The sequence below is a fragment of the Ailuropoda melanoleuca genome, chromosome 14 (assembly GCF_002007445.2).
Source record: "Ailuropoda melanoleuca isolate Jingjing chromosome 14, ASM200744v2, whole genome shotgun sequence".
Classification (NCBI taxonomy): Eukaryota; Metazoa; Chordata; class Mammalia; order Carnivora; family Ursidae; genus Ailuropoda; species Ailuropoda melanoleuca.
Window position 1 is genome coordinate 29,893,850 of NC_048231.1, and position 60,471 is coordinate 29,954,320.

At 39.6% G+C, this 60,471-nt stretch overlaps 1 protein-coding gene across 2 annotated transcripts; it reads right to left on the bottom strand.

Annotated features, from left to right (window-relative positions):
* Positions 1-11,969: 11,969 nt before the first annotated feature.
* Positions 11,970-49,899, bottom strand: PPP4R3A (protein phosphatase 4 regulatory subunit 3A). Of its 2 annotated transcripts, none has more exons than XM_011226934.3 (15): positions 48,907-49,899; positions 38,121-38,176; positions 34,537-34,635; positions 29,942-30,559; positions 26,491-26,568; positions 26,292-26,408; positions 25,607-25,723; positions 23,591-23,722; positions 23,387-23,489; positions 21,975-22,133; positions 16,775-16,944; positions 15,796-15,938; positions 14,895-15,085; positions 14,280-14,506; positions 11,970-13,210 (listed from the first exon to the last, which is right to left on the bottom strand). In XM_011226934.3, the coding sequence occupies exons 1-15, from the start codon at positions 49,046-49,048 to the stop codon at positions 13,100-13,102; spliced, it is 2,463 nt and encodes an 820-aa protein (XP_011225236.1). In that variant the 5' UTR covers positions 49,049-49,899; the 3' UTR covers positions 11,970-13,099. The 2 variants fall into 2 exon arrangements, with proteins under 2 accessions (XP_011225236.1, XP_011225235.1); XM_011226933.3 differs by having other exon boundaries at positions 25,568-25,723.
* Positions 49,900-60,471: the final 10,572 nt, after the last annotated feature.

Sequence of the window (60,471 nt, forward strand, 5' to 3'; positions counted from 1 at the left end):
TTATATATATATATATTTTATATATATATATATAAAACAGAGTGATGACCATGATAAATCTTGCTACCATCTGTCACCATACAAAGCTGTTACATATTCTTCACTCTGTTTCCTATGCTGTACATTGTATCTCAGTGCCTTCGTTATTTTATAATTGGAAGTTTGTACCTTTTAATCTCTTTCCTGTATTTTGACCATCACCCACCCTATTCCTGTTTGGCAACCACCAGATTGTTCCCTGCATCAGTGAGTCTGTTTCTGCTTTGTTTTTGTTAATTTGCTTTGGTTTTTTTGGTTCCACATATAAGTAAAATCATATTCATAACTCTTTTTTTTTTGCATAATTTGTCTTCTCTGACTGACTTATTTCACTGAGCATCATACCCTCTGGGTCAATCCATGTTACTGAAAATGGGAGATTTCATTCTTTTTAAGGCCAAGTAATATTTCACTCTGTGTGTGTGTGTGTGTGTGTGTGTGTGTGTGTGTGTGTATTCATTATACTCTATCTTTTTCATTCATCTATTGATGGAAGGACTCAGGTTGCTTCCAAATTTTGGCTATTATAAATAATGTTGCTATGAGCACAGGGGTGCCTGTATCTTTTCGAATTAGTGTTTTTGTTTTCTTCAAATAATACCTGGTGGTGGAACTGTTAGTTCATATGCTAGTTCTGTTTAATGTTTTGAGGAATCCACATACTGTTTTCCATCATGAATGTACCGTTTTGCGTTCCCACCAACAATATATAAGGGTTCCCTTTTCTCCACGTCTTTGCCAACACTTGTTATTTGTCTTTTTGATACTAGCCATTCTGACAGGTGTGAGTTGGTATCTCATTGAGGTTTTGATTTGCATTTCTACAATGATTATTTTGATGGAGATTGCATTGAATCTTTAGAGATTGCTTTGGGTAGTGTAGACATTTTAAACAATATTAATTGTCCCAATCCATGAGCATGGTATGTCTTTCCATTTATTTGTGTCCTCTTCAGTTTCTTTCATTAATATCTTATAGTTTTCAGACTACAGGTCTTTGACCATGGTTAAATTTATTCCTAGGTTTGTTTGCTTTTGTTTTTTGTTTGATGCAGTTGTGAATAGTATTGTTTTCTTAATTTCTCATTTGGGCAGTTTATTAATGTATAGGAATGAAACAGATTTCTGTATATTAATTTTGTATCCTTCAACTTCACTGAATTCATTTATTCTAGTTCTGTTTTATGGAGTCCTTAGGTTTTCTATCTAAAGTATCATGTCATCTGCAAATAATGACAGTTTTACTTCTTTTCCAATTTGGATGGCTTTTTATTTCTTGTCTGGTTGCTGTGGCTTAGACTTCCAATACTTTGTTGAATAAAAGTAGCAAGAGTAGGCATCCTTGTCTTATTTCTGATGTTGGAAGAAGAGCTTTCAGCTTTTCTATGATTATGACGTTACCATTGAATATGGTTTATCATATATGGCCTTTATTATGTTGAGGTATGTTCCCTCTATACTCACTTTTCTGAGCATTTTTTTTTTAAATCTTGACTGGATATTGAATTTTGTCAAATGCTTTCTCTGCATCTATTGAGATGATCATATGATTTTTGTCTTTTGGTTAATGTATCGCATGGGAGATTTAGGAATATTGAGCCATCCTTGAATCCCTGGATTAAATCCCACTTGACTGTAGTGAATGATCCTTTTAATGTATTGTTCATTTGGTTTGCTCATCTCTTTTTGTGGTGTCTTTGGTTTTGGTATCAGTGTAATTCTGGCCTCATAGAAGTTTGGAAGTGTTCATTCCTCTTCAGTTTTTTGGAATAGTCTGAGGATAGGTATTAACTCTTCTTTAAATGTTTAGTAGAATTCACCTATGTAGCTGTCTGGTCCTGGGCCTCTGTTCGTTGTGAAGTTTTGATTACTGATTCAACTTCATTACTAGTAATTTATTCAGATTGTTTATTGTTTCAGTCCTGGAAGGTTGTATGTTTCTAGGAATTTATCCATTTCTTAAAGCTAATCCCATTTGTTGGCATATGATTGTTTCTAGCAGTCTCCTGTCCTTTGTGTTTCTGGGGTATTGGTTGTAACTGCTGTTTAATTTCTGATTTTGAGTCCTCTTTTTTCTTGATGACTCTGTCTAAATGCTTATCTTTTCAAAGAACTAGCTCTTAGTTTCACTGATCATTTCTATTGTTTCTTAGTCTTTATTTCATTTATTTCCACTCTGTCCTTTATTATTTATTTATTATTTCCTTCTAACTTTGGACTTTGCTTATTTTTTTTTTTAAAGATTTTATTCATTTGAGAGAGAGAGGGAGGGCATAAGCGGGGGGAGGGGGCAGAGGGAAAGGAAAAAGCAGACTCTCTGCTGAGCAGGAAGCCTGACACGGGGCCCCATTTCTGGACCTCCCAGGATCATGACCCAAACCAAAGGCAAATGCCTAACTGACTGAGCCACCCAGTGCCCCAGGACTTTGTTTATTCTTCTTTTTATATTTCTTTAGGTGTCAAATTAGATTGAGATTTTTCTTTTTTCTTGAGGTGGGTCTGTACTACTGTAAACTTCCCTCTTAGAACTGTTTTTGCTGCACCTCATAGATTTTGGACAACTGGGTTTCCATTTTCATTTGTCTGAAGTTATTTTTTAATTTCATCTTTGTTTTCTTTACTGGCTCATTGGTTGTTTAATAGCATGTTGTTTAGCTTCACATGTTTGTGTTTTCCCAGTTTTTTTTCCTTGAATTGGTTTCTGGTTTCATGCCATCATGGTCAGAAATGATGCTTGATATAACTTTGGTCTTCTTACATTTATTGAGACTTGTTACGTAGCCTACCATGTGATGTATCCTGGAGAATTTTCCGTGTGCACTTGAAAAGGTATCTATTGCTGTATTTTGGATGGGATGTTCTGTAAATATCTGTTAAGTCTATTTGGTCTAAGGTTCAAAGCCACTGTTTCCTCATTGATTTTTCTGTTGGATGTTTTATCCATTGATGTAAATGGGGTGTTAAAGTCCCCCGCTATTACTGCATTACTCTCAGTTTCCTTTACTGTGTGTGTTAATGCTGGCTTTATATATTTAGGTGCTCCTATGTTGGGTGCATACATCTTTACAATTACTATGTTATTGTTGCATTGATCCATTTATTGTTACAGAATGACTTTATTGTCTCTTGGTATGATCTTTATTTTAAAGTTTATTTTTTTTCTGAGTAAGTACTGCTATCCTAGCTTTTTTTTTCCCCCCACTTGTATTTGCATGAGATATCTTTTTCCATCCCTTCACTTTCAGTCTGTATTTGTCTTTAGGTCTGAAGTGAGTCTGTTGTAGGCAGGATGTAGATGGGTCCTGTTTGTGTGTTTGTTTTATCCATTCAGTCACCTTTAAAGTAATTATTCATAGGTATAGATTATTGGTTGACATTTTGTTGTTTTCTGGCCGTTTTTTCCATGCTTCTCTGTTCCTTCTTATCTTGCTCTTTTCTTTTATGATTTAATGACTTTCTTTAGCATTATGCTTGGATTCCTTTCTCTTTTTTGTGTGTATCTGAGTTTTTGGTTTGTGGTTACCGTGAGGTTCATTCAGAACATCCTGCATATATAGTCGTTTATTTTAAGGTGATGGTCACTTATGTTCGAGCATATTCTGAAAGCACCACATTTTTCCTCCTCTTGCCTCCATGTTTTATGTGTATAATGTCATATTGTCCTTTGTTTATTGTGTAGATCCTTACTTAATTTTTGTGGATATAACTGATTTTACTACCTTTGTCTTTTTAAGCTTTATACTGGCTTCGTAAGTGATTGACCTCTTACCTTTACTTCGTTTTTGCTTTTGTGCGATCTTTTCCCTTTTATAGTATTCTTCTATTACAGCCTTTTCTTTTCCATTTAAAGAAGTCCCTTGAACATTACTAAGGCCGACTTAGTAGTGAGGAGCTCCTTTCACTTTCGTTTGTCTGGGAAACTCTTATTTCTCCTTCGGTTCCGAATGATAACCTTGCCAGGTGCAGTATGCTTGGTTGTTGGTTTTTCCCTTTTTCCTCTTTGAATGTATCATACCACTCGCTTCTGGCCTGTAGAGTTCTGCTAAAAAATCAGCTGATAGATTTATGGGGTTTCCCTTGTATATAACTAGTTGCTTTTTCTCTTACTGTTTTTAAGATTCTCTCATCTTTAATTTTGGACATTTTGATTATTATCTCTTTTGGCGTGGACCTCCTTGGGCTCATCTTGTTTGGGTTTCTCTGTGTTTCCTAGGCCTGATGTCTTTTCTTCCCCAGGTTAGGGAAGTTTCCAACTAGTATTTCTTCAAACAAGTTTTCTGCCCCTCCCTTGTCTTTCTCTGGGACTCGGTAATGTGAATGTTAGTGTGCTTGATGTTGCCTTAGAGTTCCTTACCCTAGCCTCGTTTTTTAACGCTCTTTCTTTTCTTTTTGCTGTTCAGCTAGGATGATTTTCACTACCCTGTCTTCCAGATCACTGATCTGTTCTGTATCATCTTACATGCTATTGAGTCTATCTAGAGTATTTTTTAATTTGTTAATCTATTTTTCAGCTCTGGTTGGTTCCCTTTCATAGTTTGTTGAAGTTCTCACTGAGCTCATCTCTTCACTGAAGTTCATTGAGCATCCTTATGACTATTACTTTTAACTCCTTATGAGGTCAGTTGCTGATCTGTCTCCTTTATTCCTGAGGTTTTGTCTTGTTCTTTCATTTTGAGCATATTCCTTTGTCTCCTCATCTTGCCCAACTCTCTTATTATTATGTGTTAAGTAGGTCAGGTAGTCCCCCGGTTTTGAAGGAGTGGTGTCCTTTAGGACCCAGTAACACAAACCTCCCTGGTCCCCTGAGCCAGGTGCCCTCGGAGCGTCCACTGTGTGGGCTGTGAGCACCGTCCTCTTAGGGATGGGTCACAGTTGGTGCAGGCTCATGGGTGTGTGGGGCTGTCCCGCAGAGCGATTGCCTGTGAGGTCCAGCTGCCACTGGTCTGGCCCGGGTGGGCTCGGGTGCAAGCGTGGCCATGGCTTGCCTGCCTGTGCGGCCTGGCCACCGCTGCTGCCGGCACGCTGCTGTGTGGGTTAAGGGCACTTCGAAGGGCTCCGGTGCTGGCTGAACCCGCCCACCTCGTGAGGTGGCAGAGAGCCACTTGGGAGGGGCTCCAGGCCCATCAGGTGTGTCTGCGGAACTCGTCCTCGGGGGAACAGCAGGGAGGGGCGGGCAGTGCTAGCAGAGCAGCTGGAGACCATCAGAAACGGTGCCTGCCGGTGCTGGGCTTCCAGGTGGAAGGTCAGTGCCCCACCCCCACCGCCCCCTAAAAAGGGTGCCCACCAGTTCTTACCTCACCAGGGAACGTTCTAACGGATCCCTGCCCCTCTGGCAGTGCCCTCAGTTAGTAGATTTCCTTCCCATGTAACCCAGGCACTTTTCAGACCGCTCCCTCTGCGCTGGGCCTCGGAGGGTGAGATGTGGAGGCGCCCTTTGCAAGCAGAGGCTTGGTTTTCCAGGCTCTTCCCAGGCATTAAGCCCCCCCATTTTCAAAGCCAGGTGCTGTCGGGGCTCATCTTCCCAGGGCAGGTCCCCAAGCCATGGAGCCCAATATGGAGCCCGGACCCCGTGTTCTTCAGGAAGAACCTCTGTGCTTGTGGGGTGGTGGGTCCTGGCCAGACCACGTCTCCACCCCTGCATCCTGTCGTGACTCTCTGATCTCCTTACTTGGGAGTGATCTGTCCGCTGCTCTTAGCTCCTCCCCGGTGGCGGTTCTGTGTGTAGCTGCAGTTCGGGGTCTGCGGCAAGAGGTGAGCTCTCAGGCTCTTCCTGCGCTACGGTGATCCTGAGCCCTAACTTCCCTTTCTGAGTTTGTCGTCAGTGTGCAGAAATGCAACAGGATTTCATCTGTTGATTTTGTGCCCTGCGTCTTCGCTGAATTTACCACTTCTAACAGATTTTTAGTGGAGCCTTTAGCGTCCTCTTGGTGATATCCTGTCCTCTGCAAATACTGACAGTTTTACTTCCTAAGTGGATGTCTTTTATTTTTCTTTTCGCCTAATATTTTTGGCTAGGACTTCCCATGCTATATTGAACAACGGTGGCAAGAGTGGGCATCCTGGTCTAGTCCCTGATCTTAGAGGGAAAGCTTTTAGCTTTTTACCATCAGGCGCGATGTCCACTGCGGGCTTGTTATATGCGGCCTTTATTATGCTGAGGTGTCTTCTTTCTATATCTACTTGTTTTTTAGGGAGTTTTAATCATAATTAGATGAATTTCGCCAAATGCTTTTTCTAGAGCACTCATGGATTTTTATCTTCCATTTTATTGATGTGTCACATTCACATTGATTGATTTGTGGATGTGGAACCATCCCTATATACCTGGAATAAATCCCAGGTGATCATGGTGTACGATCCTTCTAACGTATTGTTGAATTTGGTTTGATAACGTATTTTGTTGATCATATTTGTGTCTGTGCTCATCAGGGGTATGAGCTTGTCATTTTCTTGTGGTGTCCTTGTCTGATTTTGGTATCAGGACAATGCTGGCCTTGTAAAATGAGTTTGGAAGTGTTCCCTCCTCTTCTGATTTGTGAAAGAGTCTGGTAATTGGTATTAATTATTCTTTAAATATTTGGTAGACTTCACCAGTGAGGCCATCTGGTCTTGGACTTTTGTTGGGAAGTTTTTTTTTTTTTTTTAAAGATTTTATTTATTTATTTGACAGAGATAGAGACAGCCAGAGAGAGGGAACACAAGCAGGGGGAGTGGGAGAGGAAGAAGCAGGCTCACAGCAGAGGAGCCTGATGTGGGGCTTGATCCCATAACGCCGGGATCACGCCCTGAGCCCAAGGAAGACGCCCAACCGCTGTGCCACCCAGGCGCCCCTGTTGGGAAGTTTATGATTACTGGTCTGTTCAGATTTTTGTCTGTTTCTTCTTGAGTTAATTTCAGTAGTTCGTGTCTTTCAGGAATCTGTCCATTTTATCTAAGTTAATTTATTGGTATACAGTTAATCATAATATTCCTTTATAATTGGGGCACCTGGGTGGCTCAGTCGGTTGGGCATCCAAGTCTTGGTTTTTGGCTCAGGTCATTATCTCACAATCGTGGAATCAAGCCCCGCATCAGGCTCCATGCTCCGCGCAGTGCAGAGTCTGCTTCAGATTCTTTCTTCCTCTGCCCCTCCCTACTTGCATGCCCACACATCTAAAATTAAAAAAAAAAAAAAAATTCCTGTATAATTATTTTTATTTCTATAAAGTTGGTAACAACGGCCCCAACCAAATAGCTTTCATTTCTGAATTTAATAATTTGAATCCTCTTTTTTTCTCTTGTTCAAGCTACTGTTTCTGTGAACAGGCGAGTATGTGTGTTTTCCTGCAGTCCGAGTGAGCCACTCCCAGCTGTGACAGTGTGTTTACAGCTGTCCTGCGCTGGTAGGACTACCAGCAGGTTGAGCTGAGGGAGTGGGGGAGGGTGGAGATGGGAGGAACCCCAGACCAAAATGCCACAGACTGTTCACCATGTCGACATTTTTTTTTTTTAAAGATTTATTTATTTGAAGGGGGAGGTGGCAGAGGGAGAAGGTTGTGGAAGAATCTGAAGCAGGCTCCCCACGGAGTGCAGAGCCTGGCATGGGGCTCGAACCCATGACCCATGAGATCACAACCTGAGCTGAAATCAAGAGTCAGACGCTTAACCAACTGAGCCACCCAGCTGCCCCTCTTACTGAGATTCTTGAATCAACTTTTTTCAGTTTGTTATATGTCTTTGGCTAACTTCCAAAGTCCTGAAATGGCTCATTCTGACAGTTTTGCCCAGTATTTAAATTGCTTTTTGAGGGAGGATTTGCCAAGCCCCTACTGTGCCATTCTTGGATGTATAATCTTAACCAGTATATTGTATACCGAGCCCTGCACTGCAGAGATTATGAGTGACTTCTAAAAACAGGCAGTTTCGGTTTGTGAAGGGTTCACACCATAGCTGTCTCCTTCCGGGTGTGGACCATGTTAATATAACACAATAGCTACCATCCATTGAGTAGCTGCCATTGGGAGAGTTGCTGTCTCTCTTTCTCTCTCTCTCTCTCTACACACACACACACACATCTATTCTGAAGTCCTTACACTTGTGTTGTGATGTTACTTCCATTAGAGATGGGGAAACCAAGGCTCAAGGAACTTGCCTAAGGTCTTAGTAGCAGAGTGAGAATTCAAATCTAGGCCTTTCTGACTGTGCTGTTTCTATAATACTTGGTCTATATTCTCAACTTTTCACCAATTTCTACCAAGAAATCTGCTCTTCGACTCCATCGATCAGTCAGCATGCATGGAGCACAGATTACGAAATTTCCTGAGTACTCCCTCAGCCTGTTTGGTTTATTTCACCCATCCCACCCAACCCCTATTACCTTTCCAGAATAGGTTCTCAAAAAGGCTTCAGTGGGGGCAGGGTGGATTTGGGTGAAACGTTTTCACTCACAGCTGTTCCTCACATTCTTAAACTTTTTGAAAGCCACCCTACAATCCTAAAAGGTAAATTTTTCCAGGCTCTTAGTGTTTTTGATGGGACTCCCACCTCACAGCACAAACCCGACAGAACCATCTTGGAGGGTATTTAATGAACCGTCTCATTATTTCCTTCTCTTCCTCTTGAGTTGTGCTTTACAGTTTAGGATGAGAAAACCCGAAGTAGCAATTTATGAATTACAGTAACATTAAAGTCAGATCAATCTGTTTTCTGCAAGGCAACAAAAACAGATTCTGTAAAAAGATACTTAATGCAAAAGTGAAGTGCTATAGTTTTGAGTGATTACATTTTCCAGGCTCTTTATCGTGCCTGACAAGTATCAATTGATTCTACACAGGAAATCTCTCTGCCTGACCTATTTACTATCTACGTATCTACCTCCCTATCATCTGTATTGTTATACTGCTAGCCGCACAAAGAGAATCACATGCATCTAGGCCTGCCTTCTCGGATCTCACGTTCCAGGAGATAAACTGAGATGCGAACGTTTAGTAAGAGTGAGATTTAATGAATGTCTGATCCTGGTAGGTGAGTGTTCTGTGGAATCGGTGGCTCCTGGCTGGGTCCAGCGGTATGAGGCTACACAGATGACCTATGATCTAAAGGCCCGGTAAGCGGCAGTTAATGAGTTAAAGGTGCTGGATCCAGGGAACAGACCAGGAAAGCTTAAATAGAATTTTAGGAGTTGCTGAAATGACTCAGTATGGGGGTAATTCTGTAAACTTAAAGTTATCCCTTGTTGGTATTACTCACCTAAGGTACAAAGGACAGGACAGAGGTCCTCAAGCTCTCCCTTTACATCCACAAAGAGGGAATCTTATAGGGTCAAGAGTTTGACACATTCTTGACCATAAGGGCATCAGCCAAAAGACTTTCCCAGTCTGTATATTCTGTGTGCACATTACTCAGTATTTTCTTCATTCACCTAGTAAACTTGCTGGAGGGCCATCTGTGGGCTGGGTGTCATGCTAGCTACTATGGCAACAAAGCTGAAAAGGGTATAAACCTCTTCCTCAAGGAAGGAACAGTGTCAGGGGCACGCTTCCAAATGCTGAAAGATGAATGTACATTTATCAGCTGGTGAAGCAGGAAGAGCATTCAGAAGTGCACATGACAGGGTAAGGCAGTCTTTAGGGCACAGCATGCATGACTGGGTCAGGGACAGCAAAGGAAGGTGCCCTCGCTGGAGTTTGGGAAGATGGGCACCCATGGCGAGGCAGTAGAGATTCCCAGCATTTAAGGGGTGAAGAAGGGAGCTATCAGGGGATAGAAAGGCAGTATTTGCTACTATCCGCGGTCTTCTCCATACCTTGGCCTCTGTAACGCCATGTGCTTTAGGATTTCTTACCTAAGAGTCAAGAAATACAAGGACAGAAAAGGGTCCATTCAATGGGTAGGTAGAATGTGATACACCAGAGAATGTTCTTTAAAACAGTGGGAATGTAAGTTCAATCAAAACCCATTTAGCATCATGTTGGAGAAATCTGTATTTCCCGAGTCCACAGAACTTACCTAGGACAGCGAAAAGGTCAAGGAAATTGGTCTCTCCAACCAGGGCTATTTTAAGGACCAAGACCTCCAACTCCAGTAGACATTTATCTATCTGAAGAGAGGCGTTTTACACGTCGTTTCTTTTAGTTATCATTCCCAAGAGCCAAGAGGAAACATTAAAGCCCAAGAGAAGAATCAGTACCACAGGTAGCAGGGCAGACCCTGCCCCACTTCTTCATGTTTCCTCAGCGTCTGTGTCATGGCAGACGACGATCCATCCCGTAAAAATGTTTTTATAATCCCCTTGCTCAAAATGGATGTTAGGGCAGAAAAAGTTAATATAACCTTATATATTAAGAATTTTGAAGGTCCTGATTTTTCCTTCAAAAGTGATTTTGACAGCGCAGTTTAAACATATTTATGGTAAATACTAGAACTCTGTTGACTTAAGTTTTCGTTTTCCACTTACAAATATCTTCCAGTTTAAACTGCTTGCTGTTCTAATCTTGCAAACTTTATAAAGACTACTGCTTTAAATCAATTTAGAACAAGAATAGGAAGGTTCCCCATTCCATGCCTCTCCTTCATTTCCAAATTCACAAAAATTGACTCCCAGAGAAAATTATGTGCAGGATTTGAGTATAGTCAGGGGAAAAAAACTTTAGTCAGGCTTCAATTGTATCCAAACAAAAGAAAAAGAAAAAAAAAAAAAAAAGCCAGGGTAGCATTTCTGGATGACAGGACATCAAGGTGTTTCCTGCAGTTAATTATAAGTCTTTGTCAGAAGTTGTTGGGTAATCAAATGGGAAGTGAGTTTTTTTCATTTTCAACATTGCAAAATGAGCAAAAGAACCAATACATATCATTAAAATGGAAAATAACAATTTATATCTGTTCACACCATGGTGTTTACATCCGTTACCAAGATAGACAGTATCTGTTCAAGAGATTCGACTTCTGAATCAGGTGGATTGTCAACTCCGGTGTCGTCTTTCTAGCAATTTGTTGCTAAGTTCTCTCTCTATGAAATGACAAGCTGTTGTAGACCTAATTTCTGTTACAGCAACTTGTGTCAATTTTCTGCTTCAGTCACTATATAATCAATCACTAATAGCTAAGAAAATGCAACCGTCTATCAGTGAAGGGGCATCTCCTGTTGAAGGCCAATAGTTAACACTTTATTGGATCAGAATTTATGAAAGCAAGGGATGCTCCTCCCCTCAAGAACTTTCAGAACAAGTGTTCCAGAGCCTAGCCAGAAAGTCAGTATGGTTAAGGCACAAAGGAAGACGTAATATAATTAAACTTAAGATCTTTCTTCTCTTTATTTTCAAGATAACTTGATTAACTTCAATTATTAATAGCCAGAACTTGGGGCTCACAAGCAGCTCTATACTGTAGTAAATACACTTAAACTCTTACAGTTAATTATGCACCTAAAATTTCTGTTAAAAAAATAATCAGCCAACAATAAAACTTGTTTCATGACTACAGCAAGTTATCACTTTCTGGTTTTCTATCCGCTATTCAGTATAACCTTGTTTTTGGTACCACACGTTAGAATGTACGGAGGACTAAGCAAAAGAGAAGACAGAAGCACACAGTGCTTGTTAGACACTCAGTTAAAATAGATGATACTTAAAATAGTATCCTTTCCCGGGTATGGATTTTTATTCATATTTGCAAACACATTCTTCAGTAAGTTCTAAAAGGTTATAAAAAAAAGTGAGGGAATGTGACATTAAAGTATTTTTCATTTCCTTAAAAGAATTTTTAGCACACCTAAGACAATAAAAAGAACCTATTTAAAAACACTGCTGTAACAAGGGACTGGCTGGTGGTCCTCTGGCCAAGTATTTACTTAGGAACCACCACGTACAACTCCAGCTGGTATTCCAAAGGGAGTGGTGAAAGGAAAAAGAAAAAGAAAAAAAAAAAAAGAAGCATACAACTAATACAGTTTCTCTTACTCTTCACTTTTCTTTTTATTCAAAAGTCAAATGTTATTTTTAAATCATCCAGCCTCAATTTTGATTTAATGTACCGTCATTTTCCCAAGATACGAAATTTCAGAATCTCTTTGGAATACTAATTTCACGTTTCTAGGTTTAACAAAACTGTTGAAATTTTAAATTCCACTCTATTTCCCTGAATTCTCGAGACAGCTGCTGATGTAAATTTTAATATAAAATATTTAGTCACAAAATAGTATTGCTTTTGTATGCACATAGTTGTAAGATTACTTTGTTTTTGTCAATAAAAACTATACCATCTTTCATAAAACTCTAAACAAATTAATTAAGAACTGTGATGTGAACAAAAATTACACATGGTAAAACAGGTACCAGCACGACGTTACGTTATATTACATCAAAAAAAGTTTTAATGGTCCCAAATATATATACTCAACAACTAAGCATACACTCAGGGGAGAAAAAATCAAAAAGAAAATGAAACAAAAAAAATTATGACACAAATGACCACATCTAGAATTCCACTCAATCTTTAATCAAGTAGGGACAAATCCCCACTTTAAAAAAAAATCTGCAGTTTGAAGGGCAAAGGGAACAGATAAAAAAGAGGAAACTTTATATTCGCCCCTCCCCCAAAGAGGTTTTCCAAACCTGTTGTAGCTTGACTAAAATGTTCAGAATGTATGATTTTAAAGGCAGGTCTCTTTATACAAAGAAACTGCTGGCATTCTTAACTAGTGAAGAATTATGGCACAAAAGCCTATTCTTCTGAGTCTCAAACATGGTCCGAGAAAGCATACTCTGATTGTAGCAACTGACCAGTCAATCCAGAGTTCCACTTACAAAACCCCTGCCCTGTTGGCTTTTTGTTTCCATTTCCTTCCCTGAGAAAAGGGCAATGTGTGGTCCAAGCTGGAGAGCTCAAAGGCTTAAGTCCTTCCCCTAAACGGACAGTACCCCTCCTCCTGCTCCATCGAATTGGCACTTGATGAGCAGAGTCAAGTGTGGAGGCTGATCCGGACCAGTCGTTCACGAGACCACTGCTCTGTTGTGGATTTTGTAGGGGGGAGGGGTGGAGACCAGTTTTCTCAACAGGTACTGACCATAGGCAGTTGCCGTTATTACGACTCAAACTTTGCTTTCTTCGCCAATGGTGGCGTGTCGTCCTTGTCTTCATCCTCGTCATCATCTTCGTCGTCATCGGGATAATCCACCAGACCCACGAGGCCTCCCTGTTCAGAAAGAAAAACGTAGCTTTTAAAAAACAAACTTTAACACATAAATACTAGATAAAGGACACAGATTTCCACCACCACCCCCATTATACTAAGTGTGGTTATTTCTGGACAGTGAGATTATATGCAACTCAAAGTCACTGTGTTTTTCCTATATTTTTCATAACAAAACTTTTAGTTTATAAATTTAACAAGTGAGCCAGGAGATAAAACCTTTTCAATTTAATAACTACTGTTTCTAAGACTTAACAGTGCATTAGCAAAATCTTGAAAACTACAACAGATAAACAGACTAATGACTAACAGAAATGAGGGCAGACCAACTACCAGAAGTTAGGAAGGCGATCGTGCCTCTCCTCCCGCCTCCTTTCAGACCCCCGCCTTCTCCGGGCACCACTGTAGCTCCTCGGCGGGGCGGGGGGCTGTGGAAAAATTCACCCTGTGGTGCCCTCAGCCTGCCCCTTCATTTTAACATCGATTCACTTCTTAGCCCTCAGGGGTCTCACACTCCTGTCAGAGTAAAAGGAACTGTGCACGGGGCATGACATTCCTGGCTTAGATCAACACGTCCCAAACGCCAGTCTGTTAACTGCTAGTCCAGGACAGGAGGAGGTAGTGAAAAGAATTGGTTTTTATTCTGAGATTGTCTTGTCCACATTTTTGGTGTTAAAATTGTCATCCTTTCTTATGAAATGTTGATGATGGTTAATTCTTTTTTATAAATATTGCTTGACAAAGCAGAATGTCCAGATATTGACCTTTGCTCCACACCAGCCTTTAGCTGGGAATTAACTGGGAAAGCTGACAGAGTAACTTTAAAATTTCTGTAAATGTTCTGATACAAATCTGAACCTGAGTTCTAAAACGCAGATAACGAAAATAATTCATTCAGCCTTTTGTGTTGGTCATAAAAACCTTTGGGAAATTGCTCAGGTTTTCCATACATTCAGGTAGTGGAGAACTTCTCTCTCTCATTCAGAAACATTAGATCAGTTCCAAAAGATAGTAACCAAACGAAATCTTAGTCACAATTACTGTTGAGACAGGCCTGCAAGTCTGACTGTACCTTGGTAGTAATAGCTGCCGTCTGAGATGTACTTTTAGGGACAGAGCCAGGAGAGCCTGGAGATCCTGGGGATCCCGGGGAGCCTGGCGAACCAGGCAGATTGGTTGCAGGTGACTGGCTGGTGAGAGAAGTCTTGGTTCCACTAGAGAGGGAAAGCTTGAAACTTGGGCTCTGCCGACCAGAAAGATTCGTTTTCAGAAGCACCTCTTTTTCCTCACTTTCTTTTACTAAAAATAAGAATATTGTCAATAGTTGTCACCCATCCTCCTCTTTTTTTAATCCCCCCAAATGAGGTGGCACTAAACCACAATTAACTAGCTCACTCCCTTGCTAGGGAAAAACACAAGTTCAGTTCACTACTGAGAAGGAATGAGATCTTCAGTATTCAGTGCCCCTCCCCTTCCTGAAATAATGTATTTCTCCTGGGTCAAGTCAGATTAAGAAAATTTGGTCCATGCTTTCACCCACAGCTATTAATTCACATTCTAGAAAGCAACAAAGTCTCTAAAAATCTATGTCATAACAAAGTAGATAACTCCTCATTCTGACAAGTTATACAGAATAAGCCTAGAGTGGGAAAGCCGCCATTTTTCCTTGCCCAGCTTTTCAACATACATTTCTTCCTTTCCATGAATTTACTTATTGGATCCATGATATCATCGTCATTTTTAGTTTTGTCAGATGGAGACACGACAGCTTCTCCATCTTCCATGTCATCTTCGTCTGTGTTAAACCACATCTCCTCTTCATCTTCTAGTGTTCTGGCATCTCTTCGGTATCTATGATTCCTCAAAATGGAACGCATACTAGGAATAAAGAAAAGAAAGTAAATAGACTCCGGGCACCTGGGTGGCTCAGTCAGTTAGTTAAGGGTCTGCCGTTGGCTCAGGTCATGATCTCAGGGTGCTGGGACTGAGCCCCACATCGGGCTCCCAGCTCAACAGGGAGTCTGCTTCTCCCTCACCCCCTCCCCATATTCTAATAAATAAATCTTAAAAAAGAAAAAAAAAAAAAGGGACTCATACAAAGACTCTTTCAGATAGTCTTCAAGTGGTGCTCCAAATAGATCGTTTTATATACAGAGAGGCTAATGAAGAACCAGACTTTTCATAGAACTGAACACCCCACCCTATCTAGTGTTAACTAGGGGAATCAAACTATTATGGAAACTGTACTATTATAGATCAGTTATTAAACTTGTTAACCTCAGAAACAAGTCCTAATTCATGGACTTTAAAACATACCCTATTTTGATTTTAATTTGGACACATGAAGCCCCACTACCACGTAGTGGTTGGGTTTTCTTTCTCATTATCTAGCTTCATATATGCCTGAGGAAGAGTCTACAGGTCTTACAAACACCACATACACCTTCGGGAAAACATGCACGGTACCCGTTACAGAAAGTTACAACCACTGTGCATCCCCTCCCCTGGCCAAGCCAAATATGAAACAAGCAAAAAGAGGCAACCACCATACAACTTGAATGAAGAGGTGAAAAAATGTGGTAATTTACCTGTCAAGTTTGGGATTATCTTGCCTTTCTCTTTGTTGTTCAAATCTCAGTTTCAATCCTTTAAATGTCTGTACATAATCTACATCTTCCAGTGCCTTCCAGTAATTTTCAATGACATGAGCAGTTAATGATTTTATATCTTCCTATAGACAAGAATTATAATGAAAAATACAAAAGTTATTTTAGCAAAATAGGCTTTAGGTAATTCATAAACCTGCCCAAAACAGTTTAGCTTTGTTAAATTATTAGCTAATCTCAGAGATAACAAAACAACGAAAATGGGCATAAATGGCTACTCTGTGGTCTCCAATTTTTGGTGTGTCTCAGAATTAACTATGGGTCTTCCTCAAGTAAATGCCCAGGTCGCGCCCCAGACAACTCTTACTCAAGTTGAATGTGGGAGTGGGATCAGCACATCACAGGAAAGTGCTAGAGATGGACAGTGGGGATAACTGTACAACAGTGTTAGTGTACTGAACGCCAAGGAACTGTACACTTAAAACGCCAAATTTTATGTGATAAACATTTTACCATAATTTTTTTAAAAAAGCATGCCACAGATAATTCTGACACACACTTGTGGGGGAACCACAAGCCGACTACTGACTACTAATTTTAGTAAAGAATCGAACTGGTTACAAAATTGTTCTTTAAAAATATAGAGGGCAAAGTCCAAAGTCAGAAAACCTCAGAGTTAAAACCAAAACAAAATAAAACCACATCAAATACTTTCTATCAACTGTCATTCTGTCCTAAAATGAGCTGAGTGCCATGACAGTGTTAGATCAGTTTTCTTTGAAGTCATCCTATGAAGGAGTCACAGCTGCTGAGAGAAGATCGTTTTGGTTTTCATTACTTTGAATGGAATTTCTACAAGTTTTTAAAAATTTTCTTCAAATTTAATCTCGAATAAGCCAAAATACTAATAATGCATATTCAATATTCTCAATTAAAACCAACATTCTAATACAGAACCTACCACTCTAATAAATTCAAACATCTCTATAATGGCAGAGTTCATCAGATTGTAGCGGGATCCATTGTTGAGAAAGGCTTTGACTACTGGTTCAAACAAAAAACTTTTCATTATGTAGCGGTTGTAAAACTCATCTTTTAATCCAATAATCTTTCTCTTAAAACGAAGAGCACCTGAAACACAGAGGCATTATTGTTCAAATTACATACCACACTTCCATATTTTAGACTTATTAAAAAAGACCTGCTTAATAAATACAGTTCTTTGTGCAGTGAAATGCTACTGCTTCCAGAAGCACGAACCTAAAGACAAGGACTGCAGAAGGGTTATCAGAAAAATGTACCCTAGAAGTAGTGTATGTCATTATAGAACACAAGTCTTGGAGAGCCAGAAAAATTCTGGAATTTACTAATGACCAAAATGTACTCTACATCTAAAATAAAAGCTAAAATGGGGCTAGCAAATGAATTAACTTCATACTACTTAAGATGAGAAAATTCTGAATATATCCTTTTACATACACCTTAAAAACAACAGAAAAACCATTGTTTTCTTAGGGCAATCCACTGTATAATTTGATCTTCATTATTTTTGGACACTCTTTACTGTTTGGCTTTAGAGTTCTGGGTTTACTTTACGTTGGTTGGTTTGTGGATGTGTCGGGGGAACTACTCTAAACCCACAGAACTCTGCATGACCCAAAACTTGCCTTCCCATAGTTTAGAGATAAATTTAGAGGATGTTGTGTTTAAAATGTGGTCCTCTATGCTTATTGCAGCGAGTATGCTTTTTAATTTTTTTCCTAATTTTCCTTTTTACAATTAATTAGGCTTTAACTTACAGATTAAAAGGTATATTTACATCTTGAGGTATGGGGAGTTACTTAGGTCACCATTCGTCAAGATCCAAATATACTCAGACAGCTAGACAAAGCCCTCTTTACCTACATGGAGTTTGTCAGTAAGTTAATGCCCCACTTATTGTAAACAGTTCAAAAAAGCATACTCACTTCATGCAGTCACATCGTCTTCGGTTGGCAAGATTAAATATTGTGTTTGTATTTTGGTTTCTTTGGAGATCATGGAAGTGGCTCGTTAAATTGCCAATTTGTTATTAATCAAGTCCTTCATGAGCAGGTAGCCAGGCAACCATGCTGACACGGTTTCTGGGTGGGAAGGCAGAGGAGTAAAGCAGCTCAATGTTTCTTTAGTTGGCAGAAAAGAGGTCCACAAGTGAATGCCCAGTTAGGTACAGTTGGCTATAAACTGCCTTAACAATGCAACTTCTTTAAGAGTGTCTCTTTCTAAAGTGACACTCTGGGCAGGGAGTTTCAAAATAATTTATAGAATAGTAATTGCATTTTTTTTAAACTACTGAATTATTTTCAAATACATAAGCATGGTGAAATAAGACATTTTAAACAGTAAGAGGCACCTGTGTGTTAAGTCAAAGCCTAACAAGGGTTTATCTTCCCCAAACAATGATTTCAGAGTTTGGTGTTTTGTAATGTCACTTGACAAAGGAACTAGTGAGGCAGTTCCATTTGTTAGAATAAAAATCAGTACTTTAGAGCTCAGGCCAAATGTGAAGTTTTTAGTAATTAATTAGGGCAAGAGCGATTATTTTGAGTTGGTACCCCAACTGTGCAGGCTTCGTGGAGACTTGTGTCCTACCATAACACACACTAGCTGAACCCCGTGGGCTGCATGCAGTTCCCAGGTAAGTGAAAAGAAACTCCCTTCCTAGAATTCACTAAGACCAAGGTATGCAGTGCCACCATTCCCTCAAGAGCAGTTCTGTCGAAAAACTGCTGGTGTAGACAGAGGTGGGGTTCTAACGGTCTTTGTTTTGCTCCTCATTTCAATTTGCCCTGATTTATTTATATCCAGAACTGGGTTATTTCCATTCAAAACCCTCCCCCAAAAGAAAACTGCATCAAGAATAGCCAACCACTACTTGCTGCTGAACAAAAGCTGCTTTCAAAAATTTACCAGCAAGCTCTATGAAGTTGAATCGCTCAAAGGAAATTAGAGAAAGCTTTTGGAATAGGTCACAGTGGCAGAACTGTTGGGCTTCCAATGTTAAGTGCACTCTGCTTCCCTTATCTCTAACCTTCATTAACTTGCCAGGAATCTCTGGGGCTTCGTTTCAGTCATCTCTAAAACAAGTAATTCATCTCTATGTTAACACAACATGAGATTTCACGTCTCAAAGTTGAGACTTTTTGCCTCCTACGTAACTTATGATGGCTGAATAAAAGCATCTATGATAAAATTGTGTTTTATTCCTGTCACAGATTTCCATATTTTTAACAAAAGACTAGACAACATGAATCCTGAAAGGCCAAGGAAATGAGACTGGTAAAAGTGGCGTATGTACAGAATCTAACCTTACAAAGACCTAAATTTTTAAAGGACTGCTTGTCTCACCTACACACCTGATTCGTTGTCTTTAAATAGGATAAAAGCATTCTAATAAGCAGCAGATATAAAAAAGGAGAAGTTCCGTAAGTCCCCAAACTGTTTACATTTAACCACTCATTATCTTTTGTCCTTACAAGAGGGCATCTAAACTTAATTATGAAACCCTCCCTTAAACACTCTAATACTTTCAGTGTATAATCTTAGAAGACTGAAAACATCCTAAACGTCCCACTTAGCTCTTTTAGAAATCCTTGATCAAAAACTCCTACTGTATACTCTTAAAGCCAGTCCTAGAATGCTCATTCCTAATGACTGGCATCTTCTTCCAGAAACTACTTATGTTCTGAATCTGGGAAGACAGCCACATAGATTCATTTAAGAGTCAGCATTTTTCGAACTGAGTTATTGTTAAACCAAACAGTAAAACATAACTAAAATTTTGCTAACATGCTTAGTTTCCTACAATATAAACCTTCCTTGTAATGTATCTCTTCATAGTTCTCGTTAAACTGAAAATTTCTTTGTAATACTGCAAGCAAAATAATGAGATGAACTGAACTGAGAAAGCCTTTTCCTTTCCTGCACTCTCCCACTGGACTTGTGTGTCCCCCCACACCAAACCAGTATCATGCTACACTTTTCCCACATACGTACATCAACTGTGCCTTCCACCAAGAATGTCACATTCTCCCAGGACCAAGACACAACCCAATTGACCTCTCCTGCGAAATTTTCCTGATTTGACTCATTCATGTAGAATAAAATTTTTCCACTATGCTTTCAAACACACCTCAATATAGTACTTTGGACATCGTTTTTACATGACTATCTCCTCCTAACTGAACTCAAAACCCCGACAGCGGAGTCCAGGTCTTAATGGTCCGCATTTTCCTTGTAATTTCCAGGTATCTAAGCATCTTCATCAAATCTGAGATGCCCCTGATTGCAAAAAACTTTCTCTACTACTAAGAAAATCAAACAAACAGATCAATCACAATGACATGCCATTAATTTTAAGACTCACCTTGATTTGAGAGATCATAAATGTCTAAAATGCAGAGCTTAAAACTGATAAAATATGGTAGGTGTTTAATACATTTATCAAAATAAAACTGATTAACTTATTCATTTAGTTTTTCCATTCTGTCCTAACCTCCCTTTCCCACACTCAAACAAAACTTTCTACGGTAACAAGAAAGAAAGGTTTGTAGCGAACTCCTTCTCAACTTGGTCATGGGGCTCTGTTTTGCTGTAGTAGGTACGTAAGGAAAATGACTATGAGTTTAAAAGCTCTTCTTTTGCAAATGCGAAGCTCATGGATATTAGTACAGTAGAACCAAAATAATTTATTTTTGCTATCCTTAGCAGTCTAGGTTAATGCCACAAAATGCTACCTGTTACTTCTGGCTGAAAAAGATTACTAAGGTAACATCAAAGTTCCTGGACAATCAACAGAAAGTAACTGCACTAAACACCTGAAAAGTTGGAAAACGAGAATATACCGTGAATACATGTACTCTCAATCATTCCTCCAGTGTGTACTTTAGCCAGAAAAACTAAGGCAACTGTAACTGTTACCCTGATAGAAAGTTTCATGTTTTTAGAAGGATACTTATTTCTAATACTATTTTAAAGATAAAATATTTTAGAGCAAATCAACATCAGAAACATCCTTATAAACCACGTTTTTATAATTTTAGGATATTTTTTTAAATCCATTAAGTAAAAAATTTGTAAATGAGGTTAAAAAAAATAGCAAAACTGGGTATGTATGTTCAGGCCTCTAATTAGTGAATGATTGTGATGCCGTCAAATCACCACCAAACAACAAACTTACCTATAGAAACCAAAAGAAAGAAGTTACAAGCAGACATATTTTATTGAGCCTCTAAGTCTTGGTCTGTCAACTTACCAAAAAAGGCTGGCTGCTGGGATCAAGAATAGTTTTAAATAACCTACTTCCAATTCTGAAACATGCTTTACTTCACAAACTAGGGCCTTAAGAACACAGTTAAAGTTAATTTTTGAAAGATAACATAACCAAGAACAACCTAGTCGTTGCTCTAAGAGCGGACAAACTTTCCCCATAAATATGGTTTACAAGTACACATTTTAGGCTTCATAGGCCGCATATGGCCTCTGTAGTTGTTGTTTTTAAACAACCCTTTAAGAAACCTAAAAACCACTTTTCAGCTTGCAGGTCATGCAAAAGTAGAGCACAGGCTGCATCTGGTCACTTCTGAGGTTTGGCACCCTTGCTCTAAAGTACCTGAGGTAACAAAATGTCTTTTGTCAAATATTTCTCAGTAACGCCGAGGAAAAATATTTGTGCAATTAACGAACTGACCATCTACAGACACTTGTGCTGGGCCTTCTGTAACTCTGAATGTGTTTTAGCAATGCAGTGCTATTAGCTAAAGATTTTCCAAATTACAAAAATGTTCGTGATTTAATGTAAGATTCACAAGAATGCCTAACTTGTACTGAGGAAGGCAGTACTAAAAAAATGAGGTAAAATGATCTTAGGTGCCATATTAATAGTGGAAAAGAATACTTTAACATATTTTGTGGATACACACTAAGCCCTTTGCTGTATATGAAGAAAGATGCGAATGAGGAAAATTATCTCCAATTGTGGTGAAACTACAGAATTGGTGTAGTTTCCTGTTAGAATCTAGGTGTCCTGAAGTCTGTGATCTTTTCTTCTCCGGCAGTAAAACCCAAAGGTACCAACAACACGATAATATATAATCAATAATTCTACCGGAAGCAACACTTACATAATGCCAAGAAAGCATGCTTTGAGGCCATAAGAACCAGCACTCTCCGGAGGATGTCCTTGTTAATAATGTAGTTCTTTATGTGGTAGGTATGGTGCTCCACACAAAATGTTAACAATTCCAGTACAAGTGCGAGCAACTGGGCAGTCTGAAAATCATCTAAAAACAAAACACAATTCTATTTAAGGACTAATATTCTTTTCCTTTCTAAATGTAAGTATCCAAATTCCAACCAAGTAAAATCCTTTCTGTCGACCCAAAATTTTAAAGTTAAGGAAAAGGGAACGAACACTGAATCCCTACCGTGTGCCCCGAGAGAACTGTGCTTTACATTTTCTTAACTCCGATGAATTATTTTCACAAAACCCAAGTCTGAATACGGCAAGAGCTGGGACACAAATCTATTAGCTCTGCTTTATTCCCAAGTGCAAGAATGCTTGCTCTACCATGTCTTAACACAGCCCTCATAAGATGTACACAAGGCATAGGAGATCCAGAAAGATCTTTGGTGGTCTTTGGTGGAATTACTCTCCCTGCTCCTATGATTCCAATGTGTTTTATGGGTCCTTTATTACATAGGATGAATCCACAATGGATTATAATTATTGGCTTACCTTTCTTCCTCGCAGCAAGCCTCTGGAAGTATTTTACTCACTTTTTCATTTCCCCCATTTACCCCCTAAAGATTATAGCACAGTGCCTTCCACAGAATGGGTTTTTTAAAATAAATGTTTGAAGACTAAATATATGTCTTTGGAAGGAACCCTCAAGCTTTACCTAATATGAATAAGGTAGACAGGAAAAATGAATATCACGTGTCTAAGACATTCTAGAATCATAAAAAAAGGGTAAATTTAACATTTACTTTCTAAGTCGTATTTTAAGTTATACTATACTGATAATTTATACAAAATATTCTTGAAATGTCAATGAGGGATTTCCCATCAAAGACCCTAAAACTACTTTCTGAATTAAACACACTATGCAAGCTAAAGCTAAAGGAATAAAATGCAGAAATAAGAGTAATCCCTTACCTACGAATAATGCTCAATGCAAATAAGAAGCTTAATAGTAAGCAGCTCTGCGCTACAGATCTGAAGAGCAAATCAACCTAAAATGATTTTTTCACAATTACTTCCTTCTATTTATTTAACCTATGTAAATATCAATATTGCTTTAACAGAAGTGTTTTTAAATTCTGAAAGCAACAATCATCTCCTCTTTTACATTTTATTATCACCAGTTATAGCACTTGAAAGAAAGTCTACCTTGAACACCTTTTCTGAAGATATATTAGTGGGCCTCTGTGATAACCAAATGGCCTGAACTTTTAAAGACTATTACTCTGCATCAGCTCTGAGTTTCAGAACTCAAGAACAAAGAACCTTACTACCAAGCCTGCATTATCTTACCTTTGCTAGGTTTATCTTCTGTTGTATTTGCCAGTAAGGGAGCAGTGAGGACATGCATACAGTGCTTGTAAAAGAAACCCAGAAATTCAGTCTTCTCTGTTTTCTAAGGAATCAAAAACATTTACATGAATTTTAACTGCGTCGGCTCCTACCAATAATAAACAATATACTAGCATGAAAAAGAGAAAAATGCCTGTGGCTTACATTGGCAGTAGCTAACATGTTTTCTGGGTCAACTAAAGTTCGAAGCAGGCCCATAAGTTGGACTGCTCCTCCAAGTTCAGGGTCTGTATCACAAATCATATGTTCTATAATGAGGTTGATGAGCAAAATATCCTGGTGAGAAAAGTACACACAATAAGGATCACTTATTATGAGAATGGAAAGGCACATACTATGACATGTTACAGCATTACACCTAGCTCTAGCTGTCTTGTTAACTGCAACCAAAATGAAACGACTAACTGCTTTAACAGGATATACGGCAATGTTTCTCCCTCAGGTGTGGCAAAGTCACATTTACACTAGGTAATAAAGAAAAGAAAGTTTCTTTCTCTATTTTTAAGTCCCTTTGATTAAAGCAAAAATCAACTTCGGTGCTAAAAGATCTTTACACTTCTTGATAACAAAATTTCCCTTCTGAAGAAAGCTAATAGGCCTTCAGTTTAATAAAACATTTAGCTAGAATTTACACCACTGTTCCACTTTCACTGCATTTCTATAGATTCCTTCTATTTTTGGCAAATGAGATCTGTATCTGTTCCCCATTTATGGAAATGATACAAAGTTTCCACTTAAAGTAAATCTAGTTGGTACCCAACTGTGTGAAATTAGGGGAAACAAGATTATGGTATTTAGATAGCACAGAGAACAAATCTGTTACACAGATCCCAAATGTCACTGAAAATTGATAACTAGTTTTCCTGAGGCTCCATGACTGGTGTTCCTGGCCCAAGGAGTAACTACAAACAGAAAGGGATGCAGTGAGGAAATCTCTGCTCTTGTCTGTATATGCAGTAGTAGGATGGACCTAAAGATCGAGATTAGGAATCAAGAAGCCTACTGTGTGTCAGAGAAGTAGATCACTGTATGTGCAACTAGCAGGTTTCAGGGCCAAGAACAGCCTNACGCCGGGATCACGCCCTGAGCCGAAGGCAGACGCTTAACCGCTCTGCCACCCAGGCGCCCCTTATTTGGTTTTCTGGATAAGACTTTTATTAAAGAAAAATGTGACATAATATTCAACAGTTCAAACTGGTACTTCTCTACACTTACCCTGGCAAAAAAAACACAAAAAAACGAAAAACAAAAAAACCCAAAAAGCACCTTAAATACAGAAGTTACTAGGCATTCCACTTCCCTATGACATAACACATTAAGATTTTTTCCAAAGGTATAAGTCTATTTTCTCATTTTGTAAAAATACAATAGGAATGGTGCATAGATTTTTTTTTTTCCTAAGAGGATGCCCCCCTCCCCTTTTAAGATGCAGTTGAGGGCAAAATATGTCAGTCTATTCTTAAAAGTTTCTTGTAAGATTTTGGGGGAAGGAGGGAAAAAAATCAGTATCATTGGTTTAATGATCTAAAACTAAAACCAAAGAGCACACACATGTGGGGCTGCTGCATATGCCATGTACCATATACTCCAGGAGCACCCTTCACATTATCAGGACAGATTCCCTCCCTTACTTTAAAACTTTAAAACTGATGTGTGTGAGGGAACAAGACAACAGCTTGTTCCTTATGGTTAGTCGGTAAAGAAAGTACCCTAAATACTTTTCCAAGGGACTGTGCTTCATTTCTTCATTCTTGGTGATTTTTAGAACCTATCCCTAGCAAAGTCAATGTTTTCCTAGGGAAGTTACTTATAATTCCACATACAGAAGAATAATTTATTGATTAAATGATTAAAACAAGACAACGTAGCAAGTGAATGACAGAATTAAGAAACGTGATCTCAGAAACTTAAGAACACATTTCAGTGGAGCATTAACAAACAACTGGTATAACACACAATTTATAAACTGAGACAGGAGCCAATTTCAGGAAAAATAAGCCATTTGACATTCTGGCTACACTTTCCCCAAATATCAGCTATTTAAATCTTTAAAAATAAATAATAAATACAGTTATAGCTCCCCATGTATAAATACTTACTGTTAGTCCAAATAATATTTACCTTGTTGGTTATTTTTTGCTCTGTTAACTTCTTACTTACATCATCATTCTGTTGTGCCTCCTGCATGACAAACTCTCGTACCATGGATGGATTATATTCAACCAAGTATGAGAATATATCAGTAGCAGCACTTCGCACCTGTGTATCATCCATGCCCTGCAGATAAAAAGCACTTATTTCTCCTATAATTATAAAAATACAGACCTTATAGCTATATAAAATCCAAAATCTAACCAATTAAAAGAAAACACTGAAATAAGAGAGGTCAGGGAAATCTGGCATGTAAAACTTGTTCTATGGATAAAGTTACTTTCCCTAACATCCCACAGGCGGCAAACTTAGCAATTTATTATTAAAAATACGGAAAATTCCTCTGAATATTCTTTCAGTATCATGTAAGGACTCTCTAATACTAGAATTTTACAGCTTTTTTACTTTATGTAATACACAGCTAATATTAAATATTGGCTATAGTCAAACACTTGCATGTTACATAAAAATATATTTTTGTGGATTAAAAATATAATGGTAATGGGGCACCTGCATGGCTCATACAGTTAAGCAGCTGCCTTTGGCTCAGGTCACGATCCCAGGGTCCTGCTCAGCGGGGAACCTGCCTTTCCCTCTCTGCCCCTCCCCCTGCTTGTACTATCTCTCTCAAATAAAATCAATCTTAAAAAATAAAAATATATAATTGTAATTAAATGTAAGGAGAAAAACTTACAAGGATGACTTCTAAAGCTGGTAATATGCCCATATTTGACAAAGTCTTGAAAAAAGCATCTCTGTTTTGAGGTTGTAGCGTTTGGGAAAACGCACAAAATTCTTTTAAAAAGTTAACCTAAAATAAGGAAAAGGACAAGTGAATATAAAAAGATCTGTTGTTTTAGCTTTGTGCCCTTCATAAGTATCAAATTTCTTACCAATTCCTGTCTTTTTTCCTCATCTGTTGCTTCATCTGTTAGTTGTGCAAACAAATCTGTCAGAAATTTTTCATCCTCCTGTTAAATCAAAGGATAAATTGATGCTAATGTTAAGAGTATATTAAAACATAGTTTTCAGATACTGTAAAATATAAACTGCACTACCTGGAAAAAGGAAAGATGGTACTGGCAATGGTATTTTTTAAGAGAAGGAAAAACGAAACTATTAAAGAATAAACTAGAGATTTATACGGAAGATTTTTCTTTACATTTTGGAAAGGCCTTATTTCCTAAGTTTATTTAAGGCCACACTATGTCCATTATGCTTTATGGACCATATGGTCTCTACCACAACTATTCAACTCTGTTATTACAGTAGGAAACATCCATAGACAATGTGCAGGTAAGTATGGCTATGTTCAAATAAAACTTTACTTATAAAAACAGATATGGGCCATAGTTTGCAAACCCCTCATTTACAGAATCTTAAAATCTTACCTTTGGAGGTTAAAGTTCTACCACCTCTCAAATGAAAGTAAAAATTAAGATAAAGCTTTTCACGTTTTAAAGGTGCAGAAAATGATTCAATTATTCAAAAAGCTAAATGCAGAGCTTTAAAAGATACACCTATTATCTGACTGATATCCCATACAGACACACAAAATTTAATACGTATTTTGGAGAAAATTGCTAATGTGGGTAAATCAATACAGAACTTGGAAAGAACCTTAGATGTTATCTTACCTCATTTTATAATTGAGACAGATTAAGAAACTTACCCAAAGACCAACCACAGCAAGTGGCACAGACCTTCCTGATAATCTGTTCAAATTTTTCCCCTCACTATTTTTTAACTAAGACAGTGTTATGCTTTAATTCCCTACTATCTCAGCTACTACTAGATTCAGCACCACTTCAGCCCTACAGACATCCCTAAGTCTAAATGTATCTACATATGTATAAATGTATGTATACGTGTGTATGTCATCTCCCACTAGATTATAAACTCCATGTTCACTGTTCCACATTCTTAGGAAATATTTTCTGTGATATTAAATTGGTTATTCCTACTTTTTGTAGGAATGTACAAACAGGCTATACCTCAAATGGCATGCAATTTCAAGATGCATCCCAGATCTAATATATCCCACCAACTGGAAATCAAATGATTGAAAAAGAGTCTCTGAACTGCTGCACGGGGGGGGGGGGTGCTACAGAAGTTGAGAGAATTAAGAATGTTTAAAAAAAAAAAGAATATTTAACAGTGTTACATACAGAGCAGTTAACAGTAAAGGGAGGATATGATTGTATACACAAGGGGGGTAAGAACCTGCTTTAAATTATATCTCAATCACCCACTGTCACAAAATGTATAAAATTCTCTTTCCTTCATAGCAGCACTTCGGATGTAAGTACCTGTATCAAGAGAAACAGAACTACAGCAATGGCAGCCAGGATTTTACAAAGCAGCGTAATGTAGCAAAACAAAGACTTAACAACTTGAAATTATTCATACTTAATGAATAAAACTGGCATTTCACAGGTATGAAGACCAAGAAAACACCCAAGTGACAAATCCCTGCATAACAAAATGAGAATCATGTGGAGCTAAAGGACCAGATGCACTCAGGACTATCCCAGGAAACCAGGAATCAAAAGTGGACCAGAACAGAGGCTCTACTAGGTAGCCAGTAAAAACGAGATTCTTATCAAAGAATAAAAATTGGTACCGAAACCTTCTCCCTCCTCCATTATCAACACAGTATACTGTATAGAGATTACTATTGTCCTTACCAGACTGCATTGCCTATATTATTTGTTTACATGTCTGTCTTAAATGAATGAGAAGCACATCAAATTGGTCAACATGAACCAGAATTATTCCTAGCTCCAGGACAGCAGCGTTGGTAAAACTGATTTTTCTGTTTGAATTCATGTTTTGTTTTTTGGGTTTTTTTTGGAAGATGTCAAAGACAGGGACTCTAAAATACAGCAATTTTCTAAAAAGGAATAGCCATACAGATTAAACTTACTGCTTTATTCCTAATGTGCTACCAAAGAGCTCTGATATTTTTTCTGCTTCCTTTATTTAACAAATCCAGGTTCCAAATAATTTTTATTTGTAGATCTGAGGAAAGGCCTTAAATCTTCCAAGTCATACCATTTATCCATTATTCTTCCAATATCATGGGCATCAAAGAAATAAAAATCATGGGCACTGTGCAACTCACAAATCTTTACACCACACAAACTTTAAAGTTCTATTTTAGTTAGAGCAGACTAATTCCTACACTATGGGGTAATATACTGAGAGGTTCTCTGACTTTGGGGGTGTTACAAATGTAAATTACTTGCCAGCTCTCATAATTTTGATTTCTGTGTTTTGTGCAGAATCCAGGAAATGTTACACCCCAGGCAATTCTGATGCAAGCACCCTAAAACACCAGACCTGAGAGACTGGGCATACTGTAGAAAGAAAATCTAGAGTTTAATATAGTAATTATTAATAGATATTTTTAAACAATGCTCCGGTGCCTGGGTGGCTTAGTCTGTTAAGTGTCCAACTCTTGATTTTGGCTCAGGTCATGATCTCTGGGTTGTGAAATCAAGCCTGCAATGAGCCCCGTGTTGGGCTCCGTGCTGGACACGGAGCCTGCTCAAGATTCTCTCTCTCCCTCTGCCCTTCCCCCCACCTCCACTCACACACCTGCATGCTCTAAAAAAAAAGAAAAAAGAAAATAATACTCAAGAGTCTTGGATCATGTTCATGCATGATCTTCTTTAATCTTCAGATGACTTTATAGGGTTGATACTAATACCACCATCCTTCAAATCAGGGAACTGAAGCTTTAAGAGGGTAAGAAAGCTGCCAAGTAGCCCATAGCTATTAAGTGACAGGTTGAGCTGTAACTCATATTCACATCCAACTTCCCCATATTTTCATCTGGTACAAAAGCATGCCTTTTGGTAAGGAGACCTGCAACTATAATTTGCCAATATCTGCTATATTCTCTTGACCCTAATACTAGGCCTTTAATATATAATGATCTGACAGTGCTACCAATTCCACAGAATTTATATTCTATATTTAATGACATACTTCTTGGCCTCTTCATTTTCTTTCTGATTCTGTTCTATGCATAACTGACAGATTAATATATCTAAAATTCTACCTTTAATCGTTTTGTTAAGACCATTCATTCCCCTGTGATTTTTTCAAGCTAGACTTCATCACATTTATGTTCCTGATGTAAACAAAACAACCTTCTGGTCCCACAGTATTAAATACTATAATCTTTTCTAGTACCACCCAAATATATACCTTTAGACAAAAATCAAAATTGGTATTTAAAAGGAACAGGAAATTACTTCTGCTGAATCAATTAACAGTTTAGATGGTATCAATCAAGAAGGTATCTTTGTAAGTAGGAAAAAACATGATCTAACTCACCTGTAACATACCAACAATTTCTACCTTATTGAAAAAGATAAAGGAGTGAAGTGTTGATAGCATATTTTCTTCAAAGACTGAAGGGGTAGGTAGAACCATATCTTGGATATACTGAACTCTGTATGTCTGATGAATTTTTTGTTTCAGCTCAGGATCTGATATGGGAATCACTTCTTTAAACTTGGCTGTTTTTGTTAGAAATTCCCTGTGTTTTCGTGGTTGTGATAGAGCAGGATCATATTCTAAGCATCCAATGACGTCCATTATACATTCCTCAGAGAACATAACTTCGAAAAGAGCAGTTCGATTCAAGAGGAAGATGCCTTTGATAATTTCATACAAGTGGTGCAGTCCTTCAATATTTTCCAAGTCCTCACACACATGAAAAAGCTCTAAGAGCTTTTTAATATAACCCTCATTTTCCAGTGCTAGTGCAAGTTTTTCACGACGCAGGGGGGAAGGTAAAGATGATGCCACAAGTTCTGCAATTTCCTCAAGGCGACTTAATTCACAAGACGGCAATTCTAAACCTGGTGATGACATATCATCAAAACGCTCCTCTTCAGATTCATCTACAAGGTCCTGAGTGATGTCCACTGAAGGGTCCTTTCCTTGAACCTATTAAATAAGATTTATGATAGCTAATAGAATATAACCAAACAAATCTAAATATTCTTAGATGAATAGAAGAGATGTTATAAGAATCCTAGCATCATATTCCAGAATAGCCACCACCAAACCCTTCAAAGTTTAAGTAAAATTCAAATAAATATCAAACATCATAATGTTGTGATCACAGAAAATACATGTAATTGTAAGCAACGAGGAAAACTGTAACCTCAATTCCAAAACGCAAGGGCCAAAGAATATGTGCAAACTGGTTCTGGACCAAACTGGGTCACCGATGCGCTGTGAATGCTGGTTGGTGGCCCAAAAATATGAATAAGAACACTGTGGTAAACAAGTATACTCACACAAAAAGGAAACCATATAAAAAGTAACTGCAACATACATGTAGCAGAATGTAATACAGTAGATCCCCCAAGAATATCTACTGAAAGTAACCAAACAATAGAAGTTTTCCTTTCTAGTCACCCAAACCTGTACCTTTCATGATCACCCCCAGAAGCCCTGAAAGTTTGTCATAAACCCCAACTTTATGTCAGTATAGGGGCTCTAATGATAAAAACATAACTTAGAAGTTTTCACAAATACATTCTGAGATAAAAGAACATTTTTACCCAAAGTCAAAGACTTATTTTGAAATAAAATGAGCTTTGCTATCTTGGCCCTATAATTTGAGACACCATCACTAAACAGGCCAAGTTGAACAGTAAAGAAATGGAAAAATTAGACCTTATATGAAATGGCCAAGAAACTTAAACTGCTTAGCATGATTAAGAGAGACTGTTAATGGATACCGGAAGGGAAGAAGGCCTGGAATAGGTCTTGAAATATGTTGCAAGTTGATATTGTCTTGACCTTAACCCAGTGGGGCAGTACCACTGAAAGGCAGTTAAGCACATCACAGACTGTACCCGGCATGGTCTCAAGTTGGCTCTGATTTGTTAACAACATAAATTCTCAATATAGCTTTAGATTCCTGGAACTCAAACTACGGCTCTACCTAAAGAAATTTAGTAGTGTTTGATTAAAAAGCCAAATGTAAAGGGACAAGAGCCCTTACTATGATGAAAATACTATCATTTTTAGTTTATCTGCAAATATGAAGGCTAAAAGGTCATCAAAAAGGTCTGTGGTTAGAATTTTCCTGGAATCTGAAATGCTCAGGGAATTAAGGTGGAATTGTAATGATTTGACAAATATGTTTCAGTCTTACTGAACGGAGTAATGGAAGAATGAAAACAAAAGAAGGGTAGAATAAGCTAGAAGAGAGAATCTTAAGAGAAAGGATAAGTCTTAGCAGTCTAGATATGAAGAAAATGAGAATGTGAAGGCCATGAAAAGTCTATAAGAAAAAAAGAGATACACCTAGACTTAATAGCTACTATCAAGGAAGATACTAGAAAATGGAGAGACTTTTTGCTGTTTCTAGATCAAAAAATGAGCAGGGTTCAAGAAACAGAAGACATGTAAGATCTCAAAGAGCAAAATGCAATGAATTCTCCAGAACAAGCCAGGATCTAGAAATTGATAAGTACAGACAGGATCACAAAACACTGGTAGAATACTGTATCTTGAACACAAAGTATGCACAAGTTAAAGGGGAAGATTAGATAGAAAATAAAAAAAATAGCCAGTGATTCCTAGGAAAGTTACTCTAGAGAAGTACAGAAGAACTATTACCCGTGCCCCAAGTGTAAATGAAGAACTACAGACTAAGGAAAAGTAAAGATCCGACAATTTACTGAAGGAGAGCCAGGCCTGAGAGCAATGCAGAGTCCAGGTGTGAGTTAAATATTGGCGTAATAAAAGACTATGTCCAGGGTGGGATTGTTTGACTCAGAAAAGTGAAGGAGCACAAAATCTGTCTGAGCAATGGGTGCTTTTATAATACCCAAGCTCTTCAATCTCATCTCTCTTTCTATGGGAGAACTCCACAGGACACAATCTAAAGGCAGGCTATGAAAGCTGTATGGAAAAGAAAGCAAAGAGCAAGTATGAAGAGGCATTCAGATATAAATGTAAGTCCTTCACAGCGGAAGGAAAGGGAAGTTTGACAGGTTATTATATGAAAAACAGAGCTGAGCAGACTACCTAGCAGAAGTAAATTCTACGAGGTAAGGAAACACTGTGCCTCAAGGACAAGTAGCTTTATTAAGGTAGTGGCTCTCAAGCTTTAGGGTACATGAGAATCAGCTTAAGCAGGAATTGACAAACTAGAGCCAAATGTGGCCCAACAATTTTCATAAATAAAATTTTACTAGAAGAGAACCATGGCTGTTTGTTTATGGGCTATGTATGGCTACTTTCATATAACAGCAGCAGAGTTGGACAGTTGTTAAACTGTATGGCCCACAGGCCTAAATTATTTACTATCTCACCCTTTACAGAGAAAATCTGACCTAGCGGACTTGTTCAAATATAATTCAAATACAATTACTGGGAAGTACTCACAGAATTTTTGATTCAGTAGATCCAGGATGGGGTCCCAGAATTTACATTTCTGTCAGTTCCCAGGTCATGCTACTGTGAGAACCAATGAATTAAAGAATCTGCTAAAGGGGGCGCCTGGGTGGCGAGTTGTGGGATCGGCCGGTGTCAGGCTCCACACTCAGGGGGGAGTCTGCTTGAGATTCTCTCCCCCGTCCCTCCTCCCTCTCTCATGTGTATATTCACGCTTTCAAATAAATAAATCTTAAAAAAAAAAAAAAAAGTAAAGAATCTCGGGGCGCCTGGGTGGCACAGCGGTTAAGCATCTGCCTTCGGCTCAGGGCGTGATCCCGGCGTTATGGGATCAAGCCCCACATCAGGCTCCTCTGCTATGAGCCTGCTTCTTCCTCTCGCCCTGCTTGTGTTCCCTCTCTCTCTGGCTGTCTCTATCTCTGTCGAATAAATAATAAAATCTTAAAAAAAAAAAAAAGAATCTGCTGAAGATTATACTCTAGAATAAATGTGGAAATAGAGAAACTGTCCTTAGGATGCGATGGTTTAAATGAGTCTATAACAAGAGCCAATGGCTTTAGCATATAATAAATGCAAAATAGAATGCATAATAAATGTACACCCAACAAGATTGTGGAGATTATGTCACCAAACCAAGGTACTAGAGTCACTAGAAAATTCCAGAATCAACTGAGAACATGCAAGATGAAGCTGAAGAGACAGTCAAGAGTCACAAGAAGTTACTGAATAAAGTGATATGATCAGATTGGCATTTTTTTTAAAGATTTTATTTATTTATTTGACAGAGATAGAGACAGCCAGCGAGAGAGGGAACACAAGCAGGGGGAGTGGGAGAGGAAGAAGCAGGCTCACAGCAGAGGAGCCTGGTATGGGGCTCGATCCCATAACGCCAGGATCACGCCCTGAGCCGAAGGCAGACGCTTAACCGCTGTGCCACCCAGGCGCCCCTGGCATTTTTTAAAAGATCACTCTATCTGTGGTATGGATTTGGGAAGACCAATCAAGATAAAAGCAATAATCCAGGCAAGAAATGATAGTGGCTTGGTAAACTGTGATAGTAGTGAAAACAAGGATAAATGAATGGATTTAAGATTTATAGTTGAAGGACTGAATGGATGAAAGTGATGAAGGAAGGATGAATAAAACACCCAAGTTTCTGGTTTCAGCAACTGGATGACATTGACTGAGATGAGAGAGATGAGAGAATGAACAGATCTAGTGGAGATTAGGTTTGGTTCTAGACTACTAAATCTGAGATACCAGTAAGCGCTGATGAAGGAGCTCTCAAAGGCAGCTGGATATAGAGTGTGGAGTTCAGCAAAGGTCGTGGCTGTACAGTTTAGTGTCAATAACTGTGCTTTCCTATAAATCAAGCTTTTCACAGACAATATGAATTTAAGAGAGCAATATGAAATGCTGTTTATTTAAAATCTTGGGTATTAGCTAAAAGCACAGCAAAAAATCAAAATACTTAGAGAGCATGTTGATTTTCTAGTTTTTAAAATTACCTGACATATTTTCTCCCAAATTTCATCACATCCAGCTTTTTCTTGAAAGCTAAGGGCCAAGTCATAATTTTCTGCTTCAGACCACACAATCAAGGTGTCCTTGAGAGAAAAAAAAGTGTAATTAACATCCATTAATTATCACAAACTATGTCAAAGTATAAGGCAAATGAAAAAAGCAACAAGTTGAGGACAGTACTAAGCAACACTGATACTGTGATTGACAATGCCTTTTCACACCTAGCTCTGTTCAGTCTATAAAATGAAAACAATGTTTTCCTTAAGGAGAAGTTAACCAGAATATGAAGCACCACAAAGTGACCAATCTAAATGTACTAAAAGATACAAACTAAACATTACATTAATTCTTTGCTTGCATACTAGGTTACATTTTATGCTCCAAATTGCCCAGAGAGGAAGTCTGAGCATTCAGTAACTAGGCCATGTCAGGAGGATGGGATTAATAACCAAAACCCTTTCTCTCATCTATTACCAGCACTGCATGTTCTTTACCTGAGACACACAAGGCCCATGAAATTATTCACTAAATCTGTAATATAAGAGATTTTATCTGGATAGGTTTTTTTTAGCTTTCACCAGTGCTATGGTTCAAGAAGCAAGATGCTACCACCCACAGTCCCTTTACTCCTGTTCAGAGACTTTTATTTAATGATAGTTAAGTTTAATGAACAGTTTAACAGTTTTTATTAAGATGTAATCTCTGCAAGACACTACACTTACAGTACTGACACCATTTTATATTCCCTGTAGTACAGTCTGTCTTCTACAATATGCATAGCATAATAAAAATATTTACAGGGTCTTAAGGTATCTTTTCAAACTCACAGTAAAATAAACATACACACTGTTTCCGAACCATCAACCGTTTCAAAAAAGAGCCCTCTCATTGAGAAAGGTTTGTGAATCCTCTTATGTATGAAATACTGAATGGTACTAGGGAGAGTTACATTTAAAAAAAAAAAGCCTGGGGCACAGTCGGTTAGACGACTGACTCTTGGTTTCAGCTCAGGTCATGATCTCAGGGTCGTGAGATCAAGCCCCTCGTCAGGCTCTGCACTCAGTGCAGAATCTGCCTGAGATTCCTTTTCCTCTCCCTCTGCCCCTCTGCTCATAAGCGCACATGCTTGCTCATGCTCTCTCAAATTAATTAATTAATTAATTAATAAAAAAAATAAAAAGAAGCCTAACATAACAGCGTTCATGTAGCAGTTTTTCAGGCTGGTCCAAAGAGAGGAATTAGAAGTCAGAGTTAGAAAGATATGAATACAATATAAGGAAAAAATAATTCAATCTGACTAATAAGTAACTGAAAGGAGCCAAGCAAAGGCTAGGTGAGCATCTATAGGGAGGGTAAAAGTTCCTACATTAAGAAAGAAACATGACTAGACCATCTTTAAGGTACCTTAAAAAATATGTTTACATGAAGGCAGTTTTTAATACTTTTCACTATGAAAGATACCTCCTATTGTACAAAAATGGATCACCTGAGTTTGTCTGCTAAAATGCATATTAAGTCTTTTCAGTCAATTATGTAACTGTCAATGATGAGAACCAGTAGTCTGTCACTGAACTAAAGGGACACCAGCCATAAGTAAATGAAAGATAATTTGATTGGGCTGTACAGCATTACTAATAGAACAAATCCACAATTTTTATTCAGAATTTTGAACAAGAGGTCAAAGACCCCTTTTTACTATCTTCATGAACTTCTAGAGATCATGGATACCAGGTAGGCATCTGTTCCATAGTGACTAAGTAGCTGTTCAAACTCAAAATACTTTACATTAACATTGTAAGATCAAGGGATGCCTGGGTGGCTCAGCCAGTTAAGCATCTGCCTTTGGCTCAGGTCATGATTGCAGGGTCCTGGGATCAGTCTCACATCAGGCTCCTTGCTCAGCAGGGAGTCTGCTTCTCCCTCTGCCTGCGTCCCTACTCCTGCTTGTGTTCACAGGCACCCACTGACAAATAAATAAAATCTTAAAAAAAAAAAAACACACAAAACATTGTAAGATCCACACGCCAGAAATTAGTCAACTGTGTAGTCCCCGAGTCTGTTTCTTCATCTTTAAAATGGGTATAATACATACAGTTATGAAAACCGGTGATAAAGATCCAAACAAGCCTAAAACCAGTATCACATTGGTAATAAGGTAGATTGAATAGGACCATAAGCAATGTAAATTCAGAATCATCTGTAGGCTTAAAACAGGGCACAACTAGACATACGCTCTCAAGTGCCCATTTGACAAATTTAAAAGTTTGAGAATTTTTAGGAATTGCTCTTCTGTTTTCCTTGAAGAGTCTAATTTTCACCAAATCATCTTATTTATCATCCAACAACCTACAGCATAAGGATTTCTTCATTCATCCTCAAAACAGACTTCATCTTTTTTCTTTGGACGTGTTTTTACTCTTCAACTGACTGAAGCCTCAAAACACGAATTTATATATTTAAGTATAGAATATCAAAGACAAAATACTCTAGTTTCCAGCCACTCCAATCAAACCAGTTTTCTTAAGAACACTAAAAGCAACAAAGTATTAGACCATTAGACTATCAAGAAAATATTTCATATTGTACCAAATGTTTTCTGGACAAATAAAACACCATTATGCAGACATAAGAGTTAGTAACAGCTTTCCAATATGCTATCTGTGTAAGCTCAAGCAAGTCACAATCTTTAGAGATCATCTAATGTGCAAAATAAAGCCAACACTAACTTCCTTCTAGTATTTTAATGGTCAATGATGAAGCAAAGCACTTTATAATTTATTTATAGAGTAATATATTTATAAAATAATATATACATATGAATGTGCTAGTAATATTCTCTAAATTTATTTTATTTCTGTACCTTCAGAGCACTGAGGGGACTAATATTGCTTTCGTTGGCTTTGTACAGTATTCAGTACATCTCTGTGTGTGTACACGCACACACACGTGCTCTTATCCTTTTGATGATAGTGCTAGTCGGTCTACCAAGTAGAGAAAGATTTACTTTCAGATATTGCTTATTCATCCGAAGGATACAAAAAAGAGTGTACTAAAACTGAAAGATGCCTTAACAAACTGCATTATTCTATTACCGTATTATTATAAGGTCCTATTCAGGCTATGTAAGAAATCAGATTTTTATCTACACTGGGTTGCTGTGTAGGGACAGAAACGTCCCTTCTGCACTAGCATCTACAAGAGCAAAGGAAGCAATTTCTACCTTTTCGTGGTGTTAATAACTGATTATTACAACAGTGGTCACTTTTTATTCTTTAGGTAGAAACAGGAAAACTGTATTGTTTTAGTTTTAGCTTCTGAAAACTAAGTTGCAAGAATATCTGGATAAAAACTTAGCTTAACTTGAAACAATTTTTTTAAGTTTAAAATAAAATGACTGCTTTATACACCACAGAGATTGGCTGAAATCACATTTTAGAATTAGGCTGGGAAAGTATGCTGTAACCGGTTTTGAATTTTTAACTGTAAGGAATCTATGGTAAATTCTCATTTAATCACCCAACTGAGAGGACCACATACGAGGTAAAACACAACATCTTCAAAATTTTACCTGTTGTTTCTGATATGCGGTGTTAGGATTTATTTTGGACTCTAAAAGTAGAGAACCTAGGAAATAGAAAAACAAAACAAAACATTCCATTATGTCATTGCAAAGCAGCATAATTACATTCCATCACATACACACATACTTCCTTTCCTGAACACTCGATACACATGTAACTTTAGTTAAGGAAATAGTATTTTAAAAATAAATTTAAATATAATAAAACTTATAACCCAAGAAATGCCTGCTTATGCATGTTTACTTTTAACAAGAAGGACACGATTATCTGAAGAATGAGGACTGGATGGTAACAAATCTAAACAACGTATGGGCAGCACAGGGTAGCGAAACGGCACAGCATGAAGCCAGGTGGCCTGAGTTTAAATCTGTGACATACATTATGACTTGGATACAATCCACTGCCCCAGTACATCCCCACATTACAGTTCACTTTCAGAAAGTCTCTTACTTCTGTTCCAGAATTATCACACTTCGTCTTCAAATGATCAATTTTTTCATCGTAAACTAATTTTAATTTGCACATTTTTGTCTTTTCCCTGGCCATGAGACTTGTGATATTCAAAAAATAACTATTGCTTTATAACAAAGAGCAAATTTTAAGACCAGCTTTATGCCTCTCCCCTCACTCTAGTTCCAGTTTATCCCCAAAGTACTATCTAAAGACAAATACTGGGGCGCCTGGGTGGCAAAGCAGTTAGGCGTCTGCCTTCAGCTCAGGGCGTGATCCCAGCGTTATGGGACCGAGCCCCACATCAGGCTCTTCCGCTGTGAGCCCGCTTCTTCCTCTCCCACTCCCCCTGCTTGTGTTCCCTCTCTCGCTGGCTGTCTCTTTCTCTGTCGCATAAATAAATAAAATCTTTAAAAAATAAAAATAAAAAAAATAAAGACAAATACTGGCCCAAAATGCTTAAGAAGCAGCAGTTTTTTCTATAGCTGTCCTTCATCCAAATCTTTCATTTCTTCTCCTATTACACATCACCATTAACTTCCCTTTCCAAATAGTGGCTAGGGAGCTGAAGAAAACGGTGATTCTTAACATTCCCAAATTTAATTAGTTGGCTTTTATGTTAAAATTCATTTACTAATTTTATGATACTGTCCCATTTAGTGATTTAGTGACCGTTCACTCCTCTCTGCTCAGAACAGTGTTAAGTGATACCAAATACAGTAAAATACCAGCATTTAGCAAGATGTAAGGACTTAATTTGTGAACACCCTGTGCACACAGCCTCCCACTTCACTCGAATCCTCCCACTGTGTCTAACACAGGTAAACTTTTTTTTTTTTAAAAGATTTTATTTATTTATTCGACATAGAGACAGCCAGCGAGAGAGGGAACACAAGCAGGGGGAGTGGGAGAGGAAGAACCAGGCTCATAGCAGAGGAGCCTGATGTGGGGCTCGATCCCACAATGCCGGGACCACGCCCTGAGCCGAAGGCAGATGCTTAACCGCTGTGCCACCCAGGCGCCCCTAACACAGGTAAACTTAACTCTAAATGTGTCTCTTATTCTTTCTATACTTAAGGTAACTAAACAGTCTCCATACTTTTCCCACCTCTACCCTCTGAACCCCCAATACCCCATTTCTTTAGGCTTTTTAAAATTACTATTTCTGGCTTACTGAGGTTCAGACAAGTATCCTCACATTCTAGGGGAAATTTGGTTTAATCTTCCTCCTCTTCTCCTAATCTTTGCCATATTAATTAAAATAAATTCCCAATGCTTCAATTTTCTTTATGCACAATTACTGGATTTTTTATTTTGGTAATTACCAAGAGTTGTCTAGTGATGTATTCAAAACAAGAAAAAGCAGCAAGCAAATGAACTCAATGTCTACAGTCTCTCAAGTATTAAGACTCCAACTTTCATTGTAAATATTCTTCCATTGTTTTTCATAAATACAAGAACAAAAATTTCCATCTATCATTTCCCAGTGAAATCAGAGTATGTCAGGTACATTATGGATCAAACTTACTTTTTGTGGCATTTACTCAAAATGTGGTTTCTATGAGAAAATACACTCCAAAAAAAAAACCACTTTGAAATATATCATGTCCTGAAAAACAATCCATTTCTAGAAAACTACATAAATAATAGAATGAAACAACTGGATTACTTTGTAACATTCAGAAGATACAAAAGGTTTAGTATCCTAGAACCAAACTAAGTTAGCCTCTTTAAAGGTTAAACCACACAAAAGCACACCTACCCAAAACAAAATACTGGACATCACTGATGAATGATAACTGGATTATGATCAAAATCAGAATCTGTGCTACAAATGATACCAGTAAGAATGTGAAAAGACAACCCACAATATGGGATAAAATATCTGTAAACCCTATATCTGATAAGGAATTTGTATACAGAACTCTGACAATAATAAAAAGACAACCAAATTTAAAAATGGGCAATAGATATGAATAGATATTTCTTCAAAGAAGATACACAAATGGACAATGAACATATGAAAAGATGCTCAACACATCATTAGTCCTTAAGGAAACACAAATCAAAACCACAAATAAGATACCATTTAACACCTGCCAGGATGCCTATAATCAAAGACAGCACTGCCAATTAACAAGTGTTGGCAACCACGTGGAGAAATTGGAACCCTCATACATTTTGCTTGTGGGTATGTAAAAAGGCATCCACTTTGGAAAAAGGTTTGGCAATTACTCAATTGCTAGTTACCAGCAATTCCACTCCTAGGTGTATACCCAAAAGAAATGAAAACATATGCTCACACAAATATGTGTACATGTTCTTAGCATTTCTCATAACAGCAAAAAAAAGCGCAAACAATCCAAATGTCCAAAACCTAATGAACAAAATACTATTCAGCTACACACAAAAAAATACATGCTGGACGAACCTTGAAAATATTACAAGTGAAAGAAGCCAATCACAAAAGACTATACATTGTATGACTGTTTTTACGTAAAAATGTACAGAGTGTGCAAATCAGAGAAAGATGTGTAGATTAGTGGTTTAGGAAGGAAAGGGGGAATGAATGGGAAGTGACCGCTGATGGGTACATGATTTCTTTCAGAGAGAAAAAAATATTCTAAAATTAGATTGTGGTGGGGAGCCTGGCTGGCTCAGTCGGTAGAACATGCAGCTCTTTATCTCGGGGTTTTAAGTTTGAGCCCCACGCTGGGCGTAGAGGTTACTTAAAAAATTAAAAAGACTGTGGTGATAGTTACATGACCCTGTGAATATACTAAAAAACAATGAATTATACAGCATGTGAACAATGTCAATTAAAAAAAAGATGTAAATATTCATACAGTGAAATACCTCATTGTAACGTTAATGAATGAACCAAATACGTGAATGCAACATATATGAATCTTACAAACATGAATGAAAGAAACCTCAGAGGAAAATATATACCATATAATTCTATTTGCATAAAGTTCAAAGAGTAGCAAAAATTGGGGCGCCTGGGTGGCACAGCGGTTAAGCGTCTGCCTTCGGCTCAGGGCGTGATCCTGGCGTTATGGGATGGAGCCCCACATCAGGCTTCTCCACTATGAGCCTGCTTCTTTCTCTCCCACTCCCCCTGCTTGTGTTCCCTCTCTCGCTGGCTGTCTCTATCTCTGTCAAATAAATAAATAAAAATCTTTAAAAAAAAATTAATCTATGGTACTAGCAGGCAGGGGGAGATAGTAACTGTGAAGTGACGTGAAGCAAGCTTCTAGAGTGCTGGTTATTTTGTGAAAATTCACCAAGCTGAATACTTAGCATTTGTGTAACTTTTTGATCTACTACAATTCAAAACTTTTTTTTTTTAAGGTTTAAAAGTAGGGGTAAACAGCATATGGCACAGTGGGATAAAGTTATCACTTCAAACTGTGCTTTCAAGAAGCACACCTGAAACATTGTGCATCAACTACACTTCAATTAAAAAAAAAAGGATGGAGCGCCTGGGTGGCTCAGTCTGTTAAGCAACTGACCCTTGATCTCAGGTCAGGTCTTGGTCTCAGGGTCATGAGTTCAAGCCCCACGTCGGGCTCCATGGTGGGTGTGGAGTGTACTTAAAAAAGGAAAGAAAGAAACACACCTGACTGGGCTGCTACTAAAACAAAACCAGCAGGGGTGTAACTATTATTTTTCAAGTACCAATCCCTTTTGCATTTGCTTCAAAACTACATAAAATTACAGGGTCAGGATAATTAGAAAGAAAAAATCCCAAACCGAAAGCTTGAAGTGTGCCCTCCCAAAGCCCTAGCTAAAACAAGAGTAAGTAGATAACTGGAAGCTTCTGGTGTTGGCAAGTTTTTCTTTACTGGGCCATTCAAGATGTTAAGGGGAAGTATCTCTCCTGAAACACATCACAGCCATATCCCATGGCTTTGGTCTAAGGCACCACCTTAGGAAGTCCAGCTCTGGTCCCCAAATACCATACTCCCTAGAAAATCAGTAGGCTGTAGAGGCTGGAGCATGTGAAACTGCCTTTTAGTTTGGGGGCTAGGATGATAACAAAGATATATTTCTAGTTTTATTTCTACGTCATCTATTACATTCCCTTCCCCCATCTCTTAGTTTCTACTGGATCAAGTTATCAGCACTTTTCCAATCAATAGAAAAAGATCCAGATGAGTGTTAATATGGATTAACACAATCCTTTCTCCCAACAAGTTTACTTGTATCAGTTGCTATAGCTACAGCACTGGGAACAGCAATTCCATCCTAGTAGTAAATGGGTACGGCTGGGGATGTAGAGTTCAACTGTAGGTGAGAGGCATTTATCATGGTAACAGAAACAGGGGAGAAATGAGGAAGATGATTCATAGTAGCAGACCTTAAGCAACATCAAGGGGAGGCAGAGATGGTTCTCGTTAAAGGGGGGAACACATGCTTTTGATACAGGGTAGGTTCAGTTTATCTTAATAACTGAAGCACATATGCACAACGGCCCCCAAACAACTTATTTGAGAAACATACCCATCCTCTCCGATAAAATAAATGCCCTTACCCCCAAGAAGAATTCACTCTCACCCTCTCCATGACACCTCCTCCTCACCATCTGACAAAGACACTCCGTCACACGTGTGAAAGACAAGCCTACACAGCAAACCCTAATATTAAGACTTGAGAAAGGCCTTCCCACTTTCAACATAAACACCTGAAAGGAAATATGGAGACACAAAGAAACAACAAGACAGTGATCAAACTAAAGGGAATGCATCAATACATGTAATTCTCTTGTCATTGCCAAATCTATTCCTTCAGACCACTAGCAAAATCAACCATCTTCAGGTGAACTACAGAGTATTCCTGCACAGCGAGTGCTTGTTAAAAGAGTCTGTTCCATAGAAGCTCTGATAGGCCTACAAGTCCATATTTATACACATACTTCTTCAAAAAATAAAGAGGGTCCTTAATTCTTGTTTACCATTACCAAAACTACAATCAGCACAACTTTTTGAAAGGGTCATTTTATCCTTCTCTACCAAGCTTTTGAAACATAGTCCTCTTTGGCCCAACAGTTCTAGGAAATTAGCCTACATCTTCACACAGTGCCAAGTATATGAACAAGCAAGTCACTAGCAGTGTTCATAACGGTAAAAATCTAGAAACAATCTCTATGCCAGCGGTTCTCAACATGTGGGACCTCAGCTGGGACCTCAGCAAGTCTGGAAAATCAAAACTATTTTTTCATAGTATTACTAAAAAGTTATTTGCCTTTTTCACCCTTATTTTTTTCAGTGTCTATACTGGTATTGCAAAAGACTGAATGCAGAAGCAGGTTAAGAATCCTTTTTTAAGGGGCGCCTGGGTGGCACAGCGGTTAAGCGTGTGCCTTCGGCTCAGGGCGTGATCCCGGCGTTATGGGATCGAGCCCCACATCAGGCTCCTCCGCTATGAGCCTGCTTCTTCCTCTCCCACTCCCCCTGCTTGTGTTCCGTCTCTCGCTGGCTGTCTCTATCTCTGTTGAATAAATAAATAAAATCTTAAAAAAAAAAAAAGAATCCTTTTTTAAAAATTAAACCAGACATTAAAGAGATTTGTAAAACTGTAAAAAAGTGACACTCTTCTGACTTAAAAGCTTTTTAAAGAATTAGTTTTAAATTCTAATGTGGCAAGTATCAGTAGATACAACCCACATAAACAAAAGCTTTTGACGATCCCCTATTTTAAGAGTGTAAAGGTATCCTAAGGAGGGTTTCAGAAATGCTACTCTAATGCCACCAACAGAGTACTGTGTGAATTAAATATATACAGTGAAATACTGTGCTACTCTTAGATGACAGATCAGTGTATCCTGACATAAATAGATGCCCCAAATAGGCCAAAAGGAGGTCTGTACTCTCAGAAAATAGGGGAACAACGGTACAAGAGGGAAAATGCCACTCAGAACATTACCAAGACAACTGCAAGTAGAAGCTGTCAAACACAAATAAGCAAGAAAGATGGACAATAAAACATTCAGTACAATTACGAGTATGCACAATTTTAGGCATTACGATGTTCCCTCCCTGCAAAACGAAATGTGAGAGGTTTTCTTGTATTCTTTTGCCAATCCCCAACACACCTCTATCAAAACAAACACCTCCAGGGAGTGGGGTGGTAAGTAGCTGGTAGTGCAGAGTGAAATATCATTCCAGAAGTGTTTAAATCAGAGAACTACAACTAGTGCCTGCAGCCTGGATCCAGCCAGCAGACAGCTTATTTGAGTCGTAGTCTAACACACATACTCATACACCGAATTCAAGCAAATATTTTAAAACGGAAAAACTGTACATTAAAAAAAAAAAGATCTAGATGTCTGGCTGAGTGCAGGAAACAAAGACCACAGAACTACCCAATCAAATAATCAATACAGGGAGACTTATGGTTAGAAAAAATAATACCTCATAAGGTTGCTGTATTAACTAAAAATTCATATTCAAGTGCCTACCCCAGCATATACTACATAACCAGCACTCAATACTTGTTTTTCTTAGAGCATGGACAACATATCATTTCACGAACATCACTGTGCTGCTGAACAACAGAAAAACTAGTGATAATAACTACAACCCAGAAACACATTAGAACGAAAGATTAACCATCAGTTTTATTGTACTGCTTAAGAAAAACATTTTAGTATATAATATTTAGGAAACATTCCAAGAAAACTGTTAAGATTTTTAATCTTTCTGATACAGTGTCTTTTAGCTAGAAATTTTGCTTATTTAGAAGATACTACTTCCTTTCACTGGAGAAATGATATATTATAGAGTTTCTATAACTTTTATGGTACTATTTTCAATATCAACCTACCAACCAAACAGATTCAGGTAGTTAAAGACACATTGGTCCTGGTCTTAATTTAGATTTGGATAAACACTTAAGGATTTCAGAATGACTAGGTTCAGCTCTGTCGCTCCACAGTTCAACATCTAGGCATCGCTGGTATATTTTGTCCTTATCAATGCTCAAAACTAAGAGCAGGAGCTTAAGTACTGTGCTTCATTAGTGGGAAGAAAACACCATCAAAAATGAGTTAATGTCAGTCCAAAATGTCATCTGGACAGGACACCAGTGTAGGCTTTAAACCTAGTCTGTGTTCCCTCTCTCCTAATTTTGTGGCTCACAATTACACACAGCATTTAAAAACTGAAACGAAGGCCGGCGGGGGCAGGGGGGGTAGCCTTACATGAAAAGGTCCCATGCCTGCGTCAGGCCTTCACTACACTCAGGCCCCATCACCTATACCCAGCGTGGCTGATGGACTTCAAACTGTCAGAAGTTACCACACACACAAGATGATAAACAGGGGTTTGCTTACCCTAGGCCTAGTAATTTTCTACAAAGTAGGTCTACATAAGAAAGAAAAAAAGGGTTTAAATGAACTTTTCAGAGTGAAGCATTTCTCCCAGTACTGACATTGAGCTCTTCTCAGTACCTAAATCTGGAACGCTTACTGCAGGCAAGATTCTATACTGCTTACTAATTTGTAAGAGAAAAAAAAATTTTTGCTGATACTTATCTCTCTTCATTTCTTTCACAACAGCCCACACAAAACAAAACAAAATAGGCTTTCCACCTAAAGTGTTCTGACCTCCTTTTCTACTTAGAGTGGGGGTGAGGCACTACCTACAGCCAAGATCTACAAGAGGCAGAGGTTCAGGATTCTAGTTTTTACCATTAGCTAGCAGTGCTAACTTGAACAAAAACATTTCCCCATGTCTCATTTTCTTTGTGCCTCAAATAACACTGAAAATTTAACCTTTTAAACTTTGAAATAAGCAACTCAGATAATAGATGAAACCATTCTTGATGCCTGGCAAGTAATCCAGAATAAAGAGCATGGATATGATTTTATGTTAAAAAGACATCCTTCAGTGTGTGGAGAAATTCCAAAGTCTTTATCAATTCTAAAATTGGAAGGTGGAAGTGGTAAAAACCATAATAGAATGATTTGAACATAAAGTGACAAGCAAGTAAGGGACGACATTATTACCCTTCATGCAACTTAACAGGTACAGCATAAACTGAAAGAAGAAAAAAACAACACCAAGTAATTTTTTTTGGAAGATGGAACTTTGCAGATAGCTGGCTATGACAAAAACCTGAGAAATGAGGTAATCTATCTTCCTTAAAGAAAGGGCCATGTTCCTACAATACACTTTGCCAAAAGGAACCTACTGAATAAGGATGCAACCTAGGGAATGGGCTCAGTAGCTTGGCAGGACATCTCTCTCCTCCAAGGCAAGGTGGGCTACAGATCTGCCAAACCATCCAGTTCAGAGGGGAAAGGCACACTTAGAAAAGATGCGCCCAGTTCCATTCAGAACTGCCTTCCTGATTTTCAGTTTAGTGTATAAGCACCTCTAACAAGATAAATGTCTCATTTTATGGAAATTCTGAAATACTTTCCACTTTGCTCACCACAATGAAAAGAAACTTCTCAATTATCCTATAATGGAGAACGGAAGAAGCATACAATAATGGATGACCGAAAACAGCAGTCTGTACATCAACCCCCATGTGGCTTGAAGATAAACAATTTTAAATATCTTTAGGCTAAAAATTCTTTTCATGTTCTTTGAAATAAACTTTGAGCCTTTAAGTATTTAACAGCAAATGCAAGTTTGCTAAAAACCAGATCCCTACATTAGTAGGTTAGTAGAGTAGGATTCCCTAGCATAGTATGACATTAAAACTTAATGCTTAAAAATACTTTAAACAACGGGCGCTGTATTAACAGAGTCCAATTAAATATGTGATGTGACGATTATTCCTGCTAAGTTACGAGACTTCAAAGAGCTGATCTCAAATCTACACACACTTTCATCTGGCAGTTAACTGAACCTACACAGCCCATACTTTTCAATTATGTAAAAAGTTTTCCAAACATGGAAAGAAGGACATGTGAGGGTAGTCAATGACTATGTGATAGAAACATACAAAAGCACACCGACACATTCAAACATGTATTTTTAAGAGGCAAATAAATAGACCTCAGAAAAATACACTCAATGTATTCAAAATCCTTTAAATGCCTCTGAAGGGAAATAACTTCTCTCCAATTAAGTTATTTGGGGTAGCCTTATAAAGATCACCTGCGGGCAACAGAACTCTAAATTACAATTTTTCAATTCCAATCGAAAATCAATGTCCCTACAGTCTTTAATTACAGAAGGGTGAGTCTTGTTTTTCATAGAATTGGGAGTACTGGATTGAAAGTCCAATTAAAATTCCTTGACACGAGTTTGTAATAATTCAGCTACAGAACTACAATCGTAATAAACTGATATAGCTAGAGTGAAATTACAGACTAATGTAACCAGACAGGTTTTCCAGTTCAGAAAAAACAATTTGGAAATACTTCCACCTGATGTGAACATGTTAAGTGAAACTGAAGGTATGTCACAGAGGGAAGTGGCAAACCCTAAAGAAAGTTTTGAAAAATGTGAAACAGTTATTTTCAAACAACTAGGTCTTTGAACCTTGAGGGCTATTTCAAAATACGCAAAGCATAGGCACTAGGGCCGATAGGAAAGGTCTTAAAGTAATCTGCCAACTTCTCCCCACCTGTTAACTGAACCAAATTGTGACTCAAAAAAGCTCGCATAAAACAGTTCCACACTTGTAAGACGTTTACACAAACTGTACACAAAATTCTGCATTATTAGTGAAAAAGACAACACTGGGAAACACAAATCTATCTTCTCAAGGCAAAGAAGCATTTTCTCTGCCGAATGCAGAGTTGCCGGATCCATGAACCGGTGTAGCCAACCTGCAACAGGATCAAAAAGATGTAGCAAAAAAAGTTTAAAGGGGGCGGGGGGGGGGAGAGGAAGCACAGCAAAACGTTCTCCAAAGAGTGAAACACCTAAGAACTTTCTTCGCTCCGAGAAAGTTTCACGCCTGCTTTACACATGAGTGAACTAAGGCAGAAGTTCGAATTAATCAGTGCCTTTCTCAAGGTCACCCTAGTGCAAAAGAACAGCACTGTCTGGGCTTCCGATCCTAGGCCCCCGACCTCTCCACACGCCCAGGCAGCACAGCTCAAACGTGCTGGGCTCCCCTCGTCCCCGCAAGTGCTACCAGGCGCTGGGAAGAAAAAGACATTTTGAGCGCTCTCCGTGCTGCTAATTCCGAGAGGACTGGGGTGCTGGTGGCCCGCCCTCCTCCAGGGCGGCAGCCGCCCCCAGCCCCAGTCGCCCCCTCCGTTCTCTTAGAGCGCCACTGACCCCCCCCCCAACAACCAGGGATGTGGCCCGGAGCCGGGGGGAAGGCAAGGGTCCCGCCGCAAGGAGCTTCACTTACCATCGCTCTCAGCCCTGACAAGCAGGGACATGCCCTTCAGCCGCTCCACGTAGCCAGACGACACATGCCCGGTACCCCGGTCGTCCCATTGCCGGTCCTCGTTGAGCGTGTAAACCTTCACCCGCCGTCGGGTGTCGGTCATCGTGCCGCCCGGGGGCCGGGGCAGAGGCCCCGCTGGAGTCGCCCAGGAAGGGGGGCCGGGACACGCGAGAGCCAAGGCGGGAGGACGCCCGCAAGCGGAGGATTCCCGGGCCTCACTGCCGCCGCTGGCCGCCGCGGGGCCGCGGTGCCGCCCGCATGGCCCGCTCCCGGGCCCGAGCTCTGGGCCCCAGTCTTTCCTCGCCTCCGACTCCTCAGCGCTATTGTCCTAGCTCGACAAGGCCGGCCGCCCCGAGAGGGGCGCGCAGCGCTTCACAGCCTCCCGGCCCCAAGCGGTAGCAACTCGGGACCCCGGTCACTGCCCTGCTCCCGCCTCCGCCATGATCTCCGCGAAGCCGCTTCCCGCGCCGCCGCCGCCTCCTCAGGCCGCCGCCGCCATGTTTTCCTTCCTTATACCTGGCCCTGCCACCGCAGCGAGTGGCTCCGCTCCCCTGCTTCAAATATCCCAAGCCGAGGGGCGCCTGCTCCTGTTGCAACTGCTACCACTGCGCGGGAGACTGCGAGAGCCCCCAGGCGCACGAGCGCTCCTGCCTCCTGGAAGTCCCTTTCCCTTCGCCTCTTCCGCCGCCTCTTCCGTCTTCCTCACACAGCCAAAACCGCCGCCATCTTGGTTCGCCCCTCAATAGCTGCGCGCGGGGCCACCCAGGCAGCAGCTGCAGGGGCGGCCCGTTGGCCCCACCATTTAAAGAGACAGGAGCGAGGCCGGGAGCCTCGCTGTGGCGGAGGCCTCGGACGGAGGCGGTAGGCGGGCGCCGAGTTGCCGAGGTGGCGGGAGCGCAGGGAGCGGAGGAGGCGGAACGCTGGTCGCGCCGGTGACGGCCCGGGGCTCCCTCGCGCTCCCTGCACGCACCGTCGTGCGAGCGCGGGGCGGTGTGTGCGCCGTCGCGTCCTGTGTTCGTCATCAGCCCCGCTCGGCGATTCGAAAGGGGCGTGGAGCCCGCCTCCCACCTCGGCGCGCTTACCCGCCGCGCGCCTGGCGTTTCGGGTTTCGGGGGTGGCCGTCTTCTCGGTTCCTCGCTGTCCCGCAGCCCTTGCCCCTTCCTGCTTTACAGGCGGCGGGCCGCGTCGCCCCAGGACTCTCCCGCGGCGCTTCCGTGTCCACGAGTGTCCTCTCCTGGGCGCCTGGAGCGCACACTTGGGGAGGCGCCGGAGCCTCGCGAACTTAAGGCGTTTTTCCTTTGGGGAGACATTGAAAAGCTTCCGGGAAAGGCCACAGGTTTGCATGGCGAGGGCAGCCGCAGGTCTTGGGAGCCGCCATGGGGCACGCAGTGGTGTGGCGAGTCTAGAAACGGGACGGCTGGCACCAGGCCCGAAGTGACAAGTTTAAAACCTCACCTTACAGTCCAGCTGCTACCGCCATTCCCTTACTCTTTATCAGAGCTGTTCTTTTCTAGTCCTCCATGTTGCAAAAAGAACTTGAAGGGCTCATGAAACCAGATACGGATACGATGTTGTATAATCGGGATGAGTAATTCTCGACGTGGGAGGTTAAGCACTGCTAATCTTCACAAAGGAATCAATCACATTCCAAATTCTCATTCTCATGAAAGTTAAGAGCCGCCTTTGGGGGCTTCTATTTCCCAGGCCGTCGAAGTCATCGCTGTCCACTAGAAATAAAACGAGCCACATGTAGTTTAAAATTTTACAGTAGCCAATTTTTGAAAAAGTACAAAGAAACTGATATGTGTTAACGTATTTTATTGAATGCAGTATCTTCAAAATATTAATATAAAATTAATGATTTTTACATTCATTTTTTCGTACTAAATTCAAAATGCGATGTGTATTTTACCCCTGGTGTAAATTTCTACTTGGAAGCGGAAATACCTAATCTGTATCTAGAGTTTATTAAATTTACAATTGAAAAAGTAGATTCACATATTCAAGTTAAGTTTTTTTTCCAAAATATTGATTTTTAAATGTAAATTTTAATTAAAATTACAGTTTAGTATTCAGTTCCTTATTTGCAGTAGCTACATTTCAGGTGTTCAGTAGCCACGTGTCTAATGGCCATCATTATGGTGAGTTCAGGTGCTTAACATCACCAGGAATCTCATCTCAAACCTGCTAATGCAGTTTGAGTTACCATCTATCAGGAAGAGGACCTGACAGCATGACCAATACTGAGGGGTTTCCCAGGATGTGGGATTTTCTTTAAAATCAGAGGTTGGGACCTTCCTCACTGCTAAATGCAAAGAGGTGCTTACAAAGAACAGTCAGAGTCTTTTGCAAACAAAAGGAAAATTATAAAAATAAAACAGTTGTCTCTAAAAAGTAAAATGCAATAATTTCAAGCAACAGGACATGACAGCAATTTTGTCCACTTTCGATGAAGTAAGACATCATTAAATTTATTTACATTGCTTACTTGATCCCCAAACCAAATGTGAAATAATTTGAGGAAAGAAATCACCTGGATTCACCGCCATCACTCTTACCTCCCTTCTAAAACTCTCTACATTATAGCTGGTGGTGCTGTGGTCCAAGTAAGTACAATCTAGCCAGCCAAAACGTTTTTATTTCTCCTATTTGCATTTTTCCCCACTCTAAGTAAGAGAAAGAACTTGAGCCGCTGAAAGAAAACCCCTCTCCTGGGGCGCCTGGGTGGCACAGTCCTTAAGTGTCTGCCTTCGACTCAGGGCATGATCCCAGCGTTCTGGGATCGAGCCCCACATCAGGCTTCTTTTGTAGGAGCCTGCTTCTTCCTCTCCCACTCCCCCTGCTTGTGTTCCCTCTCTTGCTGGCTGTCTCTCTCTGTCAAAATAAATAAAATCTTTTAAAAAAAAAAAGAAAAGAAAAGAAAAGAAAACCCCTCTCCTGAAAATCAGCCCTTGCCATGGTGGCAGGTGTTGGTAGGAGGGCACCTGTGGAGTGGAACACTATAAAACTGGTGTCTAGGGGCGCCTGGGTGGCTTCGTCAGTTAAGCATCAGCCTTGGGCTCAGGTCATGATCCCAGGGTCCTGGGATGGGGTTCCACGTTGGGCTCCTGCTCAGCGGGGAGTTTGCTTCTCCCTCTCCCACTCTACACCCCCACTCGTGTTCTCTCTCGCTCGCTCTGCTCTCAAATAAATAATCTTAAAATAAAATAAAACTGGTGTCTACTCAGGAGGCAGGTGCTGCTATGATACACAATGTGCTCCTTGAGTGGATTCTTTCATAGCCAAGCCAACTTCCCAGGTAAGAACAAGCCAAGCACTTGAAAAAAAGGTCTAGAATGAACTAAATCATGGTCTAAAAAGGGCCATTGACGTCCTGTCACTCACCATACAAATCTGTCTTGAAAAAGAAGACCCAGCTCCTGAGACTGCTTTCGATCTAGGGGAGGGAAATCGGATCGGAGAGAGCGGAGAGGTGACTGATGCCAGTACAGCCTTTCCTTGTTCTCTACCACAGCTGACAAGTCTCCTCTCTCACCCTTTTTCGAGACTGGCGTCAAAGAGTGCTTTATGTGGTGGAGATGCCCAGGTGGTTATGAAGATTTGAAATGAGGCGTCTGCAAAACAAGTTTGTCCCAAGCCATTTTCTAATACTTCAGATAAAAATTTGAGTCATTTTCACTTTTTCCCCCCTCACCTTTGTACTTTGTCCCTCACCAAGGCCTGCCAACTTTCTTCTCTTTCATATCTCCTGGGTTTGATTCTGCTGTTTTATTTCTTTGGTCATCACCATAAGGTTCGTTGTACTTGAAATTCTCCAACTCAATTTCAAAAGGTGACCAGAAACTGTTGTTACTCTGAAATGGAATGGCTCAGAGTCCTGTGAGGAACACTCCCAGGCACTAGCAGAATAAGCATTAGCATCAGCATTTATATTTGGGCAATGAAGAACCCAGAGACTTCTTTCAGTCTGCCTGCTATCAAGACCATCTCCCACCAATCGCCCAAGCCCTCATGCAGCACATTGCATGCACCCAGAAGTAAAAGCAAACATTCCTGAAGACCGGCCAAGGGAAGTAGTTATAGTAATAAAGAGAAAGAGGAGATTGGGTATTGAAATTATCCATGGGGAATTTCAATGTACACATGCTTTCTCAGTTTTGTACGTTTCCCTCAGCCCCTTTGTGCTTCTTGCTATGTGTTCAAATAGCTGTAGCTCTGCGTGTCATTCAGGTGATGCCAAAGGTGGCAGTCATGAGAACATGCCCTACAGACCTCTTTTTTATTTTTTTTAAAGATTTTATTTATTTATTTGAGAGAGAGAGCACAAGCGGGGGGAGTGGCAGAGGGACAAGCAGACTCCCCACTGTTGTAGGGCTCGATCCCAGGACCCTCAGATCATGACCTGAGCCGAAGTCAGACACTTAACTGACTGAACCACTCAGGTGCCCCCCTTGCAGACCTCTTTTTACAAGGAACATAATTCACCCAGGACCCCAGCTGCTGCACTCTGAAATTTCTCACTGTGCTTATAAACAGCATACCTCCCATAGGCTGCCCCCCCCAGTGATGGCATGCAGCAGGCTACTAAGGCAGGTATTCCTGGGAAACATCTGTAGGGTGACTTGGGCTCAAGGACTCCTTCAGCAGCTTTGTCAAACATTCTTTAGGGTGCACTACATTCTAGAATGCTTCCACCCAACCTTCTATCCCTCTTACTTCACTCAGGGTTGGACTCAACCCTCTCCCAGCCATTCTGGCTCTCGATTTCCTTTTATGTAAGTGTTTCCTCTAATAAAATCCTTACATGCTTAATCTTATCTTGGTGTGTGCTTTTTGGAGGACCCAGACTAGTGCTAAATTCAGCTCTTAGGCACAGTAAGTCTTTAAATGTAAAAAGAGATAAATCTTGATTTATATCCACAATATAAGATTTTAACTGGAAATGAGAAAACTAAAATTAACTCACAGCTACCCTTATGTGGAGGCCTGCTAGATTATATACGAGAGTTAATATGTATGTTCTTGATGTATTTGATTTTTATAATGTTTGCTAAAGGTCTTTTACAGAATGAGAAGAATGTTTCTAATACAACTATCACTTTGTTCTTTCTCAGATTTTTCCTAAGAATTCTGATTTCTTTCCAATATAAAAGGTTTGCGATACAAAAAAAGAGATTCTTTTTTTTTTTTGAATTTACATCTGTTTGAGTTTTGAGAAGGACTTCAGGATGAAAAGGTCATGCATATCGTCCCTGCTCTCATCTGAGCAGACCAGATTCCTCTTAGATCATGTCAAATCTGGATTATTATTTTTTTAAATGTCTGACACTTTACTCATCCGCAAAAGGACTGAGTCGTGTTAGGTCCTATCTTTGGTGACCAGATCACAAGGGCTCCTGACTTGTAGGGAGTGCTTTGTGGTAGATAATTTTTTTCAGATTATTTGTCACAGAAAAAATAGTATAAGTATATTCTGAATGTAAAGATGCATCCATACATTCCTTATTCTTAATTTGTTTTTCCATCTTTTGATAACCAGAAAGGTAGTATAGGTGGACAAGGATGGTGGTATCAACATGAAAGCATGAAAATTATTTATTTAGCTCTATTTAAGCAGAAATCAAATGTTTGTGACTTAGTTTTTGTCACTCCAAATATTCTTCCTAACTTTGTATTTGAGAATTATATGGTTATGTTTAAGCGACGCAACAATTCTGTACCTTGCCCCTTGACCATGGTGGTTAGGGCGCTTGACAAAAGCCAGGAAATCAAAATGTTGCCTGGATTTTTCAGACTGTCACTGGGTGAGAAATGTTCTAACCTCCTGAACATGACAGCTAGAAGGGTGCAGTATAGGGCTGCCTATCCCCAGGTGTTCCCTGCCTCCCTACCCCAACCCCAGTGTGGGCAAATATGTCTGCGTCAGAGAGAAGAGAGCAGAACATGCTTTTGGGTGTCCAGTTATCTCCCAAGCCAGACCAGGTCTGTTGTTCTGAGGTTGTTAAGAAGTGATATGAATATGGGTTGCCTGAGTGGCTCAGTCGGTTAAGCCTCTGACTCTTGATTTCAGCTCAGGTTGTGATCTCAGGCTCTCGAGTCAGGCTCCGTGCTCAGCAGGGAGTCTGCTGGAGATTGTCTCTCTCCCTCTCCCTCTGACCCACACCCACGCTCTCTCGCTCTCTCTCAAAAATAAAAAATAATTATATATATATATTTTAAAGTGAGATGAACTTGTCCTTTCATCTATACCCTCCCTACCTTGGCCTCTGAAACTTATCTTGTATTATTGGTCGTAAATGCAATCTCTTTCCTTAGAGTTCCATGAGTAAACGTCATCTAACGTAGTTTAAAAAAAAACTTCCTCTCAAGTCCTTTGACATTTTTCCCCACTAAAAATGGAGTCTCTGTCTCTTCCTTTTAAATCTGGGCTGGACTTGATGACATGTTTGTAATCAATAAAACGAATCAGAAGTGACATTGTGACACTGGAAGTTAGGCCACATCTGCCTGTTTTGTGTGTGTGTGCATTTTCTTGTTTCAGATTTATTTATTTGAGAGAGAGAGAGAGAACACAAGCAGGAGGGGCAGAGGGAGAGGGAGAGAGGATCTCAGCCGACTCTGTGCTGAGCACAGAGCCTGACGCTGGGCTCGATCTCCTGACCCTGAGATCATGACTTGAGCCAAAACCAAGAGTTGGACACTTAACTGACTAAACCACCCAGGCGCCCCTCCTCGGCTTTCTTGGGATGCTTTCTGTGTCGCCAGGTAAGAAGTTCAACTCCCCTGCTAGGCCACATGTGGCTGCTCTGGTGGACAGTCTTGGCTGAGCTCCCAGGTGACGGGGAGTATCCATTGCCCATAGCCTGGTGAATGCTTCATTTTAAACAACCCTGGCCCGCTGAGCTCTGGGAGCACAGTGGCACAACCCTCTCTGACTGCAACCGCATGACAACCTTCAAATGAGAACTGCCCAGCCAAACCCTTCCCCAATTCCTGACCTATAAAAATGAGAGCAAGATAACATGGCTACTTTAAAACCACAAACTGTTGAGGTCATTTGTTACATAGCAATAGTAGCCAGGACCTATGTTTGCTTGGGTAATTCGTTCTAACCTCAAAGAGATGCTGTCATACATTTTGCAAAGGTGGAATAGATGGGATCTAAATAGTTTTGTATTTCAAAAAACTTTCTTCTGATATGTTCCTGACCTTTCATAGAACTCTGAACTAGATTCAATGACCGGATGAATGGATTTTTGAGCATGGTCTAGATCTCTAACAGCTGACTCTGGTTCCAAAATTTAATTTGGGAAATCTAGATCAGATCTTGTTAAATCAACCTTACAGGGACGGTACGGATGTTTTGTAATACTGAAATTCTGTAGTTTTGTTTTTTGTTTTTGTTGTTCTCTCTCTTTTTTTTTTTTAACATAGGTGACCTTGACATTTTTGTTTTATTAAACTGAACTTTTACTTTTATTATTTCTATCTGAAGTTGGATCAAAGGAGAAAAAAATAAAGGGGGGAGATGATCAAACGTAGGGGCAGGACCTTCTTTCTATCAGCGACGATAGGAACAGTGTGTTTTCTCTAAGAGGCAGTTAAAGGTCAGTGTTACTTTCTCAGGCTTTCTGCAGGACTGATTAAAATTGAGAACGTGGGCTTGCCAGATTAGTGTGGGAAAGGAGAGAACAGAAGCATAGTTGAAGCTGAGGCGTATCCCAGAAAGCAGAGCCTGAGACAAAGACCTAAGAAGGAGTACTTGGCTGGGGAGTGTGAGCCCCTGGAGAAAAGCAAGCAAGAGGGGTACGAGGCAGAGAAGGAGGAGGAGCCAATGCTGGGAGGTGGTCCCAAACAGCGCCACCGCCGGGGTTCAATGAGTCTTTGGTTCCACAGAACCATTAATCTGCAGGGAGAAGGGGAAGCATTTATCCGTAGCTCCCGTGTCCCTCAGCCAAACGTTTGCCCCAGGGATGTCTGGGTGGCTCAGTTAGTTAAGCATCTGCCTTCGGCTCAGGTCATGATCCCAGGGTCCTGGGATTGAGTCCCCCTTCGGGCTCCCTGCTCAGTGGGGAGCCTTCTTCTCCCTCTGTCTCTGCCTGCCGCTCCCTCTGCTTGTGATAAATAAAATCTTTTAAAAAAAAAAAAGAGAGAGAGAGAGAGAGTTTGCCCCAGGCAGCCTTACTACCCCTGCACTTCTGGGTTCTGCATGATTAGACATGGAGCAGTTTCTCCCAGCACCCCATACTCCAGCACTGGAGAAGCCCTGGGGAGGGAAGGGAGAAGCACGGCTGTGGGGAGGCCATTAGGTCACACCTGTGTGAATCCAGTCTCTATCACAAAGATCTAACATTCATGTTATTAGAGACCCAAAAGGAGGGTAAAAAGAAGATAGGGCTGAAAAAGTACTCAAGGAAACAGTGACCGAAAACTCCCCCCAGTCTACAAAATACGTAAATGACTCAGGAGCTTCAGTCTGCTCCGAACAGGGTAAACCTAAAGAAATCACACCATTTACACGATAGTCAAGTTTCTGAAAAACCACAAAGTCTTGAAAGCAGGGAGAGAGAAACACCGCCTTAAGGAAAAGAATGACATTTGAATGACAGCAAACACACACTCAGAGCAGCCACTTAAAAAGCTATACAAAGAGACACACTTAAAACACTACAGAGAAATCTATTTTTATTTACCTTGATAAAAAATACTCAAGAAACCCCACAGAATAGCAGGAAAAAGAAACAGAGAACTGAGCACAAAAAATGAAATAGCAGACTTAAGCCCCAGCACATCAAAAATTATAAAATATGAATGGTCTAAATACACCAATTAAAAGATAGAGACTGGCAGAGTGGGCTAAAAACAGCCCCACCACAGCCCCGCCATATGTATTTACAAGAATCTCCCTTTATTTATTTTTTTTAAGATTTTATTTATTTATTTTTGTGAGAGCGAGAGAGCAAGCACAAGCGGGGGGGTGGGGGAAGAGGGAGAAGCAGGCTCCCCACTGAGCAGGGAGCCTGATGTGGCACTTGACCCCAGGACCTGAGGATCATGACCCGAGCAGAAGACCAGGTCTCTCCTTTCCCACACTAATCTTAACCAACTGAGCCACCCAGGTGCCCAAGACCCTCCCTTTAAGTATAACAAAGTAGGCGGCTCAGTAATAAAAGGAGAGAAAAAACATTTATCGTGCAAACAATCAAAAGAAAGCTGCAGTGGCTACAGATCAGAGAGAGACAGCTCAGATCAAAGAAAATTTCCAGAGACAGAGAGTGACTTGATATCATAACAAAATGTTCAGTCCATCAAGAAGACGTCGGAATCCTAAATGCGTCTGATCCAAACAACAGAGCTTCTGAATGTGTGGCTAAAACTGAAAGGAGAAAGAAACAGCACTCCGATTAGGACTGGAGACTTCAACACCCCTCTCGAAATTGATAGAACAACTGGACAGGAGATCAACAAGGCTGTAGAAGGATTCAACAACACCATCAGCCCACAGGATCCAATTGACATTTATAGAATTTCACCCCATAAAGCACAATAAACTTTCTTTTCAAGTGCCCGCAAAATATACCTACGTAGACCATATCCTAGGCCCTAAAACAAACCTCAGTAAATTTCGAAGAATATAAATCATAGAACATGTTCTGCAATGACAATGGACTCAAGCTAGAAATTGATAGCAAAAGAGAACAGGTATGTCTCCAGCAAACAGAGACTAGGCAACACATAAATAACTCATGTATTAAAGAGAAAGTCTCAAGGGAAATTTAAGAAATTGAACTGAAGAACAATAAAAATACATTGTTTTAGCAACAATAAAAAGGAACTGAATGAAAATTAAAATGCAAATTTTAATAGCACGTTACAATTCATAGGACACAACTAAGGCAGAGTGGAGGGGAAATTTATGGTTACGCATAGGTTAGAAAAGTGGAAAATTCTCAGATCAATCATCTAACCTCTCACCTCAAGACCTAGTAACAGAAGAACAATAAATCCACAGCACGTAGGAAAGAGGAAGGAATAGAGATTAGAGCAGAAATCAATGAAATTGAAAACAAAAATAATAGAGAAAAATCAATGAAAAAAGAGCTGATTCTTTGAAAATATCAATAAAGTTGACAAACCTCTGAAAAGACTGACAAAGGCGGGGGGGGGAGACACAAATGATCAATGTTGGGAATGAAATGGGATATCATTACAGACCTTGTGGGCATCAAAAGGGTAGTAAGGGAGTACTATGAACCGCTCTATATACATAAATCTGATAACTTAGATGAAATAGACCAATTCCTTGAAAAACACAAACTACCACAACTTACTCAGTATGAAATAGATCATTTGAATAGCTCTATGATTGTTAGCCCTACGCATATGTAATTAAAAATCACCCCCAAAAGAAATCTTCAGGCCCAGATGGTTTCACTGGAAACTTCCTGTCAAGGTCCTTAACTTAATCACATCTTTTGTCACTTAAGGTAATATTACTCTGTTGTCATCTAAGGGGATATTCATGGGTTCTGGGGATAAGGTTATGATCATATCTTTTTGGGGGCCACCATTCAGCCTACTGCATATAGCCAGAGTAATCAAGATTGTGTGGTGAAGGGATAGACAAAGAGATTAACCAGAATATAGATGCCGAAAATGGACCCACACAAACATGTCCAACTGATTTTTTTTTATGCAAAAATAATTCAATGGAGGCAACATAGCCTTTTCAACAAATGGTGCTGGAGCATTAGAGCATCCATAGGCAAAAAACAAACAAAACAAAACAAAACAAAACAAAAAAAAACCCTTTGATCTCATTTTCACACCTTACAAAAAATTAACTAAAAATGGATCTTGGCCTTAAATGTAAAATGTAAAGCTCTAAAACTTTTAGCAAAAAACATATGAGAAATTCCTTGGGAACGAGGAGAAGGAAAAAAATTCTTGGACTCGACACCAAAAATACAATCTGTAAGAGGGAAAAAAAATCAATAAATAGGACTTCATCAAAATTAAAAACTTCCTCTGTGACAGATCCTGGATGAAGAGTTAAGGTACAGACTGGGAGAATTTATTTGCAAACCATAATATCAGACAAAAGATTTTTTCTAAAATATATCAAGAACAGTCAAAACGACAAGAAAACAAAACAAAACAAACAAAAAACCCCCCAAACTGCACAATCCAATTAGAAAATGAACAAAGATATGAGCAGGCATTTCACCAAAGAGGATGTACAGATGGGAAATACATAGGAGATGCTCACCATCTTTAGCAATTAAGGAAATGCACATTAAATCTACAATAAGATGTCTCTATACACTTAATGGCTAAGATGAAAAAGTAGTGACAATACCAAATCTTGGTAAGGATGCAGAGAAAGTGGGCCACCTGTATATTACCTCTGGAAAGCAGCTCGTTATTTTCTTTTTTCTTTTTTCTTTTTTCTTTTTTTTATTTTATTTTATTATTATATTATGTTAGTCACCATACAGTACAGCCCCGGATTCCGATGCAAAGTTC

What these genes read in the sequence shown, in the direction of transcription:
- PPP4R3A (XM_011226933.3), bottom strand. Translation starts at nt 49,048, where the DNA reads ATGACCGACACCCGACGGCGGGTGAAGGTTTACACGCTCAACGAGGAC. An exon ending in TTTGGGAGAAAATATGTCAG is followed by an intron (nt 30,560 to 34,536) that starts GTAATTTTAAAA and finishes CTTATTTAATAG; the next exon opens with GTTCAAGGAAAGGACCCTTC. An exon ending in GCATGCTTTCTTGGCATTAT is followed by an intron (nt 16,945 to 21,974) that starts GTAAGTGTTGCT and finishes TCTGTGTTTCAG; the next exon opens with GTGCTCTTCGTTTTAAGAGA.